General features: G+C 39.7%; 2 long non-coding RNA genes across 4 annotated transcripts; both read left to right on the top strand.

The window, feature by feature from the left end:
- Nucleotides 1-23,103: 23,103 nt before the first annotated feature.
- Nucleotides 23,104-64,171, top strand: LOC127106667 (uncharacterized). Of its 2 annotated transcripts, XR_007795444.1 has the most exons (5): nt 23,104-23,318; nt 63,271-63,366; nt 63,493-63,593; nt 63,693-63,902; nt 63,994-64,171. It is a non-coding gene; the product is annotated as an uncharacterized LOC127106667 (long non-coding RNA). The 2 variants fall into 2 exon arrangements; XR_007795443.1 differs by lacking the exon at nt 23,104-23,318 and having other exon boundaries at nt 63,144-63,366.
- LOC127106665 (uncharacterized) lies at nt 23,352-26,242 on the top strand. Of its 2 annotated transcripts, none has more exons than XR_007795439.1 (7): nt 23,352-23,413; nt 23,539-23,639; nt 23,739-23,948; nt 24,040-24,287; nt 24,483-25,322; nt 25,489-25,815; nt 25,916-26,242. It is a non-coding gene; the product is annotated as an uncharacterized LOC127106665 (long non-coding RNA). The 2 variants fall into 2 exon arrangements; XR_007795438.1 differs by having other exon boundaries at nt 25,432-25,815.
- Nucleotides 64,172-72,089: the final 7,918 nt, after the last annotated feature.

Raw genomic sequence — 72,089 nt, 5'->3', positions numbered from 1 at the left:
TTGGTGCTAGGGTTTGTGACATGTGACCATTTTTTTGTACCTTTTGCCAAAACATTTGTGAAATGATGATGCTTTGTCCAATTGCTTTGAACTCTTTTCTGCTTAAACTAGACACATCCATGGTGATTTTGGTATAGAGTTTATGAATTTATCATCTCTGGTCATTGAGTTATGATTTTTTGAAGTAGGGTGTGACAATTTGTGTCACACCATTGAGGTGCAACTTGATGATTTTCAATACCATGCCTCTTGACCTCAAATTGCTTTGAATTTTTGCATGAATGTACTCTTGAATGTCTAGTTTACATGTAATTTTTCTTGGAATTGTTTACGGCATTTCCCAAATGTTTGAGATTTTTGTCCCCTGTTTGGTCTTTTGTTGACATTTTGGGATACATGTTCCCATTTCATTTGTGAAATTCTCATGCTTTATTGGATGGTCATGAAATTTGATATGTGATTAGTAGACATCTTAAGCTTTGCCATGGTTTTGATCCCATTCATTTCTCATATGCTATAACTGATTTATGATTTTTGCAAGTTGATGCATGTTTGGTTGACTTCTTTGAACATGTTTAGAATTACCTTGCCTTTCTGATTTTCATTTACCAGCTTATACTTGTCCAAATGAGTTGAAATTTGACATGCTTACCATGCTATGGGTTGTGTTTGATCATGATTTATTTGATGATTTTTTGAAATGTTTGAGATTGGCTTTGAGTTGAGTCTTGCTGTTGACTTCTATGAGCTTCCATATGCCATGCTTTGACTTTTTTTGCTTATAAAATGATGATGATGATTGATATGAATGTGAACCCAATTGATTTTGTTTCTTGATTGTTTGAATATGATTTTGATTGGATTTAATTTGCTGTTTTGACTTTCTCATCCCCTTTTGACCCTAGGCTTGTCCTAGTGGTCCTGTTAATTACATTTGAGTTCAGGTTTTCAGGTTAACCAACAATTACCCAATGAGACCAATACAAATTGATTGAGTGTGCTTGTTTATCATGACTAATCCATTTGTTTTGTAGGTTGCTTGTCTCACATGCCTTGAGCCTTGTGCATTGCACATTTAGCCCACTGTGTTGACTATTGATCTCTGTTTCCTTTTGCTTTAACTTTGAAGTTGTGTACTAATGTTGTCTGACTGGTTTCAGGTACTCTTAGTTGCTCAGTTCCTTGTGAACTTTTGCTTTGCTTTGCTTGATAAGCAATTTGCATTGAGGTATACCTTTCTATCTTCATGTAGTCTGGAAGACCTGGCCTATTACTTGGCCAGGCAACTGTCTGAAGTCCTCCTTAAGAGGCAATGCTTGTGTATGTTTACAATTTGTCCTTGTACATATTCAAAGACCTCCTAAGTGAAGAGGCAATTGGCAGAACCCAAGGGATATGCAACCTATCCCCTGCTAGTCTGTGTGTCACTCACCTTGCTCACACAGCTTGTGTTGATGCATAGTGAGTAAAAAACCCAAGATCTATAGAGTCTAACTTGTGGATAGAGTTCCTACTTTCTGAACTCCCACACCTTCTGATATTCAAATGCTCTCCCTGACCAGGGATAAGAGCAATGAGGCACACCCCTCATCTCCTTTCATCTGCTTCACCTTGGCTCTCAATGTCAAGGTTAAGAGCACCATTACCCAGTTCCATAGGTTTGTTTGTTGAGGTTGATATGACCCCTCGACTAAAACCTAACCCTTGGATGAGCCCCTTGCTTGTGTATAGTGTGTGCTGCTTGTGCTTGTGTGTTTGTTTGACTTGCTTCCTGTGCAAGTTAGGTTTAGTTTAGACTTGCTTCCTGTGCAAGTTAGGTGTGACTTGCTTCCTGTGCAAGTTAGGTGTGACTTGCTTCCTGTGCAAGTCATGTTTAGGATAGGCTTGCTTCCTGTGCAAGTTAGTTAGAAACCTTAACTTAGGGATGATTTGCATGATAACATCTAGGCTCGAGTCATAGTCTCCCTAGTGTTGTGTCTCCCTTTGTTATCTGGTTAGGCTAGGCCTTTTTCCCTGCGTAGGGGAACTACGTCGCCCTGATCCTCATACTAGATGAGGTACGTAGGCAAGAGATGAGCTGATCTCTCCGGGCGCCCTTTTTGTTTTGTTTGTGTGAGTTGTTTCTCCTTTTCTGGTTGGAGTACGACGTAAGTCCAGCGATTGGCAGTTGGTTTCCTGTGTGTGTTTGTTGGTTTGGATGCTGATGTAAGTCCAGTGATTGGCATTCAGGCTCCACGTTTGCCTTTGCCTGTGTTTGTTTGTGTGCGTGTCAGTCGAGCTACGAATGCTCTGATTCTTCTTCGTCCAAGAAGATACGTATGCATAGGATGTGATATCCTAGCGAGCATGTGTCCTTTCCCCAGTCCGAACTACTTTGACTCTGATGTCTATGCCTGATAGACTAAGTAGGCCCAGGATGCGGTATCCTGCCGAGTCAGTTTCAGTCTGTTTTCTTGTGTCTCTTTCAGCCAGTGTGTGTGTGTGTGAGCAGTGTTTTAGCAACCATTTTCCTTCCTATTGTGCGTGGATCCCGTCGAGTACGACGGATGCGTAGGGGTGCTAATACCTTCCCTTCGCATAACCGACTCCCGAACCCATTCTCTTTGGTCGCGAGACCATGTTCTTTCCTAGGTTTACTCTGAGCGTTTCCTTTCCCTCTTTTGGGATAAATAACGCACGGTGGCGGCTCTGTTGTTCTTGTTTTCCCACCGGTTTTTCGCGTAATGCGACACCATGGGCTTAAGTGATTTTTGGCATATTATAAGATATGGGCCAAAATACACTTAAGTGGGCTTTTAGCTTGAAGCCCACAAGTGGTTCTATAAATAGAACCCTTGTGCAGAAGCATTGGTTTTTGCGGTTGCATTATTTTCGTTTTCTCTCTCTCTCTCTCTCTCTCTCTCTCACTCACTCAAAGCCTTCATTCGTACCAGCTAGCACTGAGATTGAAGGAATCCGTTCGTGTGGACTGAGTAGAGACGTTGTCATCGTTCAACGTTCGTGACCGCTCCATGGATCTGCATTTAAGGTTTTGATTGTCACAAGAGATCTGCACCAAAGGTTTCAATCGTCACAAGAGGTAAATATTCTATCACTGATCATGACCATTCATAAGGATCTCTAAAGGAGAAAATTTTTATTTCCGCTGCGTTTTGGATCGCAATTCTCCTTCAGTGGTATCAGAGCCTCTTACGAAACCATGACTCGGATAGCTGTTTATTTTCTGTATTAATATGATTAAAAGACAGAATGAATCAATTAATTAAATGGGTAATTAAATTTGGCATCATGAGTGTACGAGTTGGATGATTGATATTGACTATGCTTCGGAACCGAAATTAGTATGGTGAAGCAGCGATACATCGATCGTCCATAGGTTACGCAATTGAGACCGATCAACTTATATATGATATAAGTAATCCTAATGCAAAGTACAGTATATGTGATATACTATTTCTGTATCGTTCATTCAAACACTAAATGGTTGTTTTCCTTTGAGCGATCAATGGTCATTTGCCTCGGAACCCGACATTAGTATGGTGAAGCAATGACCTGTTGATCAATCATACTGAATCAACAATCGAGGTGGTATTGACGGTCTGAAATTGGTGAATTAGGGTTGGTGACGGCGCAAGGGTTGTGCCGTCAAGGAGTTGTGAATTTAGGGCTTTTTGGAACAGGTCTGTAGACTGTTTCAAAGTTCCGTTATTTTGGCCCCGTGAAGTTCGTCACGAGCTTGTGACGAGCGTAACAAGCTGGACGTGACGGTCGTCACGTGCTTTGTGTGACGGTCGTAACAAAGCGTAACAAGCTATGCGTGACGGTCGTAACAAGCCCCGTGACGGTCGTAACAAGCTTGTGACGGTCGTCACATGCTTTGTGACAGTCGTCACACTCACAGATCCAAAATTACCTGTGACGTTTGTCACACGTCTGTGAAGGTTGTCACACGCCTGTGACGGTCGTCACACTCACAGAGTCAGAATTTTCGGAACTACCGTCCGATGACCGGGTAGCGGAACCCCCGGCTAACTCTGCGTAGTCTGATCGGTCGCCGAAATTTAATTTGGTTTTAATTAATTAAAGAATTAAAAATTAAAAATAATAATGTGTTTGTTATTTTTTCCTTGTTGTGATCAGTTATGGCCTTAGTCTTCCTTCATTTTGTTTTGGGTTTTTAAATACGACCTGCGTGTCGTGCCTCTCCTTTTGATCTCTTAATGTAACTTCTTTTCTCATCTTAAACCCTCATATGTAAAACGAGTTTCTTCTGGAATGTAATGTTATGAAGAAAGAGAAGAAGACAATGTTATGAAGAAAGAGAAGATTTCAATATCAAAGGAGGACAACCTTAAAGATCAAAGGAGGACAACCTTGAAGATCTTGCTTGGAGAAGCTTAGAGAAGAATTCAATATTAAAGGAGGACAACCTTGAAGATCTTGCTTGGAGACGCTTAGATCGTTATTAGGTTAGCTTAGGTTCTCTCATTGGCTTGGGAGAACAATTGCGCTAGGGGCCATAATTGTTTCATTGTGTATATATGTTGATGCATGTCTATGTAGGTTGATGCATATGAATATATGTTGATGCATGTGAGAGACGATTTATATGATAAATAAGCCGGTGAGATCAGGACAATTGCAATTCCCTCAAACTAAATATTAAGTTTATGCTTTCCAAGTTTTAGCACTCATCAAGACTAGTATCGGATAATGTAGGTTTCGCCTACGCGAGGTGCATGATCTATATATTAGTAAGGTGCGATGGGAAAATTGTAATATCCAACTGTTAAAACAATGGGTCAAAGTTAACTAAACAAATTATGAGAACATTATATATGTTTGCTTTCCAAGTTTTAGCACTCATCAAGAGTGGTATCGAATAATGTAGGTTTCGCCTACGCGAGGTGCATGTTTTGTACTAGTTAAGGTGCGATGGGATAACTGTAATATCCAACTGCTAAAACAATGAGTCAAACTTAAGTATAATTTTCTTGTATATGTTTAGAAGCAAGAGTTGGGAATGATCCATATGATGGATTGGAATAAGGAGTTATTCACCAAACTGAAATTTTCGAGAGTTGTATGAGATACAATTGGAAGGAGTTCCTACCTAAATAACCTAGTTTTGTGTAATCCGCCTACGCGGACTTAGAACAAAGTGAAATATGGATATCGACCCACTAGAAAATCTTCCAACGGGATTTTCCGAATCAAATGATGAGGGTCATTTGTTTTGAGTAAAATAGTGGGAGCATATTTAATTAAAGGCCTAATTAAATATGTCAATGATACTTATATTTTCATTAATCCTTGTGTAGATTACCATGACAACAAACACCTCTAACAACATTTTGCGATCAATCCTTGATAAGGAAAAATTGTCTGGGACAAATGTTCTGGATTGGCATCGAAACCTAAGGATTGTCCTCAAACATGATAAAAAGCTGTATGTCTTGGAGACACCTGTTCCTGAAGAGGAACCTGTAAGACCCCAATTTTGGCCCTAAGATCCCTCATGGCCCATATCATATCATATCATAGCCTCAAGGATCATTGCATGCCCTAGCTTCCCTCCTAGTGGGTGGGTCACCTTGTGAGTGTGGTTCTTGATCACCAAGAATGTATTGCATTTGTATATCATTGCTTTTCATATGTTTACTAACCAAAAGTACAAAAATATTGTCATCTAACCATGTTACTTGCAGCTGAAGCAATCAACAGTCAAACAATCAAATCAGTCATTGAGCAATGGATGGTGGCCATTCTTGAAGAATTTGGGCACCATGATCATTTATCAAGAGTTCATATGAGTTGTGGCATCATTTGGAATCAAGATCTCAAGTGATTAGGGTTTGGAATTCATCAGAACATGGTTCAGTGAACCAAAACCCTAGCAAAGTCAACTGTTGGTCAACTATGCATTTAATCAGTGATTTGATGGTGGGAATTGGTTTGAGAGGTCTCATTCATGTCCATATAAGCCTCATATATCATGTCAAACATCATCATTGAAGGATTTTGAAGTCAAACAAGAAATTTCCAAAAATAGAAAGTTGACCTGTAATTGGAATTTGCCAAAAATGGAAACTTCTTCTCCTCAAACTTACATCATGATACAAGCTTCAAATGAAATTTTGCCCAACATAAAAGTTGAAGATCTTGTTCTCCCATTTCCAAAAAATCCAAGAACACTCAATTCCCATATATGGTTGGCAAGTTATGATCAAATCATTCTCAAACATTTTTGAACTTCAAAAGGCCATATCTTCCAAACCATTTGGCCAAATTGGGTGGGGGTTTTTTGCTACAAGTCACATTTGATGCCCTCTTTCCAAATTTGTCATCACAATTCATCAAAAGTTCACCAATCAAAATGGCACTTTTTGAAGTAGCATGAATTAATTCAAGTGAGGTGGAAAAATGACTTTGCAAAATAACCATTTCCAACAACTTTTACCAATTGGAACTTTCTGCCCAAAACCTTCGAAGAACTCGTCCATTGCTTGTTTGTTTCATCACCTACTAGCCATTTGGGACCTTTTACAAGCATCAAATCCCAGCTGTAAGCAAGGATCCAGCTCTGCTACATCAAAGCTCTTCCATGGTCATTTTCGATTTGAGTTGTCTTGAACATTCCTGAGCCAAACTCCCTCCTCCATTCACCTTCTAGAAGCTTGTAGAACCACTGTTTCAGCCATTCACGATCAAACAACAACTGCAGCACAACTGTTCTTCAACTTTGGTAAATTTTCGAATCTCTCTATTCACTAAACCATGCTATGCTTTTTATAGATCTCTTTGCCATGATTGCAATGAGCTTTGAACCAAGGAAAATTGTTGTGTATTTTGAAAGTTAGGTTGATTTGAAATTTGATGTTCAAGTATGTTTTTGCATGATGCTTCCCTATTAGCTCGATTTAATGAAATTGGATGTTATAATGTTGATGGATGTGGTCTGACGGTTCGAATGCCATGCTTGTTGTTCAATTCTGTGACAAATTTTTTTTCACGATTTGGGATGATGATGAACAGTGAATAAGAACCCTAATTGCCATTTCCAGAATTCACGTTGGCTGCTGAGTTTTCTTGTTTTGCATGTACTTACTGTTCCATTGCCCATGAGCGAATGGCTGAGTGACACGCCTTGAGTCTGTGCGCAGCGTTTCATTAAAAGTTCCACATACTTACCAATATGCCACTCCGTGCCCAATTGTTCCATTAATCCATGTTATTCTTCAATATTTATTTCATTTTGATGCTAATCTTACAAAAATCATAGAGCATTCATTTTTCATCCAAAATTCATGGGACTTTTTGCAAATTGTTCATCTTGATTTCTAGTTTTTAATCATGATTTTTCCAGATTTTTGGCATGAATGGATTTTTAATGGTGCTAGGGTTTTGTTCATGTGTTCATTCTATGTACACTTTTCCAAATCAATTGTGAAATGATGATGCTTTATCCAATGCCTTTGAAATTTTTTGTGCTTAAACTAGACACATTCATGGTGAATTTGGTATAGAGTTCGTGAATTTATCATTGCTGGTTTGTGAGTTATGATTTTTTGAATTAGGGTGTGACAATTTGTGTCACACCATTGATGTCCAACTTCATGATTTTCATTACCATGCTTCTTGAACTCAAATTGGCTTGAATTTTTGCATGAATGTACTTAGGAATGTCTAGTTTACATGTGATTTTTTGTGGAATTATTGATGGCATTTCCTAATTGTTTGGGATTTTTCTCCCCTGTTTGGTCATATGTTGACTTTTTGTGACACATGTTCTCATATTGTTTGTGAAATTCTCATACATTATTGGAAAAACTTGAAATTTGACATGTGATTAGTAAACATTCTAAGGTTTATCATGGTTTTGATCCCATTCATTTCTCATATGTTGTCACTGATTTATGATTTATTGAAGTTGGTACATGTTTGGTTGACTTCTTCGAGCATGCTTGAAATTGCTTTGACTTTCTGATTTTTATTGACCAACTTCCCTTGATCCAAATGAGCTGAAAGTTTATATGCTTATCATGTTATGGATTATTATTGATCATGAATTATTTGAGATTTTTTTGAATTGTTTATGATTGGTTTTGAGTTGAGTCTTGCTGTTGACTTCTATGAGCTTCCATTTGCCATGCTTTGACCTAATATGTTTATGAAATCATAATGATGATTTATATGAACATGAAACCAATTGGGTTTGCTTCTTGATTGTTTGAATATGATTTTGATTGGATTTCACTTGCTGTTTTGACTTTCTTCTCCCCTTTTGACCCTAGGCTTGTCCTAGTGGTCCTGTTGCTCATGTTTGAGTTCATGTTTTCAGGTTAAGCAACAAATACCCAAAGAGATCATTACAAATTGATTGAGCTTGATTGCTTATCATGACTAACTTGTTTGTTTTTGTAGGTTGTTTGGCTCATATGCTTTGAGCCTTGTGCATTGCACACTTAATCAATTGTGTTGACTGTTGATCTTTATCTCATTTTGATTTAAACTTTGAGTTGTATACTGATTCTGTTTAACTATTTCAGGTACCTTTAGTTGCTTAGTTCTTTAAGAACTTGCTTTGCTTTGCTTAAATAGCAATTTGCATTGAGGTATAATCCCTTTTCTTCATGTAGTCTGGAAGACCTGGCCTGTTATTTGGCCAGGCAACTGTCTGAAGTCCTCCTTAAGAGGCAATGCTTGTGTGTGTTTACTTTTGTCCCAAGCAGGCAAAGTCCTTTTAATAAGGCAATTGGTAGAACCCAAGAGATAAGCAACCTATATCCTGCTATTCTGTGAGTCTTCTCCTTGCTCCCATTACATGGTTGTAGCATTGAGATCCAAACCCAAGATCTATCGAGTCAATAATCTATGGAGAGAGTTCCTACTTTCTGAACTCCCACACCTTCTGATATTCAAATGCTCTCCCTGACCAGGGATAAGAGCAATGAGGCACACCCCTCATATCCTTTCATCTGCTTCACCTTGGCTCTCAATGTCAAGGTTAAGAGCACCATTAACCCTATTCCAGTTGGCTTCAATGCCTTACCCTTTGTATGAGCCTAATTGCTTGGTTATAGTGTGTGCTGAATGACTTCATTGATTGATTGCTTACTTCATATACACATGTTTGCTTGTATGCTTTATGCATCTATCATCATTAATTGCTCATTAGTGCATGATCATTCCATTTGTCTTTGTGACATTATCATTGTTGTTTGCCCATTGAGGACAATTGTAAGACCATCCTTTGGCCATTGTTCCTATGATATGGAAGTGAGTATAAGACCATTTCATTGGTCACTCATCTTATCTTTGCTTGATGCATTTGTTTGATTGTATGTGAGGATGCAATTATAAGTCCCTGTAAGTTGGCATTTGCTTTCCTATGATCATATGTTGCATTGTTTGATTGTATGTGAGGATGCAATTGTAAGTCCGTGTAATTTGGCATTTGTTTTCCTATGATCATATGTGGGAGTTTAGAGTAAGCCCAAATAAATTGGCATCTGACATCCAAATGTTGTCTTTGTTGTTGGAGATTGGTATAAGCCCAGATAGATTGGCACCCAGTATCCATTTGGTTTGTTTCTTTGATTGAGGAGATTAGTATAAGTCCATAAAGTGTCCTCTGATATCCAGTTCTGTTTTAGGAGATTGGTATAAGCCCAGTGATTGGCATCCGGTATCCGCTTTTGTTAACTTTCATCCTTTGCTTTGATTGTTTGTTATTATTCATTGCTTATTCCAAAGGACACACTTGAATCATCTTCTATATTATTTCAAGAGGTGAACCTTCTAAGAAGTTTTACAATCCATCCTCATCCATTCATCCCCATTATGTCCTAAACCTTTTCACACCTTACTTTCAAATTTGAGATAGATATTGTCAAACATCCTCATGCTTTTAAATTAAAAACCTGGACCCCAAGTCCTTGACTTTTTTCTAACTCCATTTCATAATACTTCTTTGAATTAATCTTAATCATACTTTGACTCTACTTTCATAATCATAATCAATTAACTTCACCCATTCAATTGTTTTGGTTTTGTCCATCCTTGCTAAGTTTTCATACATGAGCTATAGGTTTGATTTATCCTAGTTGGTTGATGTCAATCTCACCTATTTGTCCTTAGTTGATTGAATTGTAAGTCTTCCTTGCTTATTATAGGGTTAACCCCTCACTAGCAAGTTGAAGCTTTTCTCACATGGTGGACTTGTTGTTTGTATAAGGTTGAGTTTTCTCCCGTGGATAACGTAAGACCTTAGGGCTTGTGTTTAAAATTGAATCCACTAACTTTTGGAAATCTTTTAGCCGAACTACGGCGTTTTGATCCTTACCATTGATGGAAGGTACGTAGGCAACGGGTTCATCCGTTCGAACACAAAAATAATAAAATTGTATATTCTTTTCTCATCATCCCAATCATGTTTGCACAATACTTATGTCATAACAAATAACAATTTAATACAACAAGTGTGAAAAGGGCTCCGTAGGAGTACCTAGGACGTGATGGGTGCCTAACACCTTCCCATTGCGTAATTTACCCCTTACCCAGACTCTCTGATCTTTTTATTAGTTTTCTACGCGTAAAACTTCTTAGGCTTTTGTTCTCTTTTTAGCCAGTCCTTTGGATAAATAAAAGTGCGGTGGCGACTCGAAATCTTTGTATACCTTGCTTATGATTTAATCAATAGATCATATAGCGACGAATACACCGCTACAGAAAAGTGGCGACTCTGCTGGGGACTAACATCCTTGGTGGTATTGCCTACTTTTCACCTTTGTTGTGTGATATATTATTATTTGTTATTTGACATATTTTTGTACAATTTGGGATGACTGTATTGATTGTAATGTTTGAATTGCTTGATATACAATTGCTGTTTGCTTTGGTGATCTGTGAGATGAGTTCTATACCCGAACTCGAGTGCACTCTAGGATAGGAGAATGGCATAGTCTTGTTGACTGGTGTGGAGTATTCCTTAGCCAGTTGACTTGCGAGTCCATTCACTTGGTGGAGGTCATGTTGGATTAATAATGTCACACAAGTTATTTGTGGTTAGGCATTATTCTTTCAATCATGTGCCGCAGAAGCCAAGGACCTTAGTTTACCAAACCCATATTGGCCTATTTTTAGGACTGTAGTGCGGAGGTCGTTCAGATGTCAGTTCTGATACGATTGTTACGCGATACTACACTCATAAGAGTTTCTCTTGAGAATATTCTTGGAATACGAGTATTCGTTCCTCCGATAATATCCGAAAGATGGAACGATGATTATGGAAACCTCTGGTAGAACATGTCTGGCAGGTTTAAACCCTAGTACACTCCCTTTGGGTGGTTCTTAACCGAGACTCCATGCTCGTGACTCTCAACAAACCCGTGATTCGTGGTTGAGTCGTTCAGACAACCTTAATATCAATGGAACCTGGATCAGGTGTAAAACCTAAATCCACCAAAACGGATGGTTGATATTAAGGATGTTCGAGCCGGTTCATGTACCGTTAATATCAATGGAACTTGGGTGTCGATAAGGTGAAAACCTAAATCCACCAAAATTGATGATTGATATTAGGGATACATTGAGCTTTCCCATGACCTTTGTTTGGTGTGACTTGCTTGATCCTTGGGTGTGTTTGTTGCATTCATGCATTCACGCATTCATCCGCATTCATGTCATCAGAAAAAGAAAATTTTCAAGGAACTTAAAGGGTTATTTGCAAAATTTTCAAACATGGAAAGACCAAAAAGGCATACAAAGAAGTACAGCTTTAGACAGCCCGATGTAAAAGAGTTAAGGAATCTGACATCGTATGTATTAGATCCCTTGGGTTTTAAAGCTCGCTATGGGAAGCTTCTACCTCTACTCACTACTCAGGTTGACGAAGGGTTGATGAGTACCTTGGCTCAGTTCTACGATCCGTTGCATCACTACTTCTTATTTCCGGACTTCCAGCTGTTGCCGACTTTGGAGGAGTATTCTCATCTCATTGGGATTCCGATTCTGGATCAAGTGCCGTTCAGTGGCCTAGAGGATATTCCATCTGCTCGAGAGATTACTAGTCTATTGCACATAGATGAGGATCTGATTAGAGCTAATCTGACTACCAAAGGCGGAATTCAGGGTTTTCCTTCCGAGTTCCTCATTGCCCAAGCTACCTTCTCTGGGAAGGCCATGAGTGAGGATGCCTTTGAGGCTCTATTTGTGCTGCTCATCTATGGATTAGTGCTATTTCCCAACTTCGACAAGTTCGTGGACATGAACGCCATTAGGATCTTCTCAGTTCTTAATCCCGTTCCGACTTTGTTGGGCGATACATATGTCTCCTTGCACCTGAGGAATACGAAGAATGGAGGAGTCATTGTCTGCTGTCTACCCCTGTTGTACAAGTGGTTTATTTCGTACTTGCCGCAGACAGTTGCTTTCAAGGAGAACCAGGGATGTCTACGGTGGTCTCAGAGACTCATGTCTCTCACCAAAGATGATATCACCTGGTATGATCGCGTGTATGATACCGTCCAGATCATCGACTATTATGGTGAATTCCCTAATGTGCCTCTTCTTGGCACATGTGGTGGGATCAGCTACAATCCCATTCTCGTACGACGTCAGCTTGGGTTCCCCCTAAAGGATAAACCTAATAACATTCTGTTAGAAGGTGTATTCTTTCAGGAGGGTAAAGATCCCCAAGGCCTGAAAGCCAGATTTGTCCGTGCTTGGCGCAGTATTCGCAAGAAAAGTAGGAACGAGTTGGGTCCAAAGAACTGCATTGCTTTGGAGCTATACACCTCTTGGGTCCGACAGACGGCTGCCGTCTACTTGATGCCGTACGACTATCCAAGACCTACACCGTTGGATGTGGCTGGGCCATCAACCCTCCCTACCCAACGTGTAGAGGAGTTGAGAGAAGAAGACCTTTCGCGTGCTTGGATCCGTGAAAGGGAGGAGTTGCTGCAGCAGCTCAAGGAGAAGGACGCTATGATTGAATTCCTCGAGCACCGAGTGATCGACGATCCGAACGACGCTTGGACTTCTCTGCTTCCTCAGTCTTCCAAATTCTGGAAGAGGAAGTACGATCGACTTGCAAAGGAGAAAGCAGACATGGAGGCGGCCTATGAGAGAGAGATCAAGAAGTTGTGCACTTCTCGTCTTCCAGCATCCCGAGCTTCTAGGGATCCATAGGATGTCATTTACCTTTTCTCTTTGTAATAATTAAAAATGCTGTATTTCTTTGTCTTGATGTATTGAATGAAATGTTTTCCAGAAAAAATTAAAATGCTTTAATCCTTCAAAATATTGCAAATAATACCCTAAGGGTTCCTTGAAAACAAAGCATTTGCACAAGCATTTCATGCATCATCTTTGCATAAACAGGTACTCCTTTTCTGGTCTTCTTGTCTTAACCTCTGTTCTTCATTTATTTTGAAGACAAGCTGACTCACCGGTATTATACGCGGGTCAATTCTGCAAGAGTCATGGAGCAGTTAGAACAAGAGAACCGAGAATTGAAGGAAGAGGTCGCCAGACTTGGCGCTTTGATGGAGCAACTCCTTGCTGCTCAGAATCAACCTACTCCGCCGCCTGCAACTCCTGCTCAAAGGACGATCATATCAGAGGTAGCCACTTCAACAGTGTCAGTCATCACTCATGCGCCCAATGCTATGCCACCCGGTTTTCCTTGGGGAATGCCGCAAGGTTTTATGCCTGATCTGCCAGCGCCAACCTTTGCTCACATGCCGACATCTAGCCCGGTCCCTGTCGCCGCTCCTCCTGTCGTGCATACCATGCCCAGGGTAGACGACACCATCTACCACTCCGAGCCATCTGAGGGCACGGATGTTCATGAAAAGATGGACGCTATGAACGACCAATTCCATGAGCTGAGAAAGGAATTGAGGACCCTTCGAGGTAAAGACCTATTCGGAAAGTCTGCTGCCGAGCTCTGCTTAGTTCCCGATGTGAAGATACCGATCAAATTCAAGGTCCCGGACTTTGAAAAGTACAAGGGGAACACCTGTCCACTTGCTCACCTGGTCATGTACGCTAGGAAGATGTCAACTCAGACTGATAATGATCAACTTCTGATTCATTATTTCCAAGACAGTCTATCCGGTGCCGCGCTCAGATGGTACATGAGCTTGGACAGTGCCAACATCAGATCCTTCAACGACCTTGGCGTAGCTTTCGTCAAGCAATATAAGTACAACGTCGATATGGCGCCTGACCGAGATCAACTCAGGTCCATGTCGCAGAAGAACAAAGAATCGTTCAAGGAGTACGCCCAGAGATGGCGAGAGCTGGCAGCTCAGATCACTCCACCACTAGAAGAGAAGGAAATGACCAAGATCTTTCTGAAGACTCTTGGCTCATTTTATTATGAGCGGATGGTAGCAAGCGCTCCCTCTGATTTCACCGAGATGGTGAACTTGGGGATGCGTCTCGAAGAAGGTGTCCGTGAAGGACGGTTGGCAAAGGATGATAGCTCCTCCTCTAAACGATATGGGGCGTTTAAGAGGAAGGAAGGGGAAGCACACGCTGTGCAGTCTCAGCCTAAGCATAGAAGACCCTCTGTTCAGAGGAAGCCTGCACGTCGTGCCGGTCATCAGCACGAGGTGGCTCATATAGCACCTGTTTTTAAAGATAATGCTCAACAATATCAACATCAACAATATCAGCATCAGCAACAATATCAACAGCCGCACTACCAACAACAACAACAACGTCCACAGCAACAGGATTACCAGCCTCGTGGAAGTACAACCAATCAAGCTAACGTGAATTATGATAGGAAGAGAATCAGCTTCGATCCAATTCCTATGACATATGCAGAGCTTTATCCTTCCTTGTTGAAAAGGAAATTGGTTTCTCCCAGGGATCCTCCTGCCATTCCTGTAAATCCACAATGGTGGTATAAACCAGACCAGCATTGTGTCTACCATTCCGGTGCTCCGGGCCATAATGTAGAAAATTGCTACCCACTCAAGACTAAGGTTCAAGACCTTATGAGATCTGGGATTCTGAGCTTTGAAGATTCAGGCCCGAATGTCACCAAGAACCCATTGCCTGCGCATGGGAAGTCTGTTAATATGATTCAGGAATGCCTTGGGAAGTACAAGGTTAGATATGTAAGCCACATCAGGCAGTCGTTGGTTGAATTACATAGGATGCTGTGTCAGTACAGCTACTTGGAGCATAACCACGACAAGTGTCGCGTCTGCTCGGTTAATCGCTTGGGTTGCGACCAGGTCCGCAGAGAGCTTCAGAAGATGTTGAATGAAGGTACCATTGAGATTCTGCAGAATCGCAATGTTGATGAAGTCGAACCTGAAGTGAATGTGATTTCACCAGTGTTCAAGCTTCCAGAACCGGTTGTTATTCTTTACAATAGCAACAAGCCTAAGGCTTCCCCTTCTCTGGTCATTAAACCTGTCGGCCCTGTGCCGTATTCATCTGATAAAGCTGTGCCGTTCAGATACAACCCTGTTGCTGTACAAGATGGGGTCGAAGTGCCTTTACCTTCCACTTCCGTAACCACTATCGCTGATGTCAGTGGATTGACCCGAAGTGGTCGTGTATTTTCTACGCCTCCAAAGGCTATTGCTTCTGATACTGTTGAGCGTCCTGTGGGGACAACTGTGAAAGTTCAGAATCCGGAACTTGATGTTGCCAAACCATCCTCCTCCGTACAAAAGACTCCTGTTTCTTCAGTTGGCCCAAGTGGCATTGTTGATGAAGAATCTGATGAGATGATGAGGCTCATCAGGAAGAGTGAGTACAACATTGTAGATCAGCTTCTACACACGCCCTCCAAGATTTCCATTCTTTCTCTATTGCTGAATTCAGAACCCCATAGGGAGTCTCTGTAGAAAGTCTTGGATCTGGCGTATGTTGATCACGACGTCACCCTCGAGCAGTTTGATAGCATCGTTGCAAACATCACCGCTTGCAACACTTTGAGCTTTTGTGACGCTGATCTCCCTGAGGAGGGAAGAGACCACAACATGGCTTTACATATCTCCATGAATTGCAAATTTGATGCAATGTCCAATGTGCTGGTGGACACTGGATCATCCCTTAATGTATTGCCAAAATCCACACTCTCTCGATTGTCATATCAAGGTCCTCCTATGAGGCAGAGTGGGGTTGTTGTGAAAGCATTTGATGGGTCGCGCAAGACCGTAATTGGGGAAGTTGATCTCCCAATCAAGATAGGACCAAGTGGTTTCCAGGTTACTTTCCAAGTAATGGATATCCACCCATCTTATAGTTGTCTCTTAGGCAGACCATGGATTCACGAGGCTGGCGCCGTGACATCCACCCTACACCAGAAGCTGAAATTTGTGAAAAACTAAAAACTGGTTGTGGTAGGGGGAGAAAAGGCTCTCCTGGTTAGCCATCTGTCTTCTTTCTCGTACATTGACGCTGAGGATGAAGTTGGAACTCCATTCCAAGCTTTATCTATTGATGAACCAATCGAGAAGAAGTCTCCTTCATTCGCTTCCTACCGTGATGCTAAGCTGGCCATTGAATGTGGTGCAGTTGCTGGTTTAGGGAAGGTGATTGAACTTAAAGACAACAAATCTCGGGCTGGCATTGGCTACTGTTCTGGGGCATTCAATGAGCAAGGTCTGTTCACAAGTGGAGGATTCATCCATGCCGATCAACCTGAAGAAGAGGAAGCTGCTGCTATCTTGGAAGAGGATGCAGAGGACCTGAACAATTTTGTTATTCCTGGTGGTGTCTGCCTCAATTGGGTCGCTGTAGATGTTCCTACAGTCATCCATAGATCAGAGTAATTGTTCACCTTGTTTAAAACCCTTCTCCCATGCCAAAAGGAGAAGTGATGACATTGTTGGCAAAGCATATATACAATGATGTTTTCATTCAATTTTTGCATTGTTAAACATTTGTTTTTCCTTTGTTTTCACTTTTTGCTTTTCGTCATGAAATCAGTGATCACAAAAAACCCATAAAAACAAAAAAATAAAAGCGATGTTTTTTTCATCTGCATAATGATTTGCTTGTGTAAATTCTAAAGTTTTTTCCTTAACCAAAATCATTATGCAGGTTGATCCTAAAACCCATTGAACATAATGATCCAACGCCATCTCCCAATTTTGAATTCCCTGTATTCGAGGCAGAAGAAGATGACGTTGAGGGGATTCCTGATGAGATTACCCGTCTCCTCGAGCACGAAGAGAAGATCATTCAGCCGCATCTTGAAGACTTGGAAACAGTCAACTTGGGGTTTGAGGATTGTGTTCGCCTGGTGAAGATTGGGGCACTTCTTGAAGGGTCTGTCAAGGAAGATTTGATCAGTTTGCTACGAGAATATTCAGATATCTTTGCTTGGTCCTATGAAGACATGCCGGGTTTAGATACAGATATTGTGCAACATTTCCTGCCTTTGAAGCCTGAGTGCGTGTCTGTGAAGCAGAAGCTCAGAAGAACTCATCCAGATATGGCAGTGAAGATCAAAGAGGAAGTTCAGAAGCAAATTGATGCGGGGTTTTTGGTGACTTCTACATATCCTCAGTGGGTGGCCAATATTGTGCATGTTCCTAAGAAGGACGGAAAAGTCCGCATGTGCGTTGATTACAGAGATTTGAATAAAGCTAGTCCAAAAGATGATTTTCCTCTACCACACATTAACATGTTGGTAGATAATACAGCTAAATTCAAAGTCTTTTCCTTTATGGACGGATTTTCCGGATATAATCAAATCAAGATGGCACCAGAGGATATGGAAAAGACAACATTCATCACACCTTGGGGAACATTCTGTTATCGAGTGATGCCCTTCGGTTTGAAGAACGCCGGAGCCACGTATCAACAAGCTATGACTACCTTGTTCCATGACATGATGCACAAGGAGATAGAAGTCTATGTTGATGATATGATTGCTAAGTCCCGAACAGAAGTTGAACATGTTGAGCATTTGTTGAAGCTTTTTCAGCGTCTGAGGAAGTTCAAACGTCGCCTGAATCCGAACAAATGTACTTTTGGAATGCGTTCCGGCAAGTTGTTGGGTTTTGTGGTAAGCGAAAGAGGTATTGAGGTTGATCCTACAAAGGTCAAAGCAATACAAGAGATGCCCGCACCCAAAACTGAGAAGCAAGTCCGAGGTTTTCTTGGCCGCTTGAACTACATTTCCAGATTTATATCCCACATGACTGCCACATATGCGCCGATATTCAAGCTCCTCCGGAAAGATCAGTCTCATGATTGGACCGAGGACTGCCAGAAAGCTTTCGACAGTATCAAAGAGTATCTGTCTGAACCTCCGATCTTTTCTCCGCCTGTGGAAGGAAGACCTCTGATTATGTACTTAACAGTTCTTGAAGACTCGATGGGTTGTGTACTCGGTCAACAAGATAAATCAGGGAAGAAGGAATTTGCTATCTACTACCTCAGTAAGAAGTTTACTGATTGTGAGTCTCGGTACTCCATGCTTGAGAAGACGTGCTGTGCTTTGGCTTGGGCTGCTAAGCGTTTGCGCCAGTACATGATAAATCATACAACTTGGTTGATATCCAAAATGGATCCAATTAAGTATATCTTCGAGAAGCCTGCTTTAACTGGGAGGATTGCCCGTTGGCAGATGCTGTTGTCTGAGTATGATATTGAGTATCGAGCTCAGAAAGCTATCAAAGGTAGTATCTTGGCTGACCATTTAGCGCACCAGCCCGATTGAAGATCATCAGTCTGTTCAGTATGACTTCCCGACGAGAAATTATGTATCTGAAGATGAAAGATTGCGATGAGCCTACACTTGATGAAGGTCCAGAACCTGGTTCCAGATGGACGATGGTGTTTGATGGCGCTGTTAATCAGTATGGAAATGGAATTGGGGCAGTGATCATTACTCCCCAAGGTTCACACATTCCTATTACAGCAAGGCTAACTTTCAAATGCACGAATAATATGGCAGAGTATGAAGCCTGTATTATGGGACTTGAAGAATGCATTGATTTGAGAATCAAATATCTTGATGTCTATGGTGATTCAGCTTTAGTTGTCAATCAGATCAAGGGTGAATGGGAGACGAATCAGCCAGGTCTCATTCCATACAGAGATTACGCAAGGCGGATTTCAACGTTCTTCACAGAAGTTGAATTTTATCATATTCCTCGAGAGGATAATCGGATGGCAGACGCTCTTGCTACGCTTGCTTCCATGATTGTGGTCAGATGGTGGAATGAAGTCCCCAACATTACTGTGATGCGCTTGGACAGACCAGCTCACACATTTGCAATCGAAGAAGTGAAAGATGACAAGCCTTGGTATTTTAATATCAAGAATTTCCTCCAGAACCAGGTCTACCCGCCTGGGGCATCTGTGAAAGATAGGAAAACTTTGAGAAGGTTGTCAGGCAGTTTCTACCTCAGTGGTGAAGTATTGTATAAGAGAAATTTCGATATGGTTTTGCTCAGATGCGTGGATAGACACGAAGCAAACCTATTGATGACTGAGGTCCATGAGGGTTCATTTGATACTCTTTCCAATGGACATGCCATGGCTAAGAAAATGTTGAGAGCAGGCTACTATTGGCTGACAATGGAGTCTGACTGTTGCAAGTATGTGAAGAAATGTCACAAGTGTCAAATTTATGCGGATAAGATTCATATTCCTCCGACACTCCTGAATGTGATTTCATCACCATGGCCTTTCTCTATGTGGGGAATCGACATGATTGGCATGATTGAGCCGAAAGTGTCTAACGGACATCGGTTTATTCTCGTAGCAATTGATTACTTCACCAAATGGGTTGAAGCCGCTTCGTACGCGAATGTAACCAGGCAGGTGGTCGTGAAGTTTATCAAGAGCCAGCTGATTTGCCGTTATGGTGTGCCAGAGAGGATCATTACTGATAATGGATCTAATCTGAACAACAAGATGATGGATGAAATGTGCGCTGAATTCAAGATTGCACACCATAATTCCTCTCCCTACAGACCTAAGATGAATGGGGCTGTTGAAGCTGCTAATAACAATATATCAAGAGGATTATCCAGAAGATGACTGTCATGTACAAAGATTGGCATGAGATACTGCCATTTGCTTTGCATGGATATCGTACATCTGTACGCACTTCAACAGGGGCAACCCCTTTCTCTCTTGTTTATGGCATGGAAGCCGTTCTCCCAGTAGAGGTGGAGATCCCATCAATGAGAGTCTTGATGGAAGCCAAGTTGACTGATGCTGAATGGATTCAGAGTCGTTATGACCAGTTGAATTTGATTGAAGAGAAGCGATTAACTGCCATGTGTCATGGTCAGTTATATCAGTAGAGAATGAAGAAAGCATTCGATAAGAAGGTCAAGCCTCGTGTGTTCAGAGAAGGCGACCTCGTGCTCAAGAAAGTCTTGTCTTTCGCGCCCGATTCCAGGGGCAAGTGGACTCCAAACTACGAGGCGGTGCTTTGATGCTTAGAACAATGGATGGGGAGTGTCGCACCTCGAAAAAATGGGGATACGACTACAAAGCGAAGCGCGATCGCACGCTCGCAATGATGGACTGAACAGAGTCGCCACCGAACTTTATTTATTCCTAAAAAGGAAAGGGAAAATATCGATAAAACCCAAGACAAAAGAAAGGATAAGATATGGTCATCGCACCCAATATCAGGGTTCGGGAGTCGATTACGCAAGGGGAAGGTATTAGCACCCCTCACATCTGTTGTACTCAATGGGAACCATTAGGTCGGTTGTGTGCGTTAATGTTAGTTTGAAATGTTAGGCTTTTCGAATTATTGGGTGGGAAAGAAAGAATAGAAGAGAGAAGAAATGTTTTTGGATTTTTTAACGAAGGACTAAACCTAAGTTTTTTATTAGTGGGCCTGACAAGATTTAAAAATCCTGCTCCTACGTATCTCAAAAGAGAAATCAAGGCTTACGTAGTTCTGGGTAGAAAATGTTTGTTGGTTGGTCGATTTTAGCGAAAGCTATACTGTATTAATCGACGAAAACATTGTTTTACCCAAAACAGATGAGGAGTGGACGCATACCACACATCGAACGGATTTATAAATCTACATTCGGAAAAAGCGTCATTTATCTCTACTCAACAATCGTGGCCGAAACATTGTTTTATATCACTTAAGACAAGATACCTTTCGTTTATGAAAAAGGTTTTTGATTAATTGCACGGCGGCGAGAAAGAGTTTGATTGGTTGGATGTATTTTGAGTGATGGCGAGAACTTGGATGAGCGAGATATACATCTCGAATCCTAACCTCAGGAGTGCATGGTATACACCATGTTCCATTTCCATCTTTATTGAAAGAGGTTAAGATAGGAATTAAGTATTTTGGACTTTGTTGTGAAAATAACTTGACCTAGATCAAGTATTGATGGACGTTTAAGAGAAATTTGAATGAGTGTTTGAGAGAAAATAAAGTAGATAAACTTGGATGATGGCGAGAGCTAGGATTGGCGAGATATACATCTCGAATCCTAGTCTCAGGAGTGCGTGGTATACACCACGTTCCATTTCCACATTTATTGAAAAAGTCTTGAATATGAATTAATATTTTTTGAGTTTTTATTAGAAAAAATGGCTTGACGTTGGATCAAGCATTTGATGAAGCTTGAGAGAAACGGAATAGAAGGGAGGAATGAGTTGATTTGTTTATTGAGAAAAACACTCGACGTTGGATCGAGTCATAATTTTTTGTATTTTTTTGAAATTTGTTGATTTTATTCTTGTGTTAGTAGCTAACTAAACAACCAAACAATAAAGAAATAAAATAGTACAAGATTATTACACATCGGGGGAGTGGGGTACATTTTGTCAAATGAGGATAAAAAAATTATGAAATAAATAAATCGGACCCAAACAAATAATGCATGAGTGTAAGTGCAAGAGAACCGACTCATTGTAAGAAAGCCCAAGAGTAAGCTATGTGAGGTTGACGGCGATGCTTAAAAAAGCAATCGACTTACAAGGGTGTGAAAAATGGGCTCGATATTAAATCGAGAAAAGTATGATTTTTATAGTTTTCAAATGGTTTCGAACACATGATGCAATTAAAAGAAAAACAAATCTATAGTATTAAACAATAATAAAAAACAATGAGTAATAAAGCATAAATATAAAAGAAAATGTTAAAAACAAAACTACACATAGAGGAATCAAACCCACTACACTAAACACCTAAACACCACTCCCCACCTCCAGACCACTAACCAACTAATTGTCATTTTAGTACTAACTTAAATATATAAGCTAAGATAAATTAAAAAAGAATTAAAAATAAAATAAAAAACTAATAAATAAGAAACTGTTGGACTACCCTAATTAAACCTAATTAAACTAATCTAAATTAAAAATCCTAATTAATCAGATTAACTCCTAATTATGATCCTAAAAAAATCTAATATTCTAAACTAATATTTTTTTACTCTAAACCTAAATCTAATTTTAAATTTTTAATTATATCCTAAAAAATCTAATATTCTAAACTAATATTATTTTATTCTAAACCTAAATCTAATTTTAAATTTCTAATTATATCCTAAAAAATCTAATATTCTAAACCAATATTATTTTACTCTAAACCTAAATCTAATTTTAATTTCTAATTATATCCTAAAAAATCTAATATTCTAAACTAATATAATTTTATTCTAAACCTAAATCTAATTTTAAATTTCTAATTATATCCTAAAAAATCTAATATTCTAAACCAATATTATTTTACACTAAACCTAAATCTAATTTTAAAATTCTAATTATATCGTAAAAAATATAATATTCTAAACTAATATTATTTTATTCTAAACCTAAATCTAATTTTAAATTTCTAATTATATCCTAAAAAATCTAATATTCTAAACCAATATTATTTTACTCTAAACCTAAATCTAATTTTAAAATTCTAATTATATCCTAAAAAATCTAATATTCAAATCCCTAATTGATATTCTAAACTAATTACCTAATATTCTTAATTAGCCTATTATATACTTAAGAAAAATTCTAAATTTCAATCAAAAGCTAATTGCAGGGAGTAGTCTGTTTGGGCTTTAGTTCAAACCAAACCCAAACCCCCATGAGTTAGTATTCAATACGATGCCAAAAAAATGCTTATGCAAATAAGTTACGAAAATAACTCAAAGTGAGAAGCGCTTATGCAAATAAGCTATGAAAACAAATCGTGGGTTTACGTTCACAATAGCAAACATCACACTCGTATCAGAGCATCACGCTCTCACTGGCTCAGTATTACTCTCAGCCTTCACTCTAACTCACCTCTCTCACTCACCGCCGCTCTTCACTTCTCTCATCCTATAACGCAAAGGTCCAAGGTTTAAAGAGAAACAAGAAGAAAAAAGCCTCACCTTTGGTGAAAACTACGGAGACGATGAAGCTTCAAACCTCCCCCCTTTCGCCTCTTCAAAAGGTTTGTTCTTGATTGTTTTTTTTTTATTTAGGGTTTTCTGTTTGGCCGCCTCCCTCTCTCAATTTTTTCGTTTTTCCTCCCCCCTTACTGATTTCTTCTCTTCCCCTTTTATCTCTCCTGATTAGGGTTTGAATAGGTATCTTTGGGTGTTACAAGAAGTTACTCTGCAAAGTTCCTTTTGGTGCTCAGAAATTTAAGTGGCCTTTTTGATGCTAGAATCGGAACGGTAATCTGAGCATGAACTTTCTCCTTGAATTTTGTCTTAATTCCAAATTTGGGAATTTTTGCAATTTCTACAGTTTGGTAATTATTTTGTTTACTGCAGTGAAGATTGGAGGTGAGGGAACGTGAAGCTAGTTGATCCGTTGGACTATTGCCTTGTTGGGAAACATTTCTCAGGACATCCATGGCTTTAGCAACTTTAGCCTTGAGAGCATCAGGTGATTCTATCGAATGCAAAACTTCAGGCTGATCCATCTCCAAAAGCATGCCGGTAACCTCCCTGCGGCACCGACGAGCAGATGAACTGGTTGAGGTAAGTGCATTATGTCCTCTTTTAGACTGGTACCTCCTGCTGTAGCCATAACATGGATTTTCAAAATATCCTGATCAATTTTTTTATGCAGGAATGATTTCGGTTATCACAGGGGTGAAGAAAAACCTTTTTCTCCAGAGGAAATATTATCTATGATCCTCGCAAACATGCGGGAAAACGCAGAGAGACTTTGGAGACACCTATCAAAAATGCAGTGATTACAGTTCCGGCCTATTTCAAAGATTCTCAGCGAAAAGCCAATATAAATACTGGTGTTATTGCAGGCTTGAATGCAGATGATCAATGAACCAACTGCTGCTACCCTTGCATATGGCCAATGTAAGTATAGCGTTTGATCCTGACCATGGTGTGTTCACGGCTTATAATTTTCTAACTGCATTTGTCACTTCTGGTTTTTTCTCACTTGTCTGCTATAGTCATCTTCTGTTTTTTCTTGATTTGTGAAGTGAAGAATTTGTACGAGCAACACGTTTGTCCTTGAAACAAAACTCATCTGCTCGTAACTTCTTTCAGGTTGCCATCTTAACATGTCGTGAGCAAGTGGTGCTAGCCATTCCAAGTCTAAAATCTGTGGGCTCATCTTCAGTTGAAAGCCAACTGTCCCACCCAACTGCCGATTTGGTTGAAAGCTTACTGTCTCACTTGGTTTCTGATTAGTTAGACGATCCCAGCCCATAATGTGCGGCAATGCAAAACTGCAAGCTGTCTTCATCACAGAGAACTCAGCAGTTGTAACAGGAACACTGAAATTCCTTTTTCAAAACTGCTGTGTCGATCTTTTTGTGGCGGTTAAATCCAAGGGCTTCATAATGATTCAGACTCTTCAATATCCTTCTCATTTCATCAATTTAATTTGTTTGCTCTCTAACAACTTTATTGACCAAAAGTTCTTTCTGCTTATCAACAACTGATACAGTGACTGCAGGTTGTGGTGGTCACAATGTCACAAAACTCAAAGATGTCGGCAAGCACAGATGCAGCAACGAGTCCGCTTATGTGAGCCATATCCATCATAAGGAAGGCACCTATGCTACCTGCAATTTTTTTCTAGAGCGGGGATAATCAATGTCTCGAGGGTGAGCACTAACTCCAGGAGTGTTTGCCGTTTTCTGGCCAACAGCTGCCAAAATGCTACAATTTGGGATAATTGCAACCTGAGAAAGACGCCCATTATCCAAAGCTTGACGAAATCTTGATTGCAATGCCTCGGCAACAGCTTTTACTTTCGTCTCGGGGACAGCAAAGCATACAGAATGCTCACTACTAGCCTGGAACACCGGCCATTCCAGTTCCCTCAACATTTACAAGTGCCAAGTTGTCTATTGTTGCAAATCCTTTGACTAAATTTTGCAGGTTTGCCATATCTTCATTATCATGCTGGTTTTACTACTTCTGTTGATTTAAATTGCAAGCTATTGATTTTTTTTGCGACAATTGGTACTCCTGGGATCGCATTTGGCAGGTTGTTATAGCAGAACTTGTTGTGTTTGATGTTGTCTGCTGATGAGGATTGTTGCAGGTTATGGTTAGTCATTTCAGTGTAACAAGCCCCACAAAGCTCCCTGTTACCAGAAGTACCAGGTGGAACACACTTGCACCTCACACAACAAGTTCCACATGATATGTTACACAAGTTAGGCCTTGAATGTACACCGCATCTCGAACCGCACAAACCTCCACAATCTATGTCTTGCATTAGCCTTCTATTGCCGTCTCGCACAGTAAGCAACTCATTAGGTAGCTGAAGTTCTTCATCATCTTCTTTTTTCATTTCTATCTCATGCTCAGATGAAACCTGCATCAGATTAGAGAGGCATACTAGAAGCAACAAACCCAGCACGAAAAGGTTACACAATGCCAATGCAGGATATTGTAGCAGTTATATGAAATGGATTATTGGTTGATTATTGAATGAATTGTGACTACATTTCCTTGCTTTGTTGCAGATTATGCCAACTTTGCGGTCCTGATCCGGTTGTTACGCATTGCAGACCGGCGCCAGCATACAACTAGCGGGCAATGTTGTTCTGCAGCATGTTGGCTTCCTGAATAAAGCAGAATTTATGATAGGCTCGTGGTTGATTAGATTGATGCATTGCAAACTGGTTTTGGCTCGTAAACGGCTTGTTGAGTATGGCCATGGTTAGGATTGGTAGCTCTGAATTTGGTAGGCGGCAAAGTTGCAAGATTTAGGATTATTTGTGTTAGCTTTTTGGATTAACAGTGTACACATTTTGAATAGAAACTTCAGGTTTTTTTTGCCAAAACTTATTGCAGATTGTTTTGATCTATAAAATGATGATTCACTATTAATATCATTATTACTACTATGACAAATGTTGGCCACCAATGCTTCCAAAAGATGCTCTGGAGTTGATTGACTAGTGTTAACTACATCTGGCACATCCGCAATTTTCACATCTTGATTAACCCTTTGTCCAATATCATCCTTATTTTGCAAATCAGTTTCTTCTTTATTCCATGGCAAAAGTGAAAGGCAGCGAACCAACCCGGCAAAAGTATCCTTTAGTTTTTCTTTGTCTTGTAAATGGTATTGGTTCTTCCTTAGGATATCCTCATAATTCTGAAAAATCTTTTCTGTATAAGAAGAAAAGGAAGGAGGATAATACTCAAGAGTAAGGTCTAAGAAATCAAATGCCATGAACCGAATGTCATCTGCCAAATGAGTCATTGCATTAAATATGTAAGCCATCATTAGAGAAGTGATCGGCTCTTGATTATCCTCTTTACAACTAGGTAAAAATCACTAGTTTTAAAAAAATATAATAATTTCCGAACCACTTTATCATTATCACTAATACGCTCTCGGAGTTTTTCTACAACACGGTACTAGTGCGACGTCAGTTCTTCTGGATGTTTACTGAAGAAGTTCTTTTAAAGTCAAACCCTTCTTATTTTTTTTTATGATAACGGGCCTTCTAAACCCATTTTGCTTCTTCCTCCTGGTTTGAGACAAATTGTATTGGAGATTAACACCGGCGTCGGAGTCGGAGAAAGACGACGGACAGTTGGAGGTCCTGAGTGAATACTGAATTCATGAATTGAGTGTTGCTGTTTTGTTGCGGGACTGAGATAAACTTTTTTCATTTGAATTGCTCATGATGTATGCCATGAAGTTTGATGTATGTAACATAAAATGTATAGGAATAACCAGTGTTTATATATAAAAAAATGGATTTGGGAATGGATGGTTGCCTTTGGTTATGAAAGTATGCAAACGAACCTTAGGCCAAGTGCCAAACAAAAATGAAAAAAAAATGGAAAAAATTCAGGATCAAAATCGGGGTATGACAGTTGCCCCTATTTAAGTATCTTCAACTAGAGAATATGAAGCAGGACACTCTTCATATGATCATAGTGGGAGATGGTTAAATACTAAGAAGACCCGGGTTTTGATCTTGAATCCCTATGACATGATGTGATATGATATGATATGATATGACATGATATGCATGGATGCGTGATTTTTTTTGTAATTTTTTATCTGATAGGGATATGGTGGACCCTTGACAGGATATGCTACTAGATAGACCAATCTGTGGGGAAAGCTAATGATCCACAAGGAGGCAGACAAATGGGGTAAAAAACACCTTGCTGGGGAAACAAAACCTGCTGGAGAATCAGACACAATCGGGGATTATTCAAAGTGAGATTTGATAAATGACACTTAGAATACAAGGGATTTCGGTAGTAAGTTCACACGTGACTTACTAAACCCGAATAAGAAAAAAAAGTCACCGCAGGTTCAGATATGACCTGACAATGCTGGGGAATATTAATAATTTCTGACAGCAGGTTCAGACATGACCTAACAAACTCAGAAAAATTCAAGAAGAGCGTATCAACAGGTTCATATATGACCTGATAATACTGACACAAATCATAGAGAAAGACTCTTCATAGCAGGTTGAGATATGACCTGACACTAGAATAAGGGTTCAACAACAGGTTCATACATGACCTGAATGGTATTGAACAAACAGAGAAAAGTCTTCAGAGCAGGTTCAAGTATGACCTGACACTGGAATAAGGGTTCAACAACAGGTCCATACATGACTTGAATGGTATTGAACAAATAGGGAAAGAATCTTCAGAACAGGTTCAAGTATGACCTGACACCGGAATAAAAGTTCAACAACAGATTTAGATATGACCTGAATAGTATTGAACAAAACTGGAAAAAACTCTTCAGAGCAGGTTCAAGTATGACCTGACCCGGAATAAAAGTTCAACAACAGGTTCATATATGATTTGAATGGTATTGAACAAAAATGGAAAAACTCTTCAGAGCAGGTTCAAGTATGACCTGACCCCGGAATAAAAGTTCAACAACAGATTCATATATGACCTGAATGGTATTGAACAAAAATTGGAAAGACTCTTCAGAGCAGGTTCAAGTATGACCTGACCCCGGAATAAGGGTTCAACAACAGGTCCATACATGACCTGAATGGTATTGAACAAATAGGGAAAGAATCTTCAGAACAGGTTCAAGTATGACCTGACACCGGAATAAAAGTTCAACAACAGATTTAGATATGACCTGAATAGTATTGAACAAAACTGGAAAAACTCTTCAGAGCAGGTTCAAGTATGACCTGACCCCGGAATAAAAGTTCAACAACAGGTTCATATATGATTTGAATGGTATTGAACAAAAATGGAAAAACTCTTCAGAGCAGGTTCAAGTATGACCTGACCCCGGAATAAAAGTTCAACAACAGATTCATATATGACCTGAATGGTATTGAACAAAAATTGGAAAGACTCTTCAGAGCAGGTTCAAGTATGACCTGACCCCGGAATAAGGGTTCAACAACAGGTCCATACATGACCTGAATGGTATTGAACAAATAGGGAAAGAATCTTCAGAACAGGTTCAAGTATGACCTGACACCGGAATAAAAGTTCAACAACAGATTTAGATATGACCTGAATAGTATTGAACAAAACTGGAAAAACTCTTCAGAGCAGGTTCAAGTATGACCTGACCCCGGAATAAAAGTTCAACAACAGGTTCATATATGATTTGAATGGTATTGAACAAAAATGGAAAAACTCTTCAGAGCAGGTTCAAGTATGACCTGACCCCGGAATAAAAGTTCAACAACAGATTCATATATGACCTGAATGGTATTGAACAAAAATTGGAAAGACTCTTCAGAGCAGGTTCAAGTATGACCTGACCCTGGAATAAGGGTTCAACAACAGGTCCATACATGACCTGAATGGTATTGAACAAATAGGGAAAGAATCTTCAGAACAGGTTCAAGTATGACCTGACACCGGAATAAAAGTTCAACAACAGATTCAGATATGACCTGAATAGTATTGAACAAAACTGGAAAAACTCTTCAGAGCAGGTTCAAGTATGACCTGACCCCGGAATAAGGGTTGAACGACAGGTTCATATATGACCTGAATGGTATTGAACAAAAATGGAAAAACTCTTCAGAGCAGGTTCAAGTATGACCTGACCCCGGAATAAAGCTTAATAACAGGTTCATACATGACCTGAATAGGATTGAACAAAAATTGGAAAAACTCTTCAGAGCAAGTTCAAGTATGACCTGACCCCGGAATAAAAGTTCAACAACAGGTTCATACATGACCTGAATAGTATTGAACAAAACTTGGATTTGAAAATGACTGCGAAAACCGGATGTGGGTTTAAGGGCACCAAATACAAACTAGAATCAAAGGTCAAAGGATCTAGGATCGACAACAAGACCTGGGTCAATGCAAAATGAGCACGAAGTACATTTCGGCTATGCATGATTTGAATTTCCTTTTTATGCACGATATATGAATGATCATGATTATGAGAATGCTGACACTGGGCAGACTGGGAGTTTGTAAAGGCTTTTTATGGAAGCTCATGATTCCTCAACACCGAGAACTCAACCAAACATTTTATGATAGATGTTGTCAAAGGAGGATTATATCCAGTTTGGTGGCCACAGCTTAGCCAATGGATCCTTTTGGAGGATTAATGAATCGTGCTAGCATAATTTTCGGGCACTCATCTTAAACTCAATAGTTGTTGACATATGGCAGAATTTGTTTGAACAGTTTGAAAGCATTAAGAGAGAAGTTTTGCCCCTCTGTGGCTCATCTTTCCCCAGTTTGTTGGGACTTTGGAAATGTTCACCTTGAAAGTGAGTTTGGAAACAACTTGCCATGAGACTACCTCGAGATGGCTTGCCCCAAGTGTTTGAAACTTGCAGTGGTCTGAACTTGACTAACCAAATGTTGGAATGGTAGACTCTTGATTGACTGTCCTTTGGATAGTTGGACTTATTGAGCTCTAAGGTGGCTTGCCCCAGTCTAAGTCTTGAAGCAAATTACTCTTGGTTAACTGAACCATGGAGTGATTGGACTTACTGAGCTCTGAGGTGGCTTATCTCGGTCTGATTCTTGAAGCAGATTACTCTTGGCTAGATGACCCTTAGGGTGATTAGCTCGAATTAACTGATGCTCAAAGTGATTTGCCCCTGAATAGACTTTTTTCACTCCATCAAGTTCCTCAACTGTGTATTGAATTTCTTTGATGCCAAGTGTTGAATCACAAATAAGATTGTTCATTTGAAAATGGTAATTTAATTCAATACTTATGCCAAAATTTGAAATCAAAGTTTATTGATATGAATGGGTGAAATACAATGAAAGAGTCGTTGATAAGAACACAATGGTGATCGAGTCATTCACAGTATGCAAGTTGGTGCCATCAAATGATTTACAAAAATTGTATGGAGTCAAGTTAACACCACCTTGTTATAATATGCTTTCAAAATAAACCCTGCCTCAATTAGGTCTTTTAAGGGTTGTAACGTGGTCTGGTTCACGGTTTTTTTGAAACAAAAGGATATAAGGCTCAAAATTATTTTTACCCACCCTTTCTTCTTGATGATCTCCAGTTCCTATGTTCAGTTAATTCGATACACGCATTCGACTTCCAAGAGGGTTCGAAGGTGTGATGGGGATTCAAGACGGATTTTCTTGAAATGGCAGTCCCCTTATTTTATTTTTGTTAAGGATTTAATGACCTCTTTTGATTGATTTTCTTTATTCCCTATTTTTGCCTGGACCGTTTTTTTGAAGCTTTCGGTCCATCGGGATGCCCTAACTTTTGCCTAAGTCCTTTTGTGGTATTTGACTTAGCGGACTTTTTCTATTTTTTTTACGTGTTGACTGCCACATTATTGGTGGATGAGGATCTACCAAACACTAACTTTAGCTTTTCTCAACTTCTTTGACACTTCAACATGTGCATGAAGGATAGCATGTGGTTGAACCTCATTGGAGTGTGTCCATATGGATGACTTTTGAAAGATCGAATGCACGATCAAAATATCTGAACACAACTACCCTGCCCCAGGTTAAGATTAAGGGTTTTAGATCCGAAATAAACACCAACTTCTAGGCTCAAAGTGGTTGTCTAGGGATTAACTCCTTATCACTCCAGTGTTTAGGGATTTGAAACAATGCCTTACATCATCGACAAGGTTTTACTCAAAAGCATACCAAAACAATTTCAGGTGTTTCGTTTTCATCATCCTCCTTCCAATCTTTGTTAACACAACGATTTGATAAACAAAAGTGAATGAGAGGAGAATTTTTGTTTTTTAACATAAATGAAAAACGAGTGAATACGAATGGATCAATTCAAAAGATGCATCAACATTTCATTAATCTTACCAATTCAAATAAAACAACAATGTTTAAAAGCAAATAACAACCAACATGCAAAGAAACTACAAAAGAAGTGTTGAAACAACCAAATGATTGCCAGCTTTAGGGAATTGATTTCTTCAAACTTGAAGATTGGGATCAACCAGCTTTTTGACATGATGATCTTCAAATTCTTTTCTTTCAATCTCATCGTCGAACGCAACCCTCTTGGATCCACTACTCACTTCTCCTTTTCTTTCATTGGTATGGGTCGTGACATTGGAAATCCAAGATGGTATCTCAATGCTCTTACCAGGAAATAATGATAGCTCATTAGCCACATCCCTGACATCTTCCTTGTGGAACAAAACCTTGAGGGTTTTCTAGGGTCCTTTCCCTTTCTCATTACCTGGCCCAGAAATCAAGGTATATGTACTTGAGCCTTCCTCCTTGAGTGTTAGTGACCCTATGTCAATCAATCTTTGCAGATTGAGCTTAAAACTCTTGCATTCCTCGATAGAGTGCCCCATTGTTCCAGTATGGTATTCGCACTTGATCTTCGGGTGATCTTCTTCAAAGACTAAGCTCTTCTTGTTAATCAGTCCTCGTACCAAGGCTTTTAGCGCACAACAAGAATCTAGGTCATGTCCCAATGCCCCTTTATGGAATTCACACGTTGCATTTGGATTGTACCATGGTAGGTATGGTGACACAGGCGTGAGAGCTAGAGGGGTCACCGAAGCATTCTGGATCAGTAGCGGGTAGAGCTTGCTATATGGCACCGGAATCGAGTCATTGTGATTCTTGTTCCTCTTGTTCTGATTCTGATTTTTGTTTTGAACCTGGTTTTGGTGACTTTAAGGAGCAATAGCCAGAGGATGTTGATGATGACGCCTTGAGGGAGGTCCATATTTTGGTAAATGAGGAGTTGCCACATAACATTTCCCTTGACTTGGGGTAACACCAGATGGATGTGGCGTAGTAGCTCTCTTTGTTGCAGCAGTGTATATTGGGTGACCCTCTTTTCCCAACAAGACTTGCAGGGTTTCCAAGACCCATCTCATTTGGATCTTCAAAAGATTAAGTTCCTCATTCAGTGCTTCTTGGCTTTTCCTTAGCTCGTCCATCATCTCCTGAGACATGGTTCTTTATTCTAAACGCGTGTTAGGAATCACTTTGCTGATCACGGACAAAGGATGGATGAGTTTTTTTTGGTATTTTGTCTGGAAAATGACATGCATTATGATGCGATGCAAATGCAATGGAATGCGAATGAATGCAATGCAAGCCATGCACATTTGTTTTTTCTTTTATACACGGGCCAAAAGCCCGAGGTACTGATGAATCTGATTGTTTTCCAAGAATAGGTTCTCACCGGGTAAGATCTAAGGTTTTGTTACAAAGGATCCCCAGAGTCATTGATTCACAAGAATGTTTTAGGCTTACGGAAAATACTTTCCGGTCGTCAACTCCATCAAGGGAATCTATTCTGGGTGAGGTTCTCGTACCGACCCTTATAAAGTATTCACCTCGGGAGTCCGTACTACGCAACCAATCGACTGGGTTCTAGACGGGGTACTCAGAGTCATGGATTCAAAAGACTGTTTGACGCTTACGGAAAATACTTTCCGATCGTCAACTCCATCTAGAGAATCTATTCTGAGCGAGGTTCTCGTATCGATCCTTACGAAGCATCCACCTCGGGAACCCATACTACGCAACCATCACTTCTAGTTGGTCAAAGTTCAATGTTCTAAAGGGTTCTTAGAGTCATTGACCCCTTTGAAACATTGAAGCTTATGAGGTATACACCTCGGGCAACAATATTTGCAAAAGAATCTACTCTAAGTGAGTTTCTCGTACTGACTCTTACGAAGTATTCACCTCGGGAGTCCGTACTACTTAACCATCGTCCTATCTTATGTTTTTTTTCCACTCTAGACTCGGGTGTAGAGTCTTTCCCACATGGTTTGCAATCAAATACCCAAGTACCAACAATCACAATAGAACCAATATACAACATATATCAATATAACAATAAAGATATTAAAAGCAATAAATAAGGGAAAAGCCATAAAATTAAACAAACAAAGGCACACAAACATCCTAACTAGGCTTGACTCGCTTAGGATTTATAATCCCCAGCAGAGTCGCCATCTGTCGCACCTCGAAAAAATGGGGATACGACTACAAAGCGAAGCGCGATCGCACGCTCGCAATGATGGACTGAACAGAGTTGCCACCGAACTTTATTTATTCCTAAAAAGGAAAGGGAAAATATCGATAAAACCCAAGACAAAAGAAAGGATAAGATATGGTCATCGCAACCAATATCAGGGTTTGGGAGTCGATTACGCAAGGGGAAGGTATTAGCACCCCTCACGTTCGTTGTACTCAACGGGAACCATTAGGTCGGTTGTGTGCGTTAATGTTAGTTTGAAATGTTAGGCTTTTCGAATTATTGGGTGGGAAAGAAAGAATAAAAGAGAGAAGAAATGTTTTTGGATTTTTTAACGAAGGACTAAACCTAAGTTTTTTATTAGTGGGCCTGACAAGATTTAAAAATCCTGCTCCTACGTATCTCAAAAGAGAAATCAAGGCTTACGTAGTTCTGGGTAGAAAATGTTTGTTGGTTGGTCGATTTTAGCGAAAGCTATACTGTATTAATCGACGAAAACATTTTTTACCCAAAACAGATGAGGAGTGGACACATACCACACATCGAACGGATTTATAAATCTACATTCGGAAAAAGCGTCATTTATCTCTACTCAACAATCGTGGCCGAAACATTGTTTTATATCACTTAAGACAAGATACCTTTCGTTTATGAAAAAGGTTTTTGATTAATCGCACGGCGGCGAGAAAGAGTTTGATTGGTTGGATGTATTTTGAGTGATGGCGAGAACTTGGATGAGCGAGATATACATCTCGAATCCTAGCCTCAGGAGTGCATGGTATACACCATGTTCCATTTCCATCTTTATTGAAAGAGGTTAAGATAGGAATTAAGTATTTTGGACTTTGCTGTGAAAATAACTTGACCTAGATCAAGTATTGATGGACGTTTAAGAGAAATTTGAATGAGTGTTTGAGAGAAAATAAAGTAGATAAACTTGGATGATGGCGAGAGCTAGGATTGGCGAGATATACATCTCGAATCCTAGTCTCAGGAGTGCGTGGTATACACCACGTTCCATTTCCACATTTATTGAAAAAGTCTTGAATATGAATTAATATTTTTTGAGTTTTTATTAGAAAAAATGGCTTGACGTTGGATCAAGCATTTGATGAAGTTTGAGAGAAACGGAATATAAGGGAGGAATGAGTTGATTTGTTTATTGAGAAAAACACTCGACGTTGGATCGAGTCATAATTTTTTGTATTTTTTGAAATTTGTTGATTTTATTCTTGTGTTAGTAGCTAACTAAACAACCAAACAATAAAGAAATAAAATAGTACAAGATTATTACACATCGGGGTAGTGGGGTACATTTTGTCAAATGAGGATAAAAAAATTATGAAATAAATAAATCGGACCCAAACAAATAATGCATGAGTGTAAGTGCAAGAGAACCGACTCATTGTAAGAAAGCCCAAGAGTAAGCTATGTGAGGTTGACGGCGATGCTTAAAAAAGCAATCGACTTACAAGGGTGTGAAAAATGGGCTCGATATTAAATCGAGAAAAGTATGATTTTTATAGTTTTCAAATGGTTTCGAACACATGATGCAATTAAAAGAAAAACAAATCTATATTATTAAACAATAATAAAAAACAATGAGTAATAAAGCATAAATATAAAAGAAAATGTTCAAAACAAAACTACCCATAGAGGAATCGAACCCACTACACTAAACACCTAAACACCACTCCCCTCCACCAGACAACTAACCAACTAATTGTCATTTTAGTACTAACTTAAATATATAAGCTAAGATAAATTAAAAAAGAATTAAAAATAATAAAAAAACTAATAAATAAGAAACTAATGGACTACCCTAATTAAACCTAATTAAACTAATCAAAATTAAAAATCCTAATTAATCAGATTAACTCCTAATTATGATCCTAAAAAAATCTAATATTCTAAACTAATATTATTTTACTCTAAACCTAAATCTAATTTTAAATTTGTAATTATATCCTAAAAAATCTAATATTCTAAACTAATATTATTTTATTCTAAACCTAAATCTAATTTTAAATTTCTAATTATATCCTAAAAAATCTAATATTCTAAACCAATATTATTTTACACTAAACCTAAATCTAATTTTAAATTTCTAATTATATCCTAAAAAATCTAATATTCTAAACTAATATAATTTTATTCTAAACCTAAATCTAATTTTAAATTTCTAATTATATCCTAAAAAATCTAATATTCTAAACCAATATTATTTTACACTAAACTAAATCTAATTTTAAAATTCTAATTATATCCTAAAAATCTAATATTCTAAACTAATATTATTTATTCTAAACCTAAATCTAATTTTAAATTTCTAATTATATCCTAAAAAATCTAATATTCTAAACCAATATTATTTTACTCTAAACCTAAATCTAATTTAAAATTCTATTTATATCCTAAAAATCTAATATTCAAATCCCTAATTGATATTCTAAACTAATTACCTAATATTCTTAATTAGCCTATTATATACTTAAGAAAAATTCTAAATTTCAATCAAAAGATAATTGCAGGGAGTAGTCTGTTTGGGCTTTAGTTCAAACCAAACCCAAACCCCCATGAGTCAGTATTCAATACGATGCCAAAAAAATGCTTATGCAAATAAGTTACGAAAATAACTCAAAGTGAGAAGCGCTTATGCAAATAAGCTATGAAAACAAATTGTGGGTTTACGTTCACAATAGCAAACATCACACTCGTATCAGAGCATCACGCTCTCACTGGCTCAGTATTGCTCTCAGCCTTCACTCTAACTCACCTCTCTCACTCACCGCCGCTCTTCACTTCTCTCATCCTATAACACAAAGGTCCAAGGTTTAAAGAGAAACAAGAAAAAAAAAGCCTCACCTTTGGTGAAAACTACGGAGACGATGAAGCTTCAAACCTCCCCCCTTTCGCCTCTTCAAAAGGTTTGTTCTTGATTGATTTTTATTTATTTAGGGTTTTCTGTTTGGCCGCCTACCTCTCTCAATTTTTTCGTTTTTCCTCCCCCCTTACTGATTTCTTCTCTTCCCCTTTTATCTCTCCTGATTAGGGTTTGAATAGGTATCTTTGGGTGTTACAAGAAGTTACTCTGCAAAGTTCCTTTTGGTGCTCAGAAATTTAAGTGGCCTTTTTGATGCTAGAATCGGAACGGTAATCTGAGCATGAACTTTCTCCTTGAATTTTGTCTTAATTCCAAATTTGGGAATTTTTGCAATTTCTACAGTTTGGTAACTATTTTGTTTACTGCAGTGAAGATTAGAGGTGAGGGAACGTGAAGCTAGTTGATCCGTTGAACTATTGCCTTGTTGGGAAACATTTCTCAGGACATCCATGGCTTTAGCAACTTTAGCCTTGAGAGCATCAGGTGATTCTATCGAATGCAAAACTTCAGGCTGATCCATCTCCAAAAGCATGCCGGTAACCTCCCTGCGGCACCGACGAGCAGATGAACTGGTTGAGGTAAGTGCATTATGTCCTCTTTTAGACTGGTACCTCCTGCTGTAGCCATAACTTGGATTTTCAAAATATCCCGATCAATTTGTTTTTATGCAGGAATGATTTCGGTTATCACAGGGGTGAAGAAAAACCTTTTTCTCCAGAGGAAATATTATCTATGATCCTCGCAAACATGCGGGAAAACGCAGAGAGACTTTGGAGACACCTATCAAAAATGCAGTGATTACAGTTCCGGCCTATTTCAAAGATTCTCAGCGAAAAGCCAATATAAATACTGGTGTTATTGAAGGCTTGAATGCAGATGATCAATGAACCAACTGCTGCTACCCTTGCATATGGCCAATGTAAGTATAGCGTTTGATCCTGACCATGGTGTGTTCACGGCTTATGATTTTCTAACTGCATTTGTCACTTCTGGTTTTTTCTCACTTGTCTGCTATAGTCATCTTCTGTTTTTTCTTGATTTGTGAAGTGAAGAATTTGTACGAGTAACACGTTTGTCCTTGAAACAAAACTCATCTGCTCGTAACTTCTTTCAGGTTGCCATCTTAACATGTCGTGAGCAAGTGGTGCTAGCCATTCCAAGTCTAAAATCTGTGGGCTCATCTTCAGTTGAAAGCCAACTTTCCCACCCAACTGCCGATTTGGTTGAAAGCTTACTGTCTCACTTGGTTTCTGATTAGTTAGACGATCCCAACCCATAATGTGCGGCAATGCAAAACTGCAAGTTGTCTTCATCACAGAAAACTCAGCAGTTGTAACAGGAACACTGAAATTCCTTTTTCAAAACTGCTGTGTCGATCTTTTTGTGGCGGTTAAATCCAAGGGCTTCATAATGATTCAGACTCTTCAATATCCTTCTCATTTCATCAATTTAATTTGTTTGCTCTCTAACAACTTTATTGACCAAAAGTTCTTTCTGCTTATCAACAACTGATACGGTGACTGCAGGTTGTGGTGGTCACAATGTCACAAAACTCAAAGATGTCGGCAAGCACAGATGCAGCAACGAGTCCGCTTATGTGAGCCATATCCATCATAAGGAAGGCACCTATGCTACCTGCAATTTTTTTCTAGAGCGGGGATAATCAATGTCTCGAGGGTGAGCACTAACTCCCGGAGTGTTTGCCGTTTTCTGGCCAACAGCTGCCAAAATGCTACAATTTGGGATAATTGCAACCTGAGAAAGACGCCCATTAACCAAAGCTTGACGAAATCTTGATTGCAATGCCTCGGCAACAGCTTTTACTTCCGTCTCGGGGACAGCAAAGCATACATAATGCTCACTACTAGCCTGGAACACCGGCCATTCCAGTTCCCTCAACATTTACAAGTGCCAAGTTGTCTATTGTTGCAAATCCTTTGACTAAATTTTGCAGGTTTGCCATATCTTCATTATCAGGCTGGTTTTACTACTTCTGTTGATTTAAATTGAAAGCTATTGATTTTTTTTGCGACAATTGGTACTCCTGGGATCGCATTTGGCAGGTTGTTATAGCAGAACTTGTTGTGTTTGATGTTGTCTGCTGATGAGGATTGTTGCAGGTTATGGTTAGTCATTTCAGTGTAACAAGCCCCACAAAGCTCCCTGTTACCAGAAGTACCAGGTGGAACACACTTGCACCTCACACAACAAGTTCCACATGATCTATTACACAAGTTAGGCCTTGAATGTACACCGCATCTCGAACCGCACAAACCTCCATAATCTATGTCTTGCATTAGCCTTCTATTGCCGTCTCGCACAGTAAGCAACTCATTAGGTAGCTGAAGTTCTTCTTCATCTTCTTTTTTCATTTCTATCTCATGCTCAGATGAAACCTGCATCAGATTAGAGAGGCATACTAGAAGCAACAAACCCAGCACGAAAAGGTTACACAATGCCAATGCAGGATATTGTAGCAGTTATATGAAATGGATTATTGTTTGATTATTGAACGAATTGTGACTACATTTCCTTGCTTTGTTGTAGATTATGCCAACTTTGCGGTCCTGATTCGGTTGTTACGCATTGCAGACCGGCGCCAGCATACAACTAGCGGGCAATGTTGTTCTGCAGCATGTTGGCTTCCTGAATAAAGCAGAATTTATGATAGGCTCGTGGTTGATTAGATTGATGCATTGCAAACTGGTTTTGGCTCGTAAACGGCTTGTTGAGTATGACCATGGTTAGGATTGGTAGCTCTGAATTTGGTAGGCGGCAAAGTTGCTAGATTTAGGATTATTTGTGTTAGCTTTTTAGATTAACAGTGTACACATTTTGAATAGAAACTTCAGGTTTTTTTTGCCAGAACTTATTGCAGATTGTTTTGATCTATAAAATGATGATTCACTATTAATATCATTATTACTACTATGACAAATGTTGGCCACCAATGCTTCCAAAAGATGCTCTGGAGTTGATTGACTAGTGTTAACTACATCTGGCACATCCGCAATTTTCACATCTTGATTAACCCTTTGTCCAATATCATCCTTATTTTGCAAATCAGTTTCTTCTTTATTCCATGGCAAAAGTGAAAGGCAGCGAACCAACCCGGCAAAAGTATCCTTTAGTTTTTCTTTGTCTTGTAAATGGTATTGGTTCTTCCTTAGGATATCCTCATAATTCTGAAAAATCTTTTCTGTATAAGAAGAAAAGGAAGGAGGATAATACTCAAGAGTAAGGTCTAAGAAATCAAATGCCATGAACCGAATGTCATCTGCCAAATGAGTCATTGCATTAAATATGTAAGCCATCATTAGAGAAGTGATCAGCTCTTGATTATCCTCTTTACAACTAGGTAAAAATCACTAGTTTTAAAAAAATATAATAATTTCCGAACCACTTTATCATCATCACTAATACGCTCTCGGAGTTTTTCTACAACACGGTACTTGTGCGACGTCAGTTCTTCTGGATGTTTACTGAAGAAGTTCTTTTAAAGTCAAACCCTTCTTGTTTTTTTTTTTATGATAACGGGCCTTCTAAACCCATTTTGCTTCTTCCTCCTGGTTTGAGACAGATTGTATTGGAGATTAACATCGGCGTCGGAGTCGAAGAAAGACGACGGACAGTTGGAGGTCCTGAGTGAATACTGAATTCATGAATTGAGTGTTGCTGTTTTGTTGCGGGACTGAGATAAACTTTTTTCATTTGAATTGCTCATGATGTATGCCATGAAGTTTGATGTATGTAACATAAAATGTATAGGAATAACCAGTGTTTATATATAAAAAAATGGATTTGGGAATGGATGGTTGCCTTTGGTTATGAATGTATGCAAACGAACCTTAGGCCAAGTGCCAAACAAAAATGAAAAAAAAAATGGAAAAAATTCAGGATCAAAATCGGGGTATGACAGGGAGAATTTCACTCGTCCTGTGAATTCAGATGCAGTCAAGAGATACTTTGCCTAAAAAAAAGTATATGCAAATGAAAAACAGAATAGCTCGCTAAGTTGAAAACCCGAAAGGGCGGCATAGGCAAAAATGAGCGTCTCGATGGAGAACCCGTAAGGGTAATCCAGCAAAAATTAGAGACTTGGAAAAGAAGAAAATATTTGCATCCCGCTAGATTGAGTACCTCACTCTGGGGAAATCTAGGCAAAAATCAGGGATTTGGCAAGTAAACTGCATCCTGACAAGACTTTCTGTTCCACAGTCGTCAGTTCGTCAGAAGATTCTCGATTCGTCGTTAACTGAAGCTTCGGATACATCGAGATTCAAATTGGTAGAGAAAGGATCATTATGTTCAATGTAGCCCTCTTCCAATATATATCACTGATTTCAAATTTGTACAGATCTATGGGGTCTTGCCATTTGCAGGCTACCATTCCATCAAATCAATTTAAGCTTTTTATCCAATTATTTGCACTCTTATTTGTTTCAATTCAACCAATGTTTTGCATGTTTTAAATTGATAAGATGTCATTGTTTTAAACAAATAAATTTTTCAAAAATTGTTGTTTTAGACAAAGTGAAGATTCACAAGGTTGAAAAGATACTTAAGAATATCTCAGTGCTCTCCCGAGGGTGGCATGATCTCCAACAGGTAAGACATTTGTTCATATTCCTGGTTTGGTGGTGTCTTCTTTCTTCAGATCTTTGTTGAGGTTGTTCCTCAAACAAAGTTGTTGGTGGGGTTGCTCCCCAGTACAGTCGCAAGCAGAGTGTTGTTGAAGACTTCGTTTTCTCCAGCAGCAATCTCCCCCAGCATGGTTGATTTTCTTGTAGAAGTTTCGGCAGTTGATGGTTTGTCATCTTGGCGCCCCGTCACTTTCTCCAGAGGGTTGATATCCCCAGACCTTATTCGTCTCCTCAGCACGGTCACGAGTAGAGCTGTTATTGATATCCCCATCGGAGTCGCGAGCAGAGTTGTCTGTTTCCTCAGCACGGTTGCTTTCTTTTGAAGACTCGGTAAGTCAGTGGTTTGAGACCCAGTACTTTACCTTTCCCCCGGCGAAGTCGTCCGCGGATTTGTTGCTATCTCTCCATCAGAGTACTTTTTTTTCTCCTCAGCAGAGCAGGATTTATTTTCCTACTCAGTGGTTGATTGGGTTGATATCCCAGTTTTTCAACCATCTTTTCCTCAGCGTAGTCTGTAGAACGTTTGTTGTGGCCGTTTCGCTTGTTGAATACTCCTTCAATCCCCAATATGGTCGGATGATGGCTCTATCATCCAGAGAACGGATTGATTTCCTGACTGTTTGTGATCCCCAGTAGAGTGGCTTATATTGCAGAATCTACTTGTTGTGATCAGTTTGCTATGTGTATTCTCCCCAAGTAGAGTGGTTTGTTGCAGAATCTACTTGTGTGATCTGTCCTCCCTCAATGGGTTGTTCCCAAGAGAGTAGCCGACAGTTTTCCCCAGTAGAGTTGCTTATGCAGTTAGATTCTATTTGGATGATGTCATTCTCCCTCAGCGGGTTATCCCCCAGCGGAGTTATGTGAAGTTGCTTCTACAGCAGTTCGTGCTCGTGCAATGCACTTTTTGTTCTCAGTTGACACTGGGATCCCCTGCAGATATTTTGGGACTTCTCTTGTTCTCCTACAGATTCGCCTTGGTGGCTGTTTTGCCCGTTGTGACATTCTGTACCCTGATTGGGTTGTTTCCTGATACCTCTGATCCTCTGCTTCTCCAGCAGTACCCGTAGATCTTTGCTTTACAACATGTAGATCTCCGCAGATTGGCTCTCCAGTTGGTTTTTCCCCTGGAAGTATAATACCAGGCGTTTGACTCCTGGACCTGTTGTGTTAGAATTGTCTATTTTGTCAGTATTCATCAAACATAAATCACGCATATTCATGCATACTCATAAACATTCAGATATTCATGTTGCATTTCTCGCCATATATCTTTTATTTGTTGTGTCTCCTGCAATGGGTGATATAGATCTCTTTTAGATCTTCCCTAAGCAGATGTCGGGTGTTATAAATCTCTCCATATAGAGTCAGCCCCATAAGCAGAAAATGTCTGTCTTTCCTTCTGCAGTTCCCCACTGAGATATATCCTCGTGGATGACGGTTTCTTCCGTTTCCTTCCAACATATATATTGGAATGGATGTTCCTATTTGAGTTACATCCTCATTAGGACATGTCTTGATTCAGTTTGTCTTTTCGGATTATTCCCGAATTGGCTATTCGTCAAGTGTCTGGTGCTTCCTAGTGGGTTGTTCCCCAGCGGAATTTTTCGGGCCTCTACCCTCATACCGGTAGTTATAAGTCCTATTTCTCCTGGCTTTCTTGGCAGAATTTGTGGTTATACACCTTTTATTCCCCAGCCAGAGTTGTTGGTTTTCTACCTAACAGTCGGTAGTTGTAGATCCTATTTTCCTGCTCTCCAGCAGTTTGTGGTTCGTTTTAAACTCTATTTTGGTTTCCCGTGCGGATTTGTGATTCGTTCTATCCCCACGCGGAGTTGTTGGTTTTCTACCTCGTATTCGGTAGATATAAACCCTAATTTTTGTGGTTATCTCCATCTAATTCTGGATGTTGATTTTTCCTTTGCTTGGATAAGTTGCTCAGATAAGCACTTGTATCCCCAGCAAATCTTTTGTGGATAATTGCCGTATGCTAGCAATTTTATCCCCGGCGGGTCCTTTCACTTTTGTCAGTGATTGTGTTCCCCGGATCATTGATTATCATCAATGCATGCCAGCGAGTCTTCTTTCATTTACCCCCTTTGTTGGTAATGTCTGTTGCTCCCTTTGATCGGTTATCATTATATACCTAGTTTGGTATCCCGATGCCTTTCTTTTCGGTTAATCATCCTTTATTAACCCAGTAACCGGTTGTGGATAATCTTCCATGCGAGTATATTATTCACGGTCTGCCGGTAATGAATAATATATCTCATGCACTCTTCTGTTGAAGCCTTTTGTGTTTTCTTTGTTGAGTAAGATTCGTTATTTCCCTTTGTGGAACCGAATATTTCATTGTTGTTGGATAATTGCCGGATGCTTGCAATCTATCCCTTTGAGTTGTCTTTCATTTACCCGGATGCTTGGTATCGATTGTCTCTCTTTTTGGTTAGTCACCTATTATATACTTCGGTATCTCTGGTGTCTTTTCCTTTCGAGTATATTATTCACGGTCTGCCGGTAATGAATAATATATCTCATGCGCTCTTTGGTAGGAGTCCTTTGTTGACCTTCCCCAGTCGAGTAAGATTCGTATTCTTTGTAGAATCGAATATCCATCCTTGAACCAATTTGTGTTCTGGATGATGAGTGTTTTGGCATATATACCAATTCACGTTTTCGGTAGATCACCTATTATATGCTTCGGTGTCTCTGGTGTTTTCTACCATGCGAGTTTACTATCTACGTTCTGACGGTAATAGATAATATGTCTCATGAGAGTATTCTATCCTGTTCTGAAGGTAATGGTATTATATCTCGTTCACTCTTGGGTACATCCTTTGTTGTTTTCCCCGCAGAGTAAGATTCGTATTCTTTGTAGAATCGAATATCCATCCTTGAACCAGTTTGTGTTCTGGATGATGAGTGTTTTGGCATATATACCAACTCACGTTTTCGGTAGATCACCTATTATATGCTTCGGTATCTCTGGTGTTTCTTACCATGCGAGTTTATTATCTACGTTCTGACGGTAATAGATAATATATCTCATGCGAGTTTCTTATCCACGGTCTGCCGGTAATGGATATTGTATCTCATGCACTCTTTGGGTTTGTGTCCCTAGTTGAGTAAGATTCGTTTTCCCGTTGTGGATTCGAATGTCCATCCTGTAAGTCGATTTGCTTTTTTAAGCCCTCCTTTCGGATGATGAGTGTTTTGGCATATATACCAATTCACGTTTCGGTCGGTCACCTATTATATACCTCGGTATCTCTGGTGTTCCTTCCTTTCTGCTCCCTATTATGACTTTGGTCCCTTGTGGAGTCAGATTTTCCTGAGTTTTTGTACCTTTTCCAGGTCTTTCTCAGATGTTTGGTTGATTGATATCTCTCACCCTTATACCGGTCTTAGATATTCATTCTTCCTGAGTTTGTTACCCTTATACCGGTAACACCTCATTTCTTTGGTGCTTCCTCAGTGGAGTTTCCTTTTGCTTCTCCCCAGGAGTCAGCTTGTGTCTCTCCAATGGATTTATTTTCCTTTGGAATTCGTTTACCCAGTGTGAGTCCTTCACTCCCCAATGAGGTCTCCAGTCTGATTTTTGTTCTTCTAATCAGAGTCGTGTCTTGTTCGCGCTGTATCAGTTTTGTCTATCCCCAATAAGAGTCTTGTTAGAGTCTCTGTTTCTGGTGAGTGTATTACTCCGACGGATCGTCTTTTCTTCTGTGTGAACTATATTCCCCACAGAATTTGTGTTCTTTGCATGCATACATTTGCATCATGAGGTCTCTTAGGGACCAAAATTTGTCTCATTACTGTTATTTAAGCCCATTCTACCGCGTTGAGATGAAGATTTCTAAACTTCACTTCTCCGGCTAGAATGACCTTAAATAGGGGCATCTGTAAGACCCCAATTTTGGCCCTAAGATCCCTCATGGCCCATATCATATCATATCATGGCCTCAAGGATCATTGCATGCCCTAGCTTCCCTCCTAGTGGGTGGGTCACCTTGTGAGTGTGGTTCTTGATCACCAAGCATGTATTGCATTTGTATATCATTGCTTTTCATATGTTTACTAACCAAAAGTACAAAAATATTGTCATCTAACCATGTTACTTGCAGTTGAAGCAATCAACAGTCAAACAATCAAATCAGTCGTTGAGCAATGGATGGTGGCTATTCTTGAAGAATTTGGGCACCATGATCATTTATCAAGAGTTCATATGAGTTGTGACATCATTTGGAATCAAGATCTCAAGTGATTAGGGTTTGGAATTCATCAGAACATGGTTCAGTCAACCAAAACCCTAGCAAAGTCAACTGTTGGTCAACTGTGCATTTAATCAGTGATTTGATGGTGGGAATTGGTTTGAGAGGTCTCATTCATGTCCATATAAGCCTCATATATCATGTCAAACATCATCATTGAAGGATTTTGAAGTCAAACAAGAAATTTCCAAAAATAGAAAGTTGACCTGTAATTGGAATTTGCCAAAAATGGAAACTTCTTCTCCTCAAACTTACATCATTATACAAGCTTCAAATGAATTTTTGCCCAACATGAAAGTTGAAGATATTGTTCCCCCATTTCCAAAAAGTCCAAGAACACTCAATTCCCATTTATGGTTGGCAAGTTATGATCAAATCATTCTCAAAAAATTTTGAACTTCAAAAGGCCATATCTTCCAAACCATTTGGCCAAATTGGGTGGGGTTTTTTGCTACAAGTCCCGTTTGATGCCCTCTTTCCAAATTTGTCATCACAATTCATCAAAAGTTCACCAATCAAAATGACACTTTTTGAAGTAGCATGAATTAATTCAAGTGAGGTGGAAAAATGACTTTGCAAAATAACCATTTCCAACAACTTTTACCAATTGAGAATGATCAGAAAACACATTTTGGACATGTTTGAGGCCCATTTTGGCAGCTGTAACCACACACCTTGCCATTTGAGTGAAAATTGGTCAATTAGCAAAAACACACTTCATTAGCAATTTGGATTACCATTTCCATTAACCAGCTAATGCAAACCTTAAACAACATATACATTCATCATTTTCTCTCTGAAAACCCTTGCCACACTATTCACAAACAGACCAAATTGCATTTTTCTCTCAAGCTCTCATTTTGCACATTGGAACTTTCTTCCAAAAACCTTCGAAGAACTCGTCCATTGCTTGTTTGTTTCATCACCTACTAGCCATTTGGGACCTTTTACAAGCATCAAATCCCAGCTGTAAGCAAGGATCCAACTCTGCTACATCAAAGCTCTTCCATGGTCATTTTCGATTTGAGCTGTCTTGAACATTCCTGAGCCAAACTCCCTCCTCCATTCACCTTCTAGAAGCTTGTAGAACCACTGTTTCAGCCATTCACGATCAAACAACAACCGCAACACAACTGTTCTTCAACTTTGGGTAAATTTTCGAATCTCTCTATTCACTAAACCATGCTATGCTTCTTATAGATCTCTTTTCCATGATTGCAATGAGCTTTGAACCAAGGAAAATGGTTGTGTATTTTGAAAGTTAGGTTGATTTGAAATTTGATGTTCAAGTATGTTTTTGCATGATGCTTCCCTATTAGCTCGATTTAATGAAATTGGATGTTATAATGTTGATGTATGTGGTCTGACGGTTCGAATGCCATGCTTGTTATTCAATTCTGTGACAAAAAAAATTTCACGATTTGGGATGATGATGAACAGTGAATAAGAACCCTAATTGCCATTTCCAGAATTCACGTTGGCTGCTGAGTTTTCTTGTTTTGCATGTACTTACTGTTCCATTGCCCATGAGCGAATGGCTGAGTGACACGCCTTGAGTCTGTGCGCAGCGTTTCATTAAAAGTTCCACATACTTACCAATATGCCACTCCGTGCCCAATTGTTCCATTAATCCATGTTATTCTTCAATATTTATTTCATTTTGATGCTAATCTTACAAAAATCATAGAGCATTCATTTTTCATCCAAAATTCATGGGACTTTTTGCAAATTGTTCATCTTGATTTCTAGTTTTTAATCATGATTTTTCCAGATTTTTGGCATGAATGGATTTTTAATTGTGCTAGGGTTTTGTTCATGTGTTCATTCTATGTACACTTTTCCAAATCAATTGTGAAATGATGATGCTTTATCCAATGCCTTTGAAATTTTTTGTGCTTAAACTAGACACATTCATGGTGAATTTGGTATAGAGTTCGTGAATTTATCATTGCTGGTTTGTGAGTTATGATTTTTTGAATTAGGGTGTGACAATTTGTGTCACACCATTGATGTCCAACTTCATGATTTTCATTACCATGCTTCTTGAACTCAAATTGGCTTGAATTTTTGCATGAATGTACTTAGGAATGTCTAGTTTACATGTGATTTTTTGTGGAATTATTGATGGCATTTCCTAATTGTTTGGGATTTTTCTCCCCTGTTTGGTCATATGTTGACTTTTTGTGACACATGTTCTCATATTGTTTGTGAAATTCTAATACATTATTGGAAAAACTTGAAATTTGACATGTGATTAGTAAACATTCTAAGGTTTATCATGGTTTTGATCCCATTCATTTCTCATATGTTGTCACTGATTTATGATTTATTGAAGTTGGTACATGTTTGGTTGACTTCTTCGAGCATGCTTGAAATTGCTTTGACTTTCTGATTTTTATTGACCAACTTCCCTTGATCCAAATGAGCTGAAAGTTTATATGCTTATCATGTTATGGATTATTATTGATCATGAATTATTTGAGATTTTTTTGAATTGTTTATGATTGGTTTTGAGTTGAGTCTTGCTGTTGACTTCTATGAGCTTCCATTTGCCATGCTTTGACCTAATATGTTTATGAAATCATAATGATGATTGATATGAACATGAAACCAATTGGGTTTGCTTCTTGATTGTTTGAATATGATTTTGATTGGATTTCACTTGCTGTTTTGACTTTCTTCTCCCCTTTTGACCCTAGGCTTGTCCTAGTGGTCCTGTTGCTCATGTTTGAGTTCATGTTTTCAGGTTAAGCAACAAATACCCAAAGAGATCATTACAAATTGATTGAGCTTGATTGCTTATCATGACTAACTTGTTTGTTTTTGTAGGTTGTTTGGCTCATATGCTTTGAGCCTTGTGCATTGCACACTTAATCAATTGTGTTGACTGTTGATCTTTATCTCATTTTGATTTAAACTTTGAGTTGTATACTGATTCTGTTTAACTATTTCAGGTACCTTTAGTTGCTTAGTTCTTTAAGAACTTGCTTTGCTTTGCTTAAATAGCAATTTGCATTGAGGTATAATCCCTTTCTTCATGTAGTCTGGAAGACCTGGCCTGTTATTTGGCCAGGCAACTGTCTGAAGTCCTCCTTAAGAGGCAATGCTTGTGTGTGTTTACTTTTGTCCCAAGCAGGCAAAGTCCTTTTAATAAGGCAATTGGTAGAACCCAAGAGATAAGCAACCTATATCCTGCTATTCTGTGAGTCTTCTCCTTGCTCCCATTACATGGTTGTAGCATTGAGATCCAAACCCAAGATCTATCGAGTCAATAATCTATGGAGAGAGTTCCTACTTTCTGAACTCCCACACCTTCTGATATTCAAATGCTCTCCCTGACCAGGGATAAGAGCAATGAGGCACACCCCTCATATCCTTTCATCTGCTTCACCTTGGCTCTCAATGTCAAGGTTAAGAGCACCATTAACCCTATTCCAGTTGGCTTCAATGCCTTACCCTTTGTATGAGCCTAATTGCTTGGTTATAGTGTGTGCTGAATGACTTCATTGATTGATTGCTTACTTCATATACACATGTTTGCTTGTATGCTTTATGCATCTATCATCATTAATTGCTCATTAGTGCATGATCATTCCATTTGTCTTTGTGACATTATCATTGTTGTTTGCCCATTGAGGACAATTGTAAGACCATCCTTTGGCCATTGTTCCTATGATATGGAAGTGAGTATAAGACCATTTCATTGGTCACTCATCTTATCTTTGCTTGATGCATTTGTTTGATTGTATGTGAGGATGCAATTATAAGTCCCTGTAAGTTGGCATTTGCTTTCCTATGATCATATGTTGCATTGTTTGATTGTATGTGAGGATGCAATTGTAAGTCCGTGTAATTTGGCATTTGTTTTCCTATGATCATATGTGGGAGTTTAGAGTAAGCCCAAATAAATTGACATCTGACATCCAAATGTTGTCTTTGTTGTTGGAGATTGGTATAAGCCCAGATAGATTGGCACCCAGTATCCATTTGGTTTGTTTCTTTGATTGAGGAGATTAGTATAAGTCCATAAAGTGTCCTCTGATATCCAGTTCTGTTTTAGGAGATTGGTATAAGCCCAGTGATTGGCATCCGGTATCCGCTTTTGTTAACTTTCATCCTTTGCTTTGATTGTTTGTTATTATTCATTGCTTATTCCAAAGGACACACTTGAATCATCTTCTATATTATTTCAAGAGGTGAACCTTCTAAGAAGTTTTACAATCCATCCTCATCCATTCATCCCCATTATGTCCTAAACCTTTTCACACCTTACTTTCAAATTTGAGATAGATATTGTCAAACATCCTCATGCTTTTAAATTAAAAACCTGGACCCCAAGTCCTTGACTTTTTTCTAACTCCATTTCATAATACTTCTTTGAATTAATCTTAATCATACTTTGACTCTACTTTCATAATCATAATCAATTAACTTCACCCATTCAATTGTTTTGGTTTTGTCCATCCTTGCTAAGTTTTCATACATGAGCTATAGGTTTGATTTATCCTAGTTGGTTGATGTAAATCTCACCTATTTGTCCTTAGTTGATTGAATTGTAAGTCTTCCTTGCTTATTATAGGGTTAACCCCTCACTAGCAAGTTGAAGCTTTTCTCACATGGTGGACTTGTTGTTTGTATAAGGTTGAGTTTTCTCCCGTGGATAACGTAAGACCTTAGGGCTTGTGTTTAAAATTGAATCCACTAACTTTTGGAAATCTTTTAGCCGAACTACGGCGTTTTGATCCTTACCATTGATGGAAGGTACGTAGGCAACGGGTTCATCCGTTCGAACACAAAATAATAAAATTGTATATTCTTTTCTCATCATCCCAATCATGTTTGCACAATACTTATGTCATAACAAATAACAATTTAATACAACAAGTGTGAAAAGGGCTCCGTAGGAGTACCTAGGACGTGATGGGTGCCTAACACCTTCCCATTGCGTAATTTACCCCTTACCCAGACTCTCTGATCTTTTTATTAGTTTTCTACGCGTAAAACTTCTTAGGCTTTTGTTCTCTTTTTAGCCAGTCCTTTGGATAAATAAAAGTGCGGTGGCGACTCGAAATCTTTGTATACCTTGCTTATGATTTAATCAATAGATCATATAGCGACGAATACACCGCTACAGAAAAGTGGCGACTCTGCTGGGGACTAACATCCTTGGTGGTATTGCCTACTTTTCACCTTTGTTGTGTGATATATTATTATTTGTTATTTGACATATTTTTGTACAATTTGGGATGACTGTATTGATTGTAATGTTTGAATTGCTTGATATACAATTGCTGTTTGCTTTGGTGATCTGTGAGATGAGTTCTATACCCGAACTCGAGTGCACTCTAGGATAGGAGAATGGCATAGTCTTGTTGACTGGTGTGGAGTATTCCTTAGCCAGTTGACTTGCGAGTCCATTCACTTGGTGGAGGTCATGTTGGATTAATAATGTCACACAAGTTATTTGTGGTTAGGCATTATTCTTTCAATCATGTGCCGCAGAAGCCAAGGACCTTAGTTTACCAAACCCATATTGGCCTATTTTTAGGACTGTAGTGCGGAGGTCGTTCAGATGTCAGTTCTGATACGATTGTTACGCGATACTACACTCATAAGAGTTTCTCTTGAGAATATTCTTGGAATACGAGTATTCGTTCCTCCGATAATATCCGAAAGATGGAACGATGATTATGGAAACCTCTGGTAGAACATGTCTGGCAGGTTTAAACCCTAGTACACTCCCTTTGGGTGGTTCTTAACCGAGACTCCATGCTCGTGACTCTCAACAAACCCGTGATTCGTGGTTGAGTCGTTCAGACAACCTTATTATCAATGGAACCTGGATCAGGTGTAAAACCTAAATCCACCAAAACAGATGGTTGATATTAAGGATGTTCGAGCCGGTTCATGTACCGTTAATATCAATGGAACTTGGGTGTCGATAAGGTGAAAACCTAAATCCACCAAAATTGATGATTGATATTAGGGATACATTGAGCTTTCCCATGACCTTTGTTTGGTGTGACTTGCTTGATCCTTGGGTGTGTTTGTTGCATTCATGCATTCACGCATTCATCCGCATTCATGTCATCAGAAAAAGAAAATTTTCAAGGAACTTAAAGGGTTATTTGCAAAATTTTCAAACATGGAAAAGAGTTAAGGAATCTGACATCGTATGTATTAGATCCCTTGGGTTTTAAAGCTCGCTATGGGAAGCTTCTACCTCTACTCACTACTCAGGTTGACGAAGGGTTGATGAGTACCTTGGCTCAGTTCTACGATCCGTTGCATCACTACTTCTTATTTCCGGACTTCCAGCTGTTGCCGACTTTGGAGGAGTATTCTCATCTCATTGGGATTCCGATTCTGGATCAAGTGCCGTTCAGTGGCCTAGAGGATATTCCATCTGCTCGAGAGATTACTAGTCTATTGCACATAGATGAGGATCTGATTAGAGCTAATCTGACTACCAAAGTCGGAATTCAGGGTTTTCCTTCCGAGTTCCTCATTGCCCAAGCTACCTTCTATGGGAAGGCCATGAGTGAGGATGCCTTTGAGGCTCTATTTGTGCTGCTCATCTATGGATTAGTGTTATTTCCCAACTTCGACAAGTTCGTGGACATGAACGCCATTAGGATCTTCTCAGTTCTTAATCCCGTTCCGACTTTGTTGGGCGATACATATGTCTCCTTGCACCTGAGGAATACGAAGAATGGAGGAGTCATTGTCTGCTGTCTACCCCTGTTGTACAAGTGGTTTATTTCGTACTTGCCGCAGACAGTTGCTTTCAAGGAGAACCAGGGATGTCTACGGTGGTCTCAGAGACTCATGTCTCTCACCAAAGATGATATCACCTGGTATGATCGCGTGTATGATACCGTCCAGATCATCGACTATTATGGTGAATTCCCTAATGTGCCTCTTCTTGGCACATGTGGTGGGATCAGCTACAATCCCATTCTCGTACGACGTCAGCTTGGGTTCCCCCTAAAGGATAAACCTAATAACATTCTGTTAGAAGGTGTATTCTTTCAGGAGGGTAAAGATCCCCAAGGCCTGAAAGCCAGATTTGTCCGTGCTTGGCGCAGTATTCGCAAGAAAAGTAGGAACGAGTTGGGTCCAAAGAACTGCATTGCTTTGGAGCTATACACCTCTTGGGTCCGACAGACGGCTGCCGTCTACTTGATGCCGTACGACTATCCAAGACCTACACCGTTGGATGTGGCTGGGCCATCAACCCTCCCTACCCAACGTGTAGAGGAGTTGAGAGAAGAAGACCTTTCGCGTGCTTGGATCCGTGAAAGGGAGGAGTTGCTGCAGCAGCTCAAGGAGAAGGACGCTATGATTGAATTCCTCGAGCACCGAGTGATCGACGATCCGAACGACGCTTGGACTTCTCTGCTTCCTCAGTCTTCCAAATTCTGGAAGAGGAAGTACGATCGACTTGCAAAGGAGAAAGCAGACATGGAGGCGGCCTATGAGAGAGAGATCAAGAAGTTGTGCACTTCTCGTCTTCCAGCATCCCGAGCTTCTAGGGATCCATAGGATGTCATTTACCTTTTCTCTTTGTAATAATTAAAAATGCTGTATTTCTTTGTCTTGATGTATTGAATGAAATGTTTTCCAGAAAAAATTAAAATGCTTTAATCCTTCAAAATATTGCAAATAATACCCTAAGGGTTCCTTGAAAACAAAGCATTTGCACAAGCATTTCATGCATCATCTTTGCATAAACAGGTACTCCTTTTCTGGTCTTCTTGTCTTAACCTCTGTTCTTCATTTATTTTGAAGACAAGCTGACTCACCGGTATTATACGCGGGTCAATTCTGCAAGAGTCATGGAGCAGTTAGAACAAGAGAACCGAGAATTGAAGGAAGAGGTCGCCAGACTTGGCGCTTTGATGGAGCAACTCCTTGCTGCTCAGAATCAACCTACTCCGCCGCCTGCAACTCCTGCTCAAAGGACGATCATATCAGAGGTAGCCACTTCAACAGTGCCAGTCATCACTCATGCGCCCAATGCTATGCCACCCGGTTTTCCTTGGGGAATGCCGCAAGGTTTTATGCCTGATCTGCCAGCGCCAACCTTTGCTCACATGCCGGCATCTAGCCCGGTCCCTGTCGCCGCTCCTCCTGTCGTGCATACCATGCCCAGGGTAGACGACACCATCTACCACTCCGAGCCATCTGAGGGCACGGATGTTCATGAAAAGATGGACGCTATGAACGACCAATTCCATGAGCTGAGAAAGGAATTGAGGACCCTTCGAGGTAAAGACCTATTCGGAAAGTCTGCTGCCGAGCTCTGCTTAGTTCCCGATGTGAAGATACCGATCAAATTCAAGGTCCCGGACTTTGAAAAGTACAAGGGGAACACCTGTCCACTTGCTCACCTGGTCATGTACGCTAGGAAGATGTCAACTCAGACTGATAATGATCAACTTCTGATTCATTATTTCCAAGACAGTCTATCCGGTGCCGCGCTCAGATGGTACATGAGCTTGGACAGTGCCAACATCAGATCCTTCAACGACCTTGGCGTAGCTTTCGTCAAGCAATATAAGTACAACGTCGATATGGCGCCTGACCGAGATCAACTCAGGTCCATGTCGCAGAAGAACAAAGAATCGTTCAAGGAGTACGCCCAGAGATGGCGAGAGCTGGCAGCTCAGATCACTCCACCACTAGAAGAGAAGGAAATGACCAAGATCTTTCTGAAGACTCTTGGCTCATTTTATTATGAGCGGATGGTAGCAAGCGCTCCCTCTGATTTCACCGAGATGGTGAACTTGGGGATGCGTCTCGAAGAAGGTGTCCGTGAAGGACGGTTGGCAAAGGATGATAGCTCCTCCTCTAAACGATATGGGGCGTTTAAGAGGAAGGAAGGGGAAGCACACGCTGTGCAGTCTCAGCCTAAGCATAGAAGACCCTCTGTTCAGAGGAAGCCTGCACGTCGTGCCGGTCATCAGCACGAGGTGGCTCATATAGCACCTGTTTTTAAAGATAATGCTCAACAATATCAACATCAACAATATCAGCATCAGCAACAATATCAACAGCCGCACTACCAACAACAACAACAACGTCCACAGCAACAGGATTACCAGCCTCGTGGAAGTACAACCAATCAAGCTAACGTGAATTATGATAGGAAGAGAATCAGCTTCGATCCAATTCCTATGACATATGCAGAGCTTTATCCTTCCTTGTTGAAAAGGAAATTGGTTTCTCCCAGGGATCCTCCTGCCATTCCTGTAAATCCACAATGGTGGTATAAACCAGACCAGCATTGTGTCTACCATTCCGGTGCTCCGGGCCATAATGTAGAAAATTGCTACCCACTCAAGACTAAGGTTCAAGACCTTATGAGATCTGGGATTCTGAGCTTTGAAGATTCAGGCCCGAATGTCACCAAGAACCCATTGCCTGCGCATGGGAAGTCTGTTAATATGATTCAGGAATGCCTTGGGAAGTACAAGGTTAGATATGTAAGCCACATCAGGCAGTCGTTGGTTGAATTACATAGGATGCTGTGTCAGTACAGCTACTTGGAGCATAACCACGACAAGTGTCGCGTCTGCTCGGTTAATCGCTTGGGTTGCGACCAGGTCCGCAGAGAGCTTCAGAAGATGTTGAATGAAGGTACCATTGAGATTCTGCAGAATCGCAATGTTGATGAAGTCGAACCTGAAGTGAATGTGATTTCACCAGTGTTCAAGCTTCCAGAACCGGTTGTTATTCTTTACAATAGCAACAAGCCTAAGGCTTCCCCTTCTCTGGTCATTAAACCTGTCGGCCCTGTGCCGTATTCATCTGATAAAGCTGTGCCGTTCAGATACAACCCTGTTGCTGTACAAGATGGGGTCGAAGTGCCTTTACCTTCCACTTCCGTAACCACTATCGCTGATGTCAGTGGATTGACCCGAAGTGGTCGTGTATTTTCTACGCCTCCAAAGGCTATTGCTTCTGATACTGTTGAGCGTCCTGTGGGGACAACTGTGAAAGTTCAGAATCCGGAACTTGATGTTGCCAAACCATCCTCCTCCGTACAAAAGACTCCTGTTTCTTCAGTTGGCCCAAGTGGCATTGTTGATGAAGAATCTGATGAGATGCTGAGGCTCATCAGGAAGAGTGAGTACAACATTGTAGATCAGCTTCTACACACGCCCTCCAAGATTTCCATTCTTTCTCTATTGCTGAATTCAGAACCCCATAGGGAGTCTCTGCAGAAAGTCTTGGATCTGGCGTATGTTGATCACGACGTCACCCTCGAGCAGTTTGATAGCATCGTTGCAAACATCACCGCTTGCAACACTTTGAGCTTTTGTGACGCTGATCTCCCTGAGGAGGGAAGAGACCACAACATGGCTTTACATATCTCCATGAATTGCAAATTTGATGCAATGTCCAATGTGCTGGTGGACACTGGATCATCCCTTAATGTATTGCCAAAATCCACACTCTCTCGATTGTCATATCAAGGTCCTCCTATGAGGCAGAGTGGGGTTGTTGTGAAAGCATTTGATGGGTCGCGCAAGACCGTAATTGGGGAAGTTGATCTCCCAATCAAGATAGGACCAAGTGGTTTCCAGGTTACTTTCCAAGTAATGGATATCCACCCATCTTATAGTTGTCTCTTAGGCAGACCATGGATTCACGAGGCTGGCGCCGTGACATCCACCCTACACCAGAAGCTGAAATTTGTGAAAAACTAAAAACTGGTTGTGGTAGGGGGAGAAAAGGCTCTCCTGGTTAGCCATCTGTCTTCTTTCTCGTACATTGACGCTGAGGATGAAGTTGGAACTCCATTCCAAGCTTTATCTATTGATGAACCAATCGAGAAGAAGTCTCCTTCATTCGCTTCCTACCGTGATGCTAAGCTGGCCATTGAATGTGGTGCAGTTGCTGGTTTAGGGAAGGTGATTGAACTTAAAGACAACAAATCTCGGGCTGGCATTGGCTACTGTTCTGGGGCATTCAATGAGCAAGGTCTGTTCACAAGTGGAGGATTCATCCATGCCGATCAACCTGAAGAAGAGGAAGCTGCTGCTATCTTGGAAGAGGATGCAGAGGACCTGAACAATTTTGTTATTCCTGGTGGTGTCTGCCTCAATTGGGTCGCTGTAGATGTTCCTACAGTCATCCATAGATCAGAGTAATTGTTCACCTTGTTTAAAACCCTTCTCCCATGCCAAAAGGAGAAGTGATGACATTGTTGGCAAAGCATATATACAATGATGTTTTCATTCAATTTTTGCATTGTTAAACATTTGTTTTTCCTTTGTTTTCACTTTTTGCTTTTCGTCATGAAATCAGTGATCACAAAAACCCATAAAAACAAAAAAATAAAAGCGATCTTTTTTTCATCTGCATAATGATTTGCTTGTGTAAATTCTAAAGTTTTTTCCTTAACCAAAATCATTATGCAGGTTGATCCTAAAACCCATTGAACATAATGATCCAACGCCATCTCCCAATTTTGAATTCCCTGTATTCGAGGCAGAAGAAGATGACGTTGAGGGGATTCCTGATGAGATTACCCGTCTCCTCGAGCACGAAGAGAAGATCATTCAGCCGCATCTTGAAGACTTGGAAACAGTCAACTTGGGGTCTGAGGATTGTGTTCGCCTGGTGAAGATTGGGGCACTTCTTGAAGGGTCTGTCAAGGAAGATTTGATCAGTTTGCTACGAGAATATTCAGATATCTTTGCTTGGTCCTATGAAGACATGCCGGGTTTAGATACAGATATTGTGCAACATTTCCTGCCTTTGAAGCCTGAGTGCGTGTCTGTGAAGCAGAAGCTCAGAAGAACTCATCCAGATATGGCAGTGAAGATCAAAGAGGAAGTTCAGAAGCAAATTGATGCGGGGTTTTTGGTGACTTCTACATATCCTCAGTGGGTGGCCAATATTGTGCATGTTCCTAAGAAGGACGGAAAAGTCCGCATGTGCGTTGATTACAGAGATTTGAATAAAGCTAGTCCAAAAGATGATTTTCCTCTACCACACATTAACATGTTGGTAGATAATACAGCTAAATTCAAAGTCTTTTCCTTTATGGACGGATTTTCCGGATATAATCAAATCAAGATGGCACCAGAGGATATGGAAAAGACAACATTCATCACACCTTGGGGAACATTCTGTTATCGAGTGATGCCCTTCGGTTTGAAGAACGCCGGAGCCACGTATCAACAAGCTATGACTACCTTGTTCCATGACATGATGCACAAGGAGATAGAAGTCTATGTCGATGATATGATTGCTAAGTCCGGAACAGAAGTTGAACATGTTGAGCATTTGTTGAAGCTTTTTCAGCGTCTGAGGAAGTTCAAACTTCGCCTGAATCCGAACAAATGTAATTTTGGAATGCGTTCCGGCAAGTTGTTGGGTTTTGTGGTAAGCGAAAGAGGTATTGAGGTTGATCCTACAAAGGTCAAAGCAATACAAGAGATGCCCGCACCCAAAACTGAGAAGCAAGTCCGAGGTTTTCTTGTCCGCTTGAACTACATTTCCAGATTTATATCCCACATGACTGCCACATATGCGCCGATATTCAAGCTCCTCCAGAAAGATCAGTCTCATGATTGGACCGAGGACTGCCAGAAAGCTTTCGACAGTATCAAAGAGTATCTGTCTGAACCTCCAATCTTTTCTCCGCCTGTGGAAGGAAGACCTCTGATTATGTACTTAACAGTTCTTGAAGACTCGATGGGTTGTGTACTCGGTCAACAAGATAAATCAGGGAAGAAGGAATTTGCTATCTACTACCTCAGTAAGAAGTTTACTGATTGTGAGTCTCGGTACTCCATGCTTGAGAAGACGTGCTGTGCTTTGGCTTGGGCTGCTAAGCGTTTGCGCCAGTACATGATAAATCATACAACTTGGTTGATATCCAAAATGGATCCAATTAAGTATATCTTCGAGAAGCCTGCTTTAACTGGGAGGATTGCCCGTTGGCAGATGCTGTTGTCTGAGTATGATATTGAGTATCGAGCTCAGAAAGCTATCAAAGGTAGTATCTTGGCTGACCATTTAGCGCACCAGCCCTGACGAGGAAATTATGTATCTGAAGATGAAAGATTGCGATGAGCCTACACTTGATGAAGGTCCAGAACCTGGTTCCAGATGGACGATGGTGTTTGATGGCGCTGTTAATCAGTATGGAAATGGAATTGGGGCAGTGATCATTACTCCCCAAGGTTCACACATTCCTATTACAGCAAGGCTAACTTTCAAATGCACGAATAATATGGCAGAGTATGAAGCCTGTATTATGGGACTTGAAGAATGCATTGATTTGAGAATCAAATATCTTGATGTCTATGGTGATTCAGCTTTAGTTGTCAATCAGATCAAGGGTGAATGGGAGACGAATCAGCCAGGTCTCATTCCATACAGAGATTACGCAAGGAGGATTTCAACGTTCTTCACAGAAGTTGAATTTTATCATATTCCTCGAGAGGATAATCGGATGGCAGACGCTCTTGCTACGCTTGCTTCCATGATTGTGGTCAGATGGTGGAATGAAGTCCCCAACATTACTGTGATGTGCTTGGACAGACCAGCTCACACATTTGCAATCGAAGAAGTGAAAGATGACAAGCCTTGGTATTTTGATATCAAGAATTTCCTCCAGAACCAGGTCTACCCGTCTGGGGCATCTGTGAAAGATAGGAAAACTTTGAGAAGGTTGTCAGGCAGTTTCTACCTCAGTGGTGAAGTGTTGTATAAGAGAAATTTCGATATGGTTTTGCTCAGATGCGTGGATAGACACGAAGCAAACCTATTGATGACTGAGGTCCATGAGGGTTCATTTGATACTCATTCCAATGGACATGCCATGGCTAAGAAAATGTTGAGAGCAGGCTACTATTGGCTGACAATGGAGTCTGACTGTTGCAAGTATGTGAAGAAATGTCACAAGTGTCAAATTTATGCGGATAAGATTCATATTCCTCCGACACTCCTGAATGTGATTTCATCACCATGGCCTTTCTCTATGTGGGGAATCGACATGATTGGCATGATTGAGCCGAAAGTGTCTAACGGACATCGGTTTATTCTCGTAGCAATTGATTACTTCACCAAATGGGTTCAAGCCGCTTCGTACGCGAATGTAACCAGGCAGGTGGTCGTGAAGTTTATCAAGAGCCAGCTGATTTGCCGTTATGGTGTGCCAGAGAGGATCATTACTGATAATGGATCTAATCTGAACAACAAGATGATGGATGAAATGTGCGCTGAATTCAAGATTGCACACCATAATTCCTCTCCCTACAGACCTAAGATGAATGGGGCTGTTGAAGCTGCTAATAACAATATATCAAGAGGATTATCCAGAAGATGACTGTCACGTACAAAGATTGGCATGAGATACTGCCATTTGCTTTGCATGGATATCGTACATCTGTACGCACTTCAACAGGGGCAACCCCTTTCTCTCTTGTTTATGGCATGGAAGCCGTTCTCCCAGTAGAGGTGGAGATCCCATCAATGAGAGTCTTGATGGAAGCCAAGTTGACTGATGCTGAATGGATTCAGAGTCGTTATGACCAGTTGAATTTGATTGAAGAGAAGCGATTAACTGCCATGTGTCATGGTCAGTTATATCAGTAGAGAATGAAGAAAGCATTCGATAAGAAGGTCAAGCCTCGTGTGTTCAGAGAAGGCGACCTCGTGCTCAAGAAAGTCTTGTCTTTCGCGCCCGATTCCAGGGGCAAGTGGACTCCAAACTACGAGGCGGTGCTTTGATGCTTAGAACAATGGATGGGGAGTGTCGCACCTCGAAAAAATGGGGATACGACTACAAAGCGAAGCGCGATCGCACGCTCGCAATGATGGACTGAACAGAGTCGCCACCGAACTTTATTTATTCCTAAAAAGGAAAGGGAAAATATCGATAAAACCCAAGACAAAAGAAAGGATAAGATATGGTCATCGCAACCAATATCAGGGTTTGGGAGTCGATTACGCAAGGGGAAGGTATTAGCACCCCTCACGTCCGTTGTACTCAACGGGAACCATTAGGTCGGTTGTGTGCGTTAATGTTAGTTTGAAATGTTAGGCTTTTCGAATTATTGGGTGGGAAAGAAAGAATAAAAGAGAGAAGAAATGTTTTTGGATTTTTTAACGAAGGACTAAACCTAAGTTTTTTATTAGTGGGCCTGACAAGATTTAAAAATCCTGCTCCTACGTATCTCAAAAGAGAAATCAAGGCTTACGTAGTTCTGGGTAGAAAATGTTTGTTGGTTGGTCGATTTTAGCGAAAGCTATACTGTATTAATCGACGAAAACATTGTTTTACCCAAAACAGATGAGGAGTGGACGCATACCACACATCGAACGGATTTATAAATCTACATTCGGAAAAAGCGTCATTTATCTCTACTCAACAATCGTGGCCGAAACATTGTTTTATATCACTTAAGACAAGATACCTTTCGTTTATGAAAAAGGTTTTTGATTAATCGCACGGCGGCGAGAAAGAGTTTGATTGGTTGGATGTATTTTGAGTGATGGCGAGAACTTGGATGAGCGAGATATACATCTCGAATCCTAGCCTCAGGAGTGCATGGTATATACCATGTTCCATTTCCATCTTTATTGAAAGAGGTTAAGATAGGAATTAAGTATTTTGGACTTTGCTGTGAAAATAACTTGACCTAGATCAAGTATTGATGGACGTTTAAGAGAAATTTGAATGAGTGTTTGAGAGAAAATAAAGTAGATAAACTTGGATGATGGCGAGAGCTAGGATTGGCGAGATATACATCTCGAATCCTAGTCTCAGGAGTGCGTGGTATACACCACGTTCCATTTCCACATTTATTGAAAAAGTCTTGAATATGAATTAATATTTTTTGAGTTTTTATTAGAAAAAATGGCTTGACGTTGGATCAAGCATTTGATGAAGTTTGAGAGAAACGGAATATAAGGGAGGAATGAGTTGATTTGTTTATTGAGAAAAACACTCGACGTTGGATCGAGTCATAATTTTTTGTATTTTTTTGAAATTTGTTGATTTTATTCTTGTGTTAGTAGCTAACTAAACAACCAAACAATAAAGAAATAAAATAGTACAAGATTATTACACATCGGGGTAGTGGGGTACATTTTGTCAAATGAGGATAAAAAAATTATGAAATAAATAAATCGGACCCAAACAAATAATGCATGAGTGTAAGTGCAAGAGAACCGACTCATTGTAAGAAAGCCCAAGAGTAAGCTATGTGAGGTTGACGGCGATGCTTAAAAAAGCAATCGACTTACAAGGGTGTGAAAAATGGGCTCGATATTAAATCGAGAAAAGTATGATTTTTATAGTTTTCAAATGGTTTCGAACACATGATGCAATTAAAAGAAAAACAAATCTATATTATTAAACAATAATAAAAAACAATGAGTAATAAAGCATAAATATAAAAGAAAATGTTCAAAACAAAACTACCCATAGAGGAATCAAACCCACTACACTAAACACCTAAACACCACTCCCCTCCACCAGACAACTAACCAACTAATTGTCATTTTAGTACTAACTTAAATATATAAGCTAAGATAAATTAAAAAAGAATTAAAAATAAAAAAAAAAACTAATAAATAAGAAACTGTTGGACTACCCTAATTAAACCTAATTAAACTAATCAAAATTAAAAATCCTAATTAATCAGATTAACTCCTAATTATGATCCTAAAAAAATCTAATATTCTAAACTAATATTATTTTACTCTAAACCTAAATCTAATTTTAAATTTTTAATTATATCCTAAAAAATCTAATATTCTAAACTAATATTATTTTATTCTAAACCTAAATCTAATTTTAAATTTCTAATTATATCCTAAAAAATCTAATATTCTAAACCAATATTATTTTACACTAAACCTAAATCTAATTTTAAATTTCTAATTATATCCTAAAAAATCTAATATTCTAAACTAATATAATTTTATTCTAAACCTAAATCTAATTTTAAATTTCTAATTATATCCTAAAAAATCTAATATTCTAAACCAATATTATTTTACACTAAACCTAAATCTAATTTTAAAATTCTAATTATATCCTAAAAAATCTAATATTCTAAACTAATATTATTTTATTCTAAACCTAAATCTAATTTTAAATTTCTAATTATATCCTAAAAAATCTAATATTCTAAACCAATATTATTTTACTCTAAACCTAAATCTAATTTTAAAATTCTATTTATATCCTAAAAAATCTAATATTCAAATCCCTAATTGATATTCTAAACTAATTACCTAATATTCTTAATTAGCCTATTATATACTTAAGAAAAATTCTAAATTTCAATCAAAAGCTAATTGCAGGGAGTAGTCTGTTTGGGCTTTAGTTCAAACCAAACCCAAACCCCCATGAGTCAGTATTCAATACGATGCCAAAAAAATGCTTATGCAAATAAGTTACGAAAATAACTCAAAGTGAGAAGCGCTTATGCAAATAAGCTATGAAAACAAATCGTGGGTTTACGTTCACAATAGCAAACATCACACTCGTATCAGAGCATCACGCTCTCACTGGCTCAGTATTGCTCTCAGCCTTCACTCTAACTCACCTCTCTCACTCACCGCCGCTCTTCACTTCTCTCATCCTATAACGCAAAGGTCCAAGGTTTAAAGAGAAACAAGAAGAAAAAAAGCCTCACCTTTGGTGAAAACTACGGAGACGATGAAGCTTCAAACCTCCCCCCTTTCGCCTCTTCAAAAGGTTTGTTCTTGATTGATTTTTTTTTTATTTAGGGTTTTCTGTTTGGCCGCCTCCCTCTCTCAATTTTTTCGTTTTTCCTCCCCCCTTACTGATTTCTTCTCTTCCCCTTTTATCTCTCCTGATTAGGGTTTGAATAGGTATCTTTGGGTGTTACAAGAAGTTACTCTGCAAAGTTCCTTTTGGTGCTCAGAAATTTAAGTGGCCTTTTTGATGCTAGAATCGGAACGGTAATCTGAGCATGAACTTTCTCCTTGAATTTTGTCTTAATTCCAAATTTGGGAATTTTTGCAATTTCTACAGTTTGGTAATTATTTTGTTTACTGCAGTGAAGATTGGAGGTGAGGGAACGTGAAGCTAGTTGATCCGTTGGACTATTGCCTTGTTGGGAAACATTTCTCAGGACATCCATGGCTTTAGCAACTTTAGCCTTGAGAGCATCAGGTGATTCTATCGAATGCAAAACTTCAGGCTGATCCATCTCCAAAAGCATGCCGGTAACCTCCCTGCGGCACCGACGAGCAGATGAACTGGTTGAGGTAAGTGCATTATGTCCTCTTTTAGACTGGTACCTCCTGCTGTAGCCATAACATGGATTTTCAAAATATCCTGATCAATTTTTTTATGCAGGAATGATTTCGGTTATCACAGGGGTGAAGAAAAACCTTTTTCTCCAGAGGAAATATTATCTATGATCCTCGCAAACATGCGGGAAAACGCAGAGAGACTTTGGAGACACCTATCAAAAATGCAGTGATTACAGTTCCGGCCTATTTCAAAGATTCTCAGCGAAAAGCCAATATAAATACTGGTGTTATTGCAAGCTTGAATGCAGATGATCAATGAACCAACTGCTGCTACCCTTGCATATGGCCAATGTAAGTATAGCGTTTGATCCTGACCATGGTGTGTTCACGGCTTATGATTTTCTAACTGCATTTGTCACTTCTGGTTTTTTCTCACTTGTCTGCTATAGTCATCTTCTGTTTTTTCTTGATTTGTGAAGTGAAGAATTTGTACGAGCAACACGTTTGTCCTTGAAACAAAACTCATCTGCTCGTAACTTCTTTCAGGTTGCCATCTTAACATGTCGTGAGCAAGTGGTGCTAGCCATTCCAAGTCTAAAATCTGTGGGCTCATCTTCAGTTGAAAGCCAACTGTCCCACCCAACTGCCGATTTGGTTGAAAGCTTACTGTCTCACTTGGTTTCTGATTAGTTAGACGATCCCAACCCATAATGTGCGGCAATGCAAAACTGCAAGCTGTCTTCATCACAGAAAACTCAGCAGTTGTAACAGGAACACTGAAATTCCTTTTTCAAAACTGCTGTGTCGATCTTTTTGTGGCGGTTAAATCCAAGGGCTTCATAATGATTCAGACTCTTCAATATCCTTCTCATTTCATCAATTTAATTTGTTTGCTCTCTAACAACTTTATGTAAAGACAAAGTCTCATACAACATACGATGTCAAGTTTCGATGATGACAAAAGACCACCATGCAAGTCTACGAACAAATGCATCACATTACCCACCATATCCTTTTTCACGTTATCCTAAAGCTACTATAATCATTAAAGACATATAAACAAAGCGTGATCATGACCAAATATGTGAAAATCACTAACCACAGCTTTTTTGCAGATTTAAAGGCTTTGAGTCGACCATAGGGGTCAGCTCAAGGCTCACGGGTCGGCGCAAAGACTCTGGCCAAACTGGAGGGAGTCAGCGCAAGAACCCTTTGCGTCGACGCATAGGGTCGACGCTTAACTCACGGGTCGGCGCAAAAATCCCTTGCGTCGACGCATGCAGTCAGCGCATGCCCCACGGGTCAGCGTGCGCTGACCCTATGGTCGACCGTTCGCGCGCAAACTCAGTTTTCTGAGTTATTTCAAAGTTTAAATTTCTGTTCTGTCTGTTTGGTTTTGTCTGTTACTATAAATAGAAGTAAAAACACTTCTATTAACCGACATTTGAATTTTTGAGTACAAGTGTTCAAGGAAACAAGAAAGAGTGAAATAGTTGTCAAAGATTCATCATCTTCATCTTCAACAGTCCAAAATTCATCAACTGCACACAATAACTTTTGATGCGATTTGTGATAGTTTGAAGGTGATAAGGTTCGAGGTAGCGATCGAAGAATCGAGTTCGAGTTGAAGTCTTGACAGGTTCCTTCTTGAATAAAACCATTAGGGTTTTATCCTCCAATACCGGTTTGCGTTTGGGGGTTTTTGGACGGATTGCTTCCTTATCATTCAGCTGAGCGAAGGTAACTGATAAGAGAGAGTCTTCATCAGTTTAGTAGCGGAGTCGGTGATTGAGCAGTGAAGAATCCGGGTTTGATTGTTCTTGTTCGTGATCAGCCGGGCCAAGGGATTGAAGAACGGAAGGTTCATCAACGAGCGGCAGGAAACGGAGGTCAAACATCAACAATCAAAGGTCTTGATTCATCTTGAATCAAGGGGAAAGGAGAAGAAGTATCATTCAACATATTGCGAAATTTTGTTGTTTACATACTCTGCACTCCTTGTAAAAACGATTAAACATCACAGGTTATATCTATTGATCATCTCAATTCTAATCAACTAGCGGACATTTTCACTAAGCCGCTAGCAAATGAACCTTTCTTTCATATTCGCCGAGAACTTGGCATCCTCGATATTTCGGAACGGGCAGTCTAAACTGCTGTTTACATATTTCTGTACTTCTAACAAATTTCTGTTGTTGTAAGCACATGTCTAATGTTCACTAAGTCACTGTGGTATTAAGGTGATATCGTTCCTTTCTCTATATCTCTGCTAAAGCTCATGACTTCAAAATTTCATCTCAAAATGATGTTGTTTATATATATATTCCCTTAATATATCCATTTGGTTGTGTATTGTTGTATATACTGTTGCTTATGCATCAAACTAGTCATTGCATGTGGTAAACAGTGGAAAATGAAAATTTGTACAGTATGAGTCGACCGCACCAGGGTTATGGTCGACGCATGAAAATTAATTTCTGCATATTTTCAAAAATCAAACAGTATGCGTCGACGCATACAGGGGTATGGTCGACGCATCGCTCGAAAATTCCGTTTTTCTGCAGAAAAATTTGAATCATCACTCATGCATTTCATCATTAAATGTGCAATTACATTCCATTACCTTTCAAACTACCCACTACTTTGTAACTTGCACCTACCTAGTGGCTTCTGCTCTTTGATCTTCCATCTTTCCAAAACCCTAAACCTTTCCACTATAAATTGAGAAAAACCCCTCTCTTGAAAAATCACTCTCAAAACCCTCATTAAACCCTCTCTATACATTCAAACACTTGGCTTCAAAACCCTCTCAAATGGCTTCTTCATCACGCAGACCTTCCGGCAAGAGACCACGTGAATCATCCGGTGTATCTCTTCCCATATCTGCCGTATCTCTCGTTCCACCTGCTCGTGTCGAAATCTTCAACAAAGACATAGGTAAACGAGGAGTTGTGCCACAACATGCGTTCTACAAGCTTACCGCTGAACGCATGCAACTCGCTCGAATCGTGGGCCTATTGCAGCATCAAGGCTTCATAAATTTCTTGGAGTGCAACTCTCAATACAGTGAAGACCTTGTCCGAGTCTTCTACTCCGGTCTTCATGAGAATTTTCGCGGACACAAACTCTCCTCCAAAGTTGGCTCTGCTAAGGTATCAGTTAAATCAAACTTTTGGAATAGATATTTTGATTTGTCTGTGGATGATGCTGGAAACCCCCTGCCTGAGGTGACTGATTCTCACCACATTGATGGCTATGAGTTTAAGAGTGCATTAAATGACATGTTGGAAGAGCCATATCCTGACGAGTTTGTGCAGAGTGACTTGTTCCCACGAACCGTCACTGCAGGCAAACTGGGCGCCGGGGAAAGGATTCTCCACTGGATTGTCTCACGCATCCTGCGGCCCAAGAAGGGCGGTCTCTCTAGAGTCGAACAGCCCGAAGTTCATTTGCTTTACATTCTGAAAAATAAGATAAAAATTAACTGGCCATACTACATTGCCAGTAGAATGTATGGCCTTCGGGATTCCGGACGAGGAACCGCTCTTACCTACGGATCCTTCATCCAAGAAGTCCTCACATCTGCCAATGTTAGTCATCCATCCTTCCCGCTCAAATCAATCTCACCTGACAAAGAGTTTAGCACAAAAACCATGTCTATGATGGGCTATCTATGGTGCAAGGAGCAGAAGAAATTCAAGTTTGTTAGAAGAGGATATGTTTCTCCAAGGGTTGATAGTGATGAAAGTGAAGAACAAGATGATGAAGTGGAAAGAGAACAAGAAGACGAAGACGAAGAAGAAGAAATAAGGCACAATGATGCTTACATTGGTGGAGATGAAAGTCCTTCACCAGTTGGCATGCATGACCACTCTGGCTCTGCTTGGGTACAGCAGACGGATACATATGAAGAAGATGCTCCAAAATGGGGTGGCTGGGGTGAATGGCAACATTCAGGTTGGACAACTCAACGTGAATTTTACCAGCCATATCACCAGGTTGAGGAAGAACTTCCTCCATCCCCTCCACGTCAAGCTGATTCTTCAGAGCTGTTGGAGATGATGCAAAGCATGCAACTTGCCCAACAAACATTCATGCAATCCCAAGATGACCGACTTGCTCAAATCAACAGTCAACTTCAAACCCAAAATGAGCGGCTCGACAATCTCTCCACAAGCCTAAATGAACGGTATGCAGATTTGGATCGGCAAGTCACCGGGAGTCTTAGGCATCTGGAAGGTGTTACTGATTACCTAGAAACTCTGGCTGACCCCAGCAGAAATCCAGGCGTATGCTACCATCCCGGACACCGTCACTTAAGACAATAGCCATTCATATGCACTTTACATGTTGCTTGTTGTTTTTGCATGTATTTTGTTGTTGTTTTGCCTGTTTATGCACCACAACTTCATCATGTATTTTCTTATTCTTAATTAATGACTACTGTTAAGAAATGATATTTGTGTGATATTATTTCGTTGGTATCTACTACTGCCTGTGAATTTATCGTTGCAACCTTGAATAATTACTCTGTCTCTCTTTTTGATGTTGTCAAAGGGGAGAAAAATGCTGACATTGCTGACAAACTAACAGTCTGACAAACTGCAAATGGCCTTAGATTACAAAAGAAAGGGGGAGTGTGCAAAATGTGTTAATACTGCATGATGTTCGTCACGCTGAGTTATACGGGTTGTCATCATCAAAAGGGGGAGTATGTAAAGACAAAGTCTCATACAACATACGATGTCAAGTTTCGATGATGACAAAAGACCACCATGCAAGTCTACGAACAAATGCATCACATTACCCACCATATCCTTTTTCACGTTATCCTAAAGCTACTATAATCATTAAAGACATATAAACAAAGCGTGATCATGACCAAATATGTGAAAATCACTAACCACAGCTTTTTTGCAGATTTAAAGGCTTTGAGTCGACCATAGGGGTCAGCTCAAGGCTCACGGGTCGGCGCAAAGACTCTGGCCAAACTGGAGGGAGTCAGCGCAAGAACCCTTTGCGTCGACGCATAGGGTCGACGCTTAACTCACGGGTCGGCGCAAAAATCCCTTGCGTCGACGCATGCAGTCAGCGCATGCCCCACGGGTCAGCGTGCGCTGACCCTATGGTCGACCGTTCGCGCGCAAACTCAGTTTTCTGAGTTATTTCAAAGTTTAAATTTCTGTTCTGTCTGTTTGGTTTTGTCTGTTACTATAAATAGAAGTAAAAACACTTCTATTAACCGACATTTGAATTTTTGAGTACAAGTGTTCAAGGAAACAAGAAAGAGTGAAATAGTTGTCAAAGATTCATCATCTTCATCTTCAACAGTCCAAAATTCATCAACTGCACACAATAACTTTTGATGCGATTTGTGATAGTTTGAAGGTGATAAGGTTCGAGGTAGCGATCGAAGAATCGAGTTCGAGTTGAAGTCTTGACAGGTTCCTTCTTGAATAAAACCATTAGGGTTTTATCCTCCAATACCGGTTTGCGTTTGGGGGTTTTTGGACGGATTGCTTCCTTATCATTCAGCTGAGCGAAGGTAACTGATAAGAGAGAGTCTTCATCAGTTTAGTAGCGGAGTCGGTGATTGAGCAGTGAAGAATCCGGGTTTGATTGTTCTTGTTCGTGATCAGCCGGGCCAAGGGATTGAAGAACGGAAGGTTCATCAACGAGCGGCAGGAAACGGAGGTCAAACATCAACAATCAAAGGTCTTGATTCATCTTGAATCAAGGGGAAAGGAGAAGAAGTATCATTCAACATATTGCGAAATTCTGTTGTTTACATACTCTGCACTCCTTGTAAAAACGATTAAACATCACAGGTTATATCTATTGATCATCTCAATTCTAATTTTAGAATTGAGGGCAGACGTACCCCGAAGCGAGGACGGCGGGGGAACTGCCTCATCAAATCTCTGTCTTCTTTAATTTTCTGCACAAGTTAATTTTCAGCTTAAAATTTAAGTGATTTTAGTTTAAGCAATTTTCTGACAAACATTGATTTAAGTTGAGAAAGTGTTGCAAACTGTTGTTGGAATACTAAGTACAATAACATATTGTACTAGGATAAATCGAAACACTTACTCAACTCAAAAATCACTCGGAGTGTTTGTGCACACCAAGTGTTTGCAAAATTGCCTAAGCTAAAGTTGCCTTAAGTTTGCATTGTGTTTCAATTTGGTATTTTGACTCATTGGAACTAGGCTTGCAAATAAGTGAACTATATAATTGATTGTGCTTTGTGTGTAGTGAATTGTATCTCTTTTAATCCAATATCCATTAGCTTAACGCATATCCGGTTTTCCAATAACGGTTCGTTTTAGACTAACTTTCCTCGGCCGCTTCCGCATCTAAAAACAATTTTTAAAACCAATTTTTCTTTTAAATTGGTAGCGCCGACTAAAGTTTTTAATTGGGATCTATTCAACCCCCCCTTCTAGATCCGTGCCATAGTCTAACAAGTGGTATCAGGAGCTCCGGTTCACTCCGTGCTTCAAAAATACAACGTTGATAGAAAATGGCTAACGAACCTAAAGGGGCTTACAATAGAGCTCCCGTTTTCAATGGTGAAAATTATAGTTATTGGAAAGACTGTATGCGGGTGCACATAAATTCCATAGATAGAAAAATATGGAATGTTATTCTCAATGGTCCAATTGAAATAACCATGACCAATGAGAATAATGAAATAGTGCCTAAGCCTGAAGCACAATGGACCGATGATGATGAAAAGAAATACAACTATGATTGGAAAGCCAAAAACATCTTAATCTCCTCATTAGGGGTAGACGAATACTATCGTGTATCCCATTGTCCTACTGCTAAGGCCATGTGGGATTCACTTCAGATTGCCCATGAGGGGACGAACGATGTTAAATTGGCTAGAATCAATACACTAACGCAAGAGTTTGATCTCTTTTTCATGGAGCAAGGGGAAACCATTGCCGACATGCAAAAGAGATTCACTCATCTAATCAATCGATTACATTCACTAGGTAAACCTATTTCCAATGATGTTGCTACTAATAAAATCTTAAGATGTCTTAACAGGGAATGGCAGCCAAAAGTGACCGCCATCAAAGAGGCAAACGATCTTACCATTTTGGACTTAACAACATTGTTCGGCAAACTACAAGAGCACGAACAAGTTCTATTAAGCTTGGAACAACATGAAAGGAAAGATAAGAAATACAAAGCCAAGGTGAGCGAAAAGAAATCAATTGCTCTAAAGACTTCCTCCTCAAAGTCTCAAGCAAAAGAGCAAAGTGATTATTCTACGAGTGACGAAGAAGAAGAGGACAAGAGTGAAGATATGGGGCTGTTCGTCAAACGCTACAACCGTTACGTGAGAAAGAACGGCATCCAACATTCCGAGAAGAACTTAGTTAACTTCCGGAAGCAATCTAGGTTCTCCAAAAATGATGACTCCAAAGGAAAAACAACTAGAGGGTCGTGCTACAAGTGTGGAAAGCCGGGTCACTACAAACCGGACTGTCCGATGAATAAAAAGGCAAAAGAAAGAGATTCATACAAATCACATAAGAAACCATCAAAGCCAAGGAGGGCATACATTGCTTGGGAAAGCGATAGCGACTCCTCCGATGATGAAAGCTCAAGTGATGAAGATGAAAATGCAAATCTATGTCTCTCAGCTCATCAAAAGAATAAGAAGAAACAGGTACGACATGCTAAGTATGAAAATTCCTCTAGTATGTCTCATCATGAACTGCAAACTGTTTTTGAAACTCTCCACTGTGAAGCAAAAGAAGCCTTTAAAAGGCTTGCCTCAAATAAGAAAATTTTCTCTCATTTAGAACAAAAAATTCAAGAATCCGAAAGGAAACTTGAGGCACTTAAGGCTTCTATAGTGGAAAGCACAAAAACTAGTTATGAGGACCTTAAAAGTAGAATGATGAACTTTGGGTGTGATACTTGTTACATTTGGCAAAGTGAAGTAAGGAACCTAAAAGCCAAACTTAACAAGGCTCTTGAGCCCAAGATTACTTTTGCTATTGATAAATCTAATTTTCGAACAAGTATGGTTAATCCATATCAAAAGTACAAATATATTATAAAGGATGAAGATAGCAAAAGTAATCAAAATGAAAAGTTCTCTTGTCTTTATTGTTGCAAGAAGGGTCATTCCATTGCTAAGTGTAGATTTAGGAGATTTCTAGTTCCTAAAGGCATGTA

This window comes from Lathyrus oleraceus, chromosome 7 (genome assembly GCF_024323335.1).
Source record: "Lathyrus oleraceus cultivar Zhongwan6 chromosome 7, CAAS_Psat_ZW6_1.0, whole genome shotgun sequence".
Lineage (NCBI taxonomy): Eukaryota > Viridiplantae > Streptophyta > Magnoliopsida > Fabales > Fabaceae > Lathyrus > Lathyrus oleraceus.
This window is presented reverse-complemented; position numbering and strand designations above follow the sequence as displayed.